The sequence below is a fragment of the Eutrigla gurnardus genome (assembly GCF_963514095.1).
Source record: "Eutrigla gurnardus genome assembly, chromosome: 2".
NCBI classification, from domain to species: domain Eukaryota; kingdom Metazoa; phylum Chordata; class Actinopteri; order Perciformes; family Triglidae; genus Eutrigla; species Eutrigla gurnardus.
In genome coordinates, this window is record NC_139916.1 from 14278013 (window position 1) to 14350101 (window position 72089).

Consider the following 72089-nt stretch of genomic DNA (forward strand, 5'->3'; position numbering starts at 1 on the left):
TCAGACCAGCATTTAAAACTGTTTGTAGACATGCACAAACAGTGCCAGCTGGTTTTTCAGGCCTCAGACCAGAATTTAAAACTGTTTGTAGACACGCACAAACAGTGCCAGCTGTTTTTTCAGGCCTCAGACCAGAATTTAAAACTGTTTGTAGACACGCACAAACAGTGCCAGCTGTTTTTTCAGGCCTCAGACCAGCATTTAAAACTGTTTGTAGACACGCACAAACAGTGCCAGCTGTTTTTTCAGGCCTCAGACCAGAATTTAAAACTGTTTGTAGACACGCACAAACAGTTCCAGCTTTTTTTTCAGGCCTCAGACCAGAATTTAAAACTGTTTGTAGACACGCACAAACAGTTCCAACTTTTTTTTCAGGCCTCAGACTAGCATTTAAAACTGTTTGTAGACACGCACAAACAGTGCCAGCTGGTTTTTCAGGCCTCAGACCAGAATTTAAAACTGTTTGTAGACACGCACAAACAGTTCCAACTTTTTTTTCAGGCCTCAGACTAGCATTTAAAACTGTTTGTAGACATGCACAAACAGTGCCAGCTGTTTTTTCAGGCCTCAGACCAGCATTTAAAACTGTTTGTAGACACGCACAAACAGTGCCAGCTGGTTTTTCGGGCCTCAGACCAGCATTTTAAACTGTTTGTAGACATGCACAAACAGTGCCAGCTGTTTTTTCAGGCCTCAGACCAGCATTTAAAACTGTTTGTAGACACGCACAAACAGTGCCAGCTGGTTTTTCGGGCCTCTGACCAGCATTTAAAACTGTTTGTAGACACGCACAAACAGTTCCAGCTGTTTTTTCAGGCCTCATACTAGCATTTAAAACTGTTTGTAGACACGCACAAACAGTGCCAGCTGTTTTTTCAGGCCTCAGACCAGAATTTAAAACTGTTTGTAGACACGCACAAACAGTGCCAGCTGTTTTTTCAGGCCTCAGACCAGAATTTAAAACTGTTTGTAGACACGCACAAACAGTGCCAGCTGGTTTTTCAGGCCTCAGACCAGCATTTAAAACTGTTTGTAGACACGCACAAACAGTGCCAGCTGTTTTTTCAGGCCTCAGACCAGAATTTAAAACTGTTTGTAGACACGCACAAACAGTTCCAACTTTTTTTTTTCAGGCCTCAGACCAGCATTTAAAACTGTTTGTAGACACGCACAAACAGTTCCAGCTGTTTTTTCAGACCTCAGACCAGCATTTTAAACTGTTTGTAGACACGCACAAACAGTTCCAGCTGTTTTTTCAGACCTCAGACCAGCATTTTAAACTGTTTGTAGACACGCACAAACAGTGCCAGCTGTTTTTTCAGGCCTCAGACCAGAATTTAAAACTGTTTGTAGACACGCACAAACAGTGCCAGCTGGTTTTTCAGGCCTCAGACCAGCATTTAAAACTGTTTGTAGACACGCACAAACAGTGCCAGCTGTTTTTTCAGGCCTCAGACCAGCATTTAAAACTGTTTGTAGACACGCACAAACAGTTCCAGCTGTTTTTTCAGACCTCAGACCAGCATTTTAAACTGTTTGTAGACACGCACAAACAGTTCCAGCTGTTTTTTCAGACCTCAGACCAGCATTTTAAACTGTTTGTAGACACGCACAAACAGTGCCAGCTGGTTTTTCGGGCCTCAGACCAGCATTTAAAACTGTTTGCAGACACGCACAAACAGTGCCAGCATTTTTTTTTCAGGCCTCAGACCAGCATTTAAAACTGTTTGTAGACATGCACAAACAGTGCCAGCTGGTTTTTCAGGCCTCAGACCAGAATTTAAAACTGTTTGTAGACACGCACAAACAGTGCCAGCTGTTTTTTCAGGCCTCAGACCAGAATTTAAAACTGTTTGTAGACACGCACAAACAGTGCCAGCTGTTTTTTCAGGCCTCAGACCAGCATTTAAAACTGTTTGTAGACACGCACAAACAGTGCCAGCTGTTTTTTCAGGCCTCAGACCAGAATTTAAAACTGTTTGTAGACACGCACAAACAGTGCCAGCTGTTTTTTCAGGCCTCAGACCAGAATTTAAAACTGTTTGTAGACACGCACAAACAGTGCCAGCTGTTTTTTCAGGCCTCAGACCAGCATTTAAAACTGTTTGTAGACACGCACAAACAGTGCCAGCTGTTTTTTCAGGCCTCAGACCAGAATTTAAAACTGTTTGTAGACACGCACAAACAGTTCCAACTTTTTTTTCAGGCCTCAGAATAGCATTTAAAACTGTTTGTAGACACGCACAAACAGTGCCAGCTGTTTTTTCAGGCCTCAGACCAGAATTTAAAACTGTTTGTAGACACGCACAAACAGTGCCAGCTGTTTTTTCAGGCCTCAGACCAGAATTTAAAACTGTTTGTAGACACGCACAAACAGTTCCAGCTTTTTTTTCAGGCCTCAGACTAGCATTTAAAACTGTTTGTAGACATGCACAAACAGTGCCAGCTTTTTTTTTTCAGGCCTCAGACTAGCATTTAAAACTGTTTGTAGACACGCACAAACAGTGCCAGCTGTTTTTTCAGGCCTCAGACCAGCATTTTAAACTGTTTGTAGACACGCACAAACAGTTCCAGCTGTTTTTTCAGACCTCAGACCAGCATTTTAAACTGTTTGTAGACACGCACAAACAGTGCCAGCTGGTTTTTCGGGCCTCAGACCAGCATTTAAAACTGTTTGCAGACACGCACAAACAGTGCCAGCATTTTTTTTTCAGGCCTCAGACCAGCATTTAAAACTGTTTGTAGACACGCACAAACAGTGCCAGCTTTTTTTTTTCAGGCCTCAGACCAGCATTTAAAACTGTTTGTAGACACGCACAAACAGTTCCAGCTGTTTTTTCAGGCCTCAGACCAGCATTTTAAACTGTTTGTAGACATGCACAAACAGTGCCAGCTGTTTTTTCAGGCCTCAGACCAGAATTTAAAACTGTTTGTAGACACGCACAAACAGTGCCAGCTTTTTTTTCAGGCCTCAGACCAGCATTTAAAACTGTTTGTAGACACGCACAAACATTGCCAGCTGTTTTTTCAGGCCTCAGACCAGAATTTAAAACTGTTTGTAGACACGCACAAACAGTTCCAACTTTTTTTTTTCAGGCCTCAGACCAGCATTTAAAACTGTTTGTAGACACGCACAAACAGTTCCAGCTGTTTTTTCAGACCTCAGACCAGCATTTTAAACTGTTTGTAGACACGCACAAACAGTTCCAGCTGTTTTTTCAGACCTCAGACCAGCATTTTAAACTGTTTGTAGACACGCACAAACAGTGCCAGCTGTTTTTTCAGGCCTCAGACCAGAATTTAAAACTGTTTGTAGACACGCACAAACAGTGCCAGCTGGTTTTTCAGGCCTCAGACCAGCATTTAAAACTGTTTGTAGACACGCACAAACAGTGCCAGCTGTTTTTTCAGGCCTCAGACCAGCATTTAAAACTGTTTGTAGACACGCACAAACAGTTCCAGCTGTTTTTTCAGACCTCAGACCAGCATTTTAAACTGTTTGTAGACACGCACAAACAGTTCCAGCTGTTTTTTCAGACCTCAGACCAGCATTTTAAACTGTTTGTAGACACGCACAAACAGTGCCAGCTGGTTTTTCGGGCCTCAGACCAGCATTTAAAACTGTTTGCAGACACGCACAAACAGTGCCAGCATTTTTTTTTCAGGCCTCAGACCAGCATTTAAAACTGTTTGTAGACATGCACAAACAGTGCCAGCTGGTTTTTCAGGCCTCAGACCAGAATTTAAAACTGTTTGTAGACACGCACAAACAGTGCCAGCTGTTTTTTCAGGCCTCAGACCAGAATTTAAAACTGTTTGTAGACACGCACAAACAGTGCCAGCTGTTTTTTCAGGCCTCAGACCAGCATTTAAAACTGTTTGTAGACACGCACAAACAGTGCCAGCTGTTTTTTCAGGCCTCAGACCAGAATTTAAAACTGTTTGTAGACACGCACAAACAGTGCCAGCTGTTTTTTCAGGCCTCAGACCAGAATTTAAAACTGTTTGTAGACACGCACAAACAGTGCCAGCTGTTTTTTCAGGCCTCAGACCAGCATTTAAAACTGTTTGTAGACACGCACAAACAGTGCCAGCTGTTTTTTCAGGCCTCAGACCAGAATTTAAAACTGTTTGTAGACACGCACAAACAGTTCCAACTTTTTTTTCAGGCCTCAGAATAGCATTTAAAACTGTTTGTAGACACGCACAAACAGTGCCAGCTGTTTTTTCAGGCCTCAGACCAGAATTTAAAACTGTTTGTAGACACGCACAAACAGTGCCAGCTGTTTTTTCAGGCCTCAGACCAGAATTTAAAACTGTTTGTAGACACGCACAAACAGTTCCAGCTTTTTTTTCAGGCCTCAGACTAGCATTTAAAACTGTTTGTAGACATGCACAAACAGTGCCAGCTTTTTTTTTTCAGGCCTCAGACTAGCATTTAAAACTGTTTGTAGACACGCACAAACAGTGCCAGCTGTTTTTTCAGGCCTCAGACCAGCATTTTAAACTGTTTGTAGACACGCACAAACAGTTCCAGCTGTTTTTTCAGACCTCAGACCAGCATTTTAAACTGTTTGTAGACACGCACAAACAGTGCCAGCTGGTTTTTCGGGCCTCAGACCAGCATTTAAAACTGTTTGCAGACACGCACAAACAGTGCCAGCATTTTTTTTTCAGGCCTCAGACCAGCATTTAAAACTGTTTGTAGACACGCACAAACAGTGCCAGCTTTTTTTTTTCAGGCCTCAGACCAGCATTTAAAACTGTTTGTAGACACGCACAAACAGTTCCAGCTGTTTTTTCAGGCCTCAGACCAGCATTTTAAACTGTTTGTAGACATGCACAAACAGTGCCAGCTGTTTTTTCAGGCCTCAGACCAGAATTTAAAACTGTTTGTAGACACGCACAAACAGTTCCAGCTTTTTTTTCAGGCCTCAGACCAGAATTTAAAACTGTTTGTAGACACGCACAAACAGTTCCAACTTTTTTTTCAGGCCTCAGACTAGCATTTAAAACTGTTTGTAGACACGCACAAACAGTGCCAGCTGGTTTTTCAGGCCTCAGACCAGCATTTAAAACTGTTTGTAGACACGCACAAACAGTGCCAGCTGTTTTTTCAGGCCTCAGACCAGAATTTAAAACTGTTTGTAGACACGCACAAACAGTTCCAACTTTTTTTTTTCAGGCCTCAGACCAGCATTTAAAACTGTTTGTAGACACGCACAAACAGTTCCAGCTGTTTTTTCAGACCTCAGACCAGCATTTAAAACTGTTTGTAGACACGCACAAACAGTGCCAGCTGTTTTTTCAGGCCTCAGACCAGAATTTAAAACTGTTTGTAGACACGCACAAACAGTTCCAACTTTTTTTTCAGGCCTCAGACTAGCATTTAAAACTTTTTGTAGACACGCACAAACAGTGCCAGCTGGTTTTTCGGGCCTCAGACCAGCATTTAAAACTGTTTGTAGACACGCACAAACAGTGCCAGCTGGTTTTTCGGGCCTCTGACCAGCATTTAAAACTGTTTGTAGACACGCACAAACAGTGCCAGCTGGTTTTTCAGGCCTCAGACCAGAATTTAAAACTGTTTGTAGACACGCACAAACAGTTCCAACTTTTTTTTCAGGCCTCAGACTAGCATTTAAAACTGTTTGTAGACACGCACAAACAGTGCCAGCTGGTTTTTCGGGCCTCAGACCAGCATTTAAAACTGTTTGTAGACACGCACAAACAGTGCCAGCTGGTTTTTCGGGCCTCTGACCAGCATTTAAAACTGTTTGTAGACACGCACAAACAGTTCCAGCTGTTTTTTCAGGCCTCATACTAGCATTTAAAACTGTTTGTAGACACGCACAAACAGTGCCAGCTGTTTTTTCAGGCCTCAGACCAGAATTTAAAACTGTTTGTAGACACGCACAAACAGTTCCAGCTGGTTTTTCAGGCCTCAGACCAGAATTTAAAACTGTTTGTAGACACGCACAAACAGTTCCAACTTTTTTTTCAGGCCTCAGACTAGCATTTAAAACTGTTTGTAGACACGCACAAACAGTGCCAGCTGGTTTTTCAGGCCTCAGACCAGAATTTAAAACTGTTTGTAGACACGCACAAACAGTTCCAACTTTTTTTTCAGGCCTCAGACTAGCATTTAAAACTGTTTGTAGACATGCACAAACAGTGCCAGCTGGTTTTTCAGGCCTCAGACCAGCATTTAAAACTGTTTGTAGACACGCACAAACAGTGCCAGCTGGTTTTTCGGGCCTCTGACCAGCATTTAAAACTGTTTGTAGACACGCACAAACAGTTCCAGCTGTTTTTTCAGGCCTCATACTAGCATTTAAAACTGTTTGTAGACACGCACAAACAGTGCCAGCTGTTTTTTCAGGCCTCAGACCAGAATTTAAAACTGTTTGTAGACACGCACAAACAGTGCCAGCTGTTTTTTCAGGCCTCAGACCAGAATTTAAAACTGTTTGTAGACACGCACAAACAGTGCCAGCTGGTTTTTCAGGCCTCAGACCAGCATTTAAAACTGTTTGTAGACACGCACAAACAGTGCCAGCTGTTTTTTCAGGCCTCAGACCAGAATTTAAAACTGTTTGTAGACACGCACAAACAGTTCCAACTTTTTTTTTTCAGGCCTCAGACCAGCATTTAAAACTGTTTGTAGACACGCACAAACAGTTCCAGCTGTTTTTTCAGACCTCAGACCAGCATTTTAAACTGTTTGTAGACACGCACAAACAGTTCCAGCTGTTTTTTCAGATCTCAGACCAGCATTTTAAACTGTTTGTAGACACGCACAAACAGTGCCAGCTGTTTTTTCAGGCCTCAGACCAGAATTTAAAACTGTTTGTAGACACGCACAAACAGTGCCAGCTGGTTTTTCAGGCCTCAGACCAGCATTTAAAACTGTTTGTAGACACGCACAAACAGTGCCAGCTGTTTTTTCAGGCCTCAGACCAGCATTTAAAACTGTTTGTAGACACGCACAAACAGTTCCAGCTGTTTTTTCAGACCTCAGACCAGCATTTTAAACTGTTTGTAGACACGCACAAACAGTTCCAGCTGTTTTTTCAGACCTCAGACCAGCATTATAAACTGTTTGTAGACACGCACAAACAGTGCCAGCTGGTTTTTCGGGCCTCAGACCAGCATTTAAAACTGTTTGCAGACACGCACAAACAGTGCCAGCATTTTTTTTTCAGGCCTCAGACCAGCATTTAAAACTGTTTGTAGACATGCACAAACAGTGCCAGCTGGTTTTTCAGGCCTCAGACCAGCATTTAAAACTGTTTGTAGACACGCACAAACAGTGCCAGCTGTTTTTTCAGGCCTCATACTAGCATTTAAAACTGTTTGTAGACACGCACAAACAGTGCCAGCTGTTTTTTCAGGCCTCAGACCAGAATTTAAAACTGTTTGTAGACACGCACAAACAGTGCCAGCTGTTTTTTCAGGCCTCAGACCAGAATTTAAAACTGTTTGTAGACACGCACAAACAGTTCCAACTTTTTTTTTTCAGGCCTCAGACCAGCATTTAAAACTGTTTGTAGACACGCACAAACAGTTCCAGCTGTTTTTTCAGACCTCAGACCAGCATTTTAAACTGTTTGTAGACACGCACAAACAGTTCCAGCTGTTTTTTCAGATCTCAGACCAGCATTTTAAACTGTTTGTAGACACGCACAAACAGTGCCAGCTGTTTTTTCAGGCCTCAGACCAGAATTTAAAACTGTTTGTAGACACGCACAAACAGTGCCAGCTGGTTTTTCAGGCCTCAGACCAGCATTTAAAACTGTTTGTAGACACGCACAAACAGTGCCAGCTGTTTTTTCAGGCCTCAGACCAGCATTTAAAACTGTTTGTAGACACGCACAAACAGTGCCAGCTGTTTTTTCAGGCCTCAGACCAGAATTTAAAACTGTTTGTAGACACGCACAAACAGTTCCAACTTTTTTTTCAGGCCTCAGACTAGCATTTAAAACTGTTTGTAGACACGCACAAACAGTGCCAGCTGGTTTTTCAGGCCTCAGACCAGCATTTAAAACTGTTTGTAGACACGCACAAACAGTGCCAGCTGTTTTTTCAGGCCTCAGACCAGAATTTAAAACTGTTTGTAGACACGCACAAACAGTTCCAACTTTTTTTTTTCAGGCCTCAGACCAGCATTTAAAACTGTTTGTAGACACGCACAAACAGTTCCAGCTGTTTTTTCAGACCTCAGACCAGCATTTAAAACTGTTTGTAGACACGCACAAACAGTGCCAGCTGTTTTTTCAGGCCTCAGACCAGAATTTAAAACTGTTTGTAGACACGCACAAACAGTTCCAACTTTTTTTTCAGGCCTCAGACTAGCATTTAAAACTTTTTGTAGACACGCACAAACAGTGCCAGCTGGTTTTTCGGGCCTCAGACCAGCATTTAAAACTGTTTGTAGACACGCACAAACAGTGCCAGCTGGTTTTTCGGGCCTCTGACCAGCATTTAAAACTGTTTGTAGACACGCACAAACAGTGCCAGCTGGTTTTTCAGGCCTCAGACCAGAATTTAAAACTGTTTGTAGACACGCACAAACAGTTCCAACTTTTTTTTCAGGCCTCAGACTAGCATTTAAAACTGTTTGTAGACACGCACAAACAGTGCCAGCTGGTTTTTCGGGCCTCAGACCAGCATTTAAAACTGTTTGTAGACACGCACAAACAGTGCCAGCTGGTTTTTCGGGCCTCTGACCAGCATTTAAAACTGTTTGTAGACACGCACAAACAGTTCCAGCTGTTTTTTCAGGCCTCATACTAGCATTTAAAACTGTTTGTAGACACGCACAAACAGTGCCAGCTGTTTTTTCAGGCCTCAGACCAGAATTTAAAACTGTTTGTAGACACGCACAAACAGTTCCAGCTGGTTTTTCAGGCCTCAGACCAGAATTTAAAACTGTTTGTAGACACGCACAAACAGTTCCAACTTTTTTTTCAGGCCTCAGACTAGCATTTAAAACTGTTTGTAGACACGCACAAACAGTGCCAGCTGGTTTTTCAGGCCTCAGACCAGAATTTAAAACTGTTTGTAGACACGCACAAACAGTTCCAACTTTTTTTTCAGGCCTCAGACTAGCATTTAAAACTGTTTGTAGACATGCACAAACAGTGCCAGCTGGTTTTTCAGGCCTCAGACCAGCATTTAAAACTGTTTGTAGACACGCACAAACAGTGCCAGCTGGTTTTTCGGGCCTCTGACCAGCATTTAAAACTGTTTGTAGACACGCACAAACAGTTCCAGCTGTTTTTTCAGGCCTCATACTAGCATTTAAAACTGTTTGTAGACACGCACAAACAGTGCCAGCTGTTTTTTCAGGCCTCAGACCAGAATTTAAAACTGTTTGTAGACACGCACAAACAGTGCCAGCTGTTTTTTCAGGCCTCAGACCAGAATTTAAAACTGTTTGTAGACACGCACAAACAGTGCCAGCTGGTTTTTCAGGCCTCAGACCAGCATTTAAAACTGTTTGTAGACACGCACAAACAGTGCCAGCTGTTTTTTCAGGACTCAGACCAGAATTTAAAACTGTTTGTAGACACGCACAAACAGTTCCAACTTTTTTTTTTCAGGCCTCAGACCAGCATTTAAAACTGTTTGTAGACACGCACAAACAGTTCCAGCTGTTTTTTCAGACCTCAGACCAGCATTTTAAACTGTTTGTAGACACGCACAAACAGTTCCAGCTGTTTTTTCAGATCTCAGACCAGCATTTTAAACTGTTTGTAGACACGCACAAACAGTGCCAGCTGTTTTTTCAGGCCTCAGACCAGAATTTAAAACTGTTTGTAGACACGCACAAACAGTGCCAGCTGGTTTTTCAGGCCTCAGACCAGCATTTAAAACTGTTTGTAGACACGCACAAACAGTGCCAGCTGTTTTTTCAGGCCTCAGACCAGCATTTAAAACTGTTTGTAGACACGCACAAACAGTTCCAGCTGTTTTTTCAGACCTCAGACCAGCATTTTATACTGTTTGTAGACACGCACAAACAGTTCCAGCTGTTTTTTCAGACCTCAGACCAGCATTATAAACTGTTTGTAGACACGCACAAACAGTGCCAGCTGGTTTTTCGGGCCTCAGACCAGCATTTAAAACTGTTTGCAGACACGCACAAACAGTGCCAGCATTTTTTTTTCAGGCCTCAGACCAGCATTTAAAACTGTTTGTAGACATGCACAAACAGTGCCAGCTGGTTTTTCAGGCCTCAGACCAGCATTTAAAACTGTTTGTAGACACGCACAAACAGTGCCAGCTGTTTTTTCAGGCCTCATACTAGCATTTAAAACTGTTTGTAGACACGCACAAACAGTGCCAGCTGTTTTTTCAGGCCTCAGACCAGAATTTAAAACTGTTTGTAGACACGCACAAACAGTGCCAGCTGTTTTTTCAGGCCTCAGACCAGAATTTAAAACTGTTTGTAGACACGCACAAACAGTTCCAACTTTTTTTTTTCAGGCCTCAGACCAGCATTTAAAACTGTTTGTAGACACGCACAAACAGTTCCAGCTGTTTTTTCAGACCTCAGACCAGCATTTTAAACTGTTTGTAGACACGCACAAACAGTTCCAGCTGTTTTTTCAGATCTCAGACCAGCATTTTAAACTGTTTGTAGACACGCACAAACAGTGCCAGCTGTTTTTTCAGGCCTCAGACCAGAATTTAAAACTGTTTGTAGACACGCACAAACAGTGCCAGCTGGTTTTTCAGGCCTCAGACCAGCATTTAAAACTGTTTGTAGACACGCACAAACAGTGCCAGCTGTTTTTTCAGGCCTCAGACCAGCATTTAAAACTGTTTGTAGACACGCACAAACAGTTCCAGCTGTTTTTTCAGACCTCAGACCAGCATTTTAAACTGTTTGTAGACACGCACAAACAGTTCCAGCTGTTTTTTCAGACCTCAGACCAGCATTTTAAACTGTTTGTAGACACGCACAAACAGTGCCAGCTGGTTTTTCGGGCCTCAGACCAGCATTTAAAACTGTTTGCAGACACGCACAAACAGTGCCAGCATTTTTTTTTCAGGCCTCAGACCAGCATTTAAAACTGTTTGTAGACATGCACAAACAGTGCCAGCTGGTTTTTCAGGCCTCAGACCAGCATTTAAAACTGTTTGTAGACACGCACAAACAGTGCCAGCTGTTTTTTCAGGCCTCATACTAGCATTTAAAACTGTTTGTAGACACGCACAAACAGTGCCAGCTGTTTTTTCAGGCCTCAGACCAGAATTTAAAACTGTTTGTAGACACGCACAAACAGTGCCAGCTGTTTTTTCAGGCCTCAGACCAGAATTTAAAACTGTTTGTAGACACGCACAAACAGTGCCAGCTGTTTTTTCAGGCCTCAGACCAGAATTTAAAACTGTTTGTAGACACGCACAAACAGTGCCAGCTTTTTTTTTTCAGGCCTCAGACCAGAATTTAAAACTGTTTGTAGACACGCACAAACAGTGCCAGCTTTTTTTTTTCAGGCCTCAGACCAGCATTTAAAACTGTTTGTAGACATGCACAAACAGTGCCAGCTTTTTTTTCAGGCCTCAGACCAGAATTTAAAACTGTTTGTAGACACGCACAAACAGTTCCAACTTTTTTTTCAGGCCTCAGACTAGCATTTAAAACTGTTTGTAGACACGCACAAACAGTGCCAGCTGGTTTTTCAGGCCTCAGACCAGCATTTAAAACTGTTTGTAGACACGCACAAACAGTTCCAGCTGTTTTTTCAGACCTCAGACCAGCATTTTAAACTGTTTGTAGACACGCACAAACAGTTCCAGCTGTTTTTTCAGACCTCAGACCAGCATTTTAAACTGTTTGTAGACACGCACAAACAGTGCCAGCTGGTTTTTCGGGCCTCAGACCAGCATTTAAAACTGTTTGCAGACACGCACAAACAGTGCCAGCATTTTTTTTTCAGGCCTCAGACCAGCATTTAAAACTGTTTGTAGACATGCACAAACAGTGCCAGCTGGTTTTTCAGGCCTCAGACCAGCATTTAAAACTGTTTGTAGACACGCACAAACAGTGCCAGCTGTTTTTTCAGGCCTCAGACCAGAATTTAAAACTGTTTGTAGACACGCACAAACAGTTCCAACTTTTTTTTCAGGCCTCAGACTAGCATTTAAAACTGTTTGTAGACACGCACAAACAGTGCCAGCTGGTTTTTCGGGCCTCAGACCAGCATTTAAAACTGTTTGTAGACACGCACAAACAGTGCCAGCTGGTTTTTCGGGCCTCTGACCAGCATTTAAAACTGTTTGTAGACACGCACAAACAGTTCCAGCTGTTTTTTCAGGCCTCATACTAGCATTTAAAACTGTTTGTAGACACGCACAAACAGTGCCAGCTGTTTTTTCAGGCCTCAGACCAGAATTTAAAACTGTTTGTAGACACGCACAAACAGTGCCAGCTGTTTTTTCAGGCCTCAGACCAGAATTTAAAACTGTTTGTAGACATGCACAAACAGTGCCAGCTGTTTTTTCAGGCCTCAGACCAGAATTTAAAACTGTTTGTAGACACGCACAAACAGTTCCAGCTTTTTTTTCAGGCCTCAGACCAGAATTTAAAACTGTTTGTAGACACGCACAAACAGTTCCAGCTGTTTTTTCAGACCTCAGACCAGCATTTTAAACTGTTTGTAGACACGCACAAACAGTGCCAGCTGGTTTTTCGGGCCTCAGACCAGCATTTAAAACTGTTTGCAGACACGCACAAACAGTGCCAGCTGGTTTTTCAGGCCTCAGACCAGCATTTAAAACTGTTTGTAGACACGCACAAACAGTGCCAGCTGTTTTTTCAGGCCTCAGACCAGAATTTAAAACTGTTTGTAGACACGCACAAACAGTTCCAACTTTTTTTTTTCAGGCCTCAGACCAGCATTTAAAACTGTTTGTAGACACGCACAAACAGTTCCAGCTGTTTTTTCAGGCCTCAGACCAGCATTTAAAACTGTTTGTAGACATGCACAAACAGTGCCAGCTTTTTTTTCAGGCCTCAGACCAGAATTTAAAACTGTTTGTAGACACGCACAAACAGTTCCAACTTTTTTTTCAGGCCTCAGACTAGCATTTAAAACTGTTTGTAGACACGCACAAACAGTGCCAGCTGGTTTTTCAGGCCTCAGACCAGCATTTAAAACTGTTTGTAGACACGCACAAACAGTTCCAGCTGTTTTTTCAGACCTCAGACCAGCATTTTAAACTGTTTGTAGACACGCACAAACAGTTCCAGCTGTTTTTTCAGACCTCAGACCAGCATTTTAAACTGTTTGTAGACACGCACAAACAGTGCCAGCTGGTTTTTCGGGCCTCAGACCAGCATTTAAAACTGTTTGCAGACACGCACAAACAGTGCCAGCATTTTTTTTTCAGGCCTCAGACCAGCATTTAAAACTGTTTGTAGACATGCACAAACAGTGCCAGCTGGTTTTTCAGGCCTCAGACCAGCATTTAAAACTGTTTGTAGACACGCACAAACAGTGCCAGCTGTTTTTTCAGGCCTCAGACCAGAATTTAAAACTGTTTGTAGACACGCACAAACAGTTCCAACTTTTTTTTCAGGCCTCAGACTAGCATTTAAAACTGTTTGTAGACACGCACAAACAGTGCCAGCTGGTTTTTCGGGCCTCAGACCAGCATTTAAAACTGTTTGTAGACACGCACAAACAGTGCCAGCTGGTTTTTCGGGCCTCTGACCAGCATTTAAAACTGTTTGTAGACACGCACAAACAGTTCCAGCTGTTTTTTCAGGCCTCATACTAGCATTTAAAACTGTTTGTAGACACGCACAAACAGTGCCAGCTGTTTTTTCAGGCCTCAGACCAGAATTTAAAACTGTTTGTAGACACGCACAAACAGTGCCAGCTGTTTTTTCAGGCCTCAGACCAGAATTTAAAACTGTTTGTAGACATGCACAAACAGTGCCAGCTGTTTTTTCAGGCCTCAGACCAGAATTTAAAACTGTTTGTAGACACGCACAAACAGTTCCAGCTTTTTTTTCAGGCCTCAGACCAGAATTTAAAACTGTTTGTAGACACGCACAAACAGTTCCAACTTTTTTTTCAGGCCTCAGACTAGCATTTAAAACTGTTTGTAGACACGCACAAACAGTGCCAGCTGGTTTTTCAGGCCTCAGACCAGCATTTAAAACTGTTTGTAGACACGCACAAACAGTGCCAGCTGTTTTTTCAGGCCTCAGACCAGAATTTAAAACTGTTTGTAGACACGCACAAACAGTTCCAAATTTTTTTTTTCAGGCCTCAGACCAGCATTTAAAACTGTTTGTAGACACGCACAAACAGTTCCAGCTGTTTTTTCAGACCTCAGACCAGCATTTTAAACTGTTTGTAGACACGCACAAACAGTTCCAGCTGTTTTTTCAGACCTCAGACCAGCATTTTAAACTGTTTGTAGACACGCACAAACAGTGCCAGCTGGTTTTTCGGGCCTCAGACCAGCATTTAAAACTGTTTGCAGACACGCACAAACAGTGCCAGCTGGTTTTTCAGGCCTCAGACCAGCATTTAAAACTGTTTGTAGACACGCACAAACAGTGCCAGCTGTTTTTTCAGGCCTCAGACCAGAATTTAAAACTGTTTGTAGACACGCACAAACAGTTCCAACTTTTTTTTTTCAGGCCTCAGACCAGCATTTAAAACTGTTTGTAGACACGCACAAACAGTTCCAGCTGTTTTTTCAGACCTCAGACCAGCATTTTAAACTGTTTGTAGACACGCACAAACAGTTCCAGCTGTTTTTTCAGACCTCAGACCAGCATTTTAAACCGTTTGTAGACACGCACAAACAGTGCCAGCTGGTTTTTCGGGCCTCAGACCAGCATTTAAAACTGTTTGCAGACACGCACAAACAGTGCCAGCATTTTTTTTTCAGGCCTCAGACCAGCATTTAAAACTGTTTGTAGACATGCACAAACAGTGCCAGCTGGTTTTTCAGGCCTCAGACCAGCATTTAAAACTGTTTGTAGACACGCACAAACAGTGCCAGCTGTTTTTTCAGGCCTCAGACCAGAATTTAAAACTGTTTGTAGACACGCACAAACAGTTCCAACTTTTTTTTCAGGCCTCAGACTAGCATTTAAAACTGTTTGTAGACACGCACAAACAGTGCCAGCTGGTTTTTCGGGCCTCAGACCAGCATTTAAAACTGTTTGTAGACACGCACAAACAGTGCCAGCTGGTTTTTCGGGCCTCTGACCAGCATTTAAAACTGTTTGTAGACACGCACAAACAGTTCCAGCTGTTTTTTCAGGCCTCATACTAGCATTTAAAACTGTTTGTAGACACGCACAAACAGTTCCAACTTTTTTTTCAGGCCTCAGACTAGCATTTAAAACTGTTTGTAGACACGCACAAACAGTGCCAGCTGGTTTTTCAGGCCTCAGACCAGCATTTAAAACTGTTTGTAGACACGCACAAACAGTGCCAGCTGTTTTTTCAGGCCTCAGACCAGAATTTAAAACTGTTTGTAGACACGCACAAACAGTTCCAAATTTTTTTTTTCAGGCCTCAGACCAGCATTTAAAACTGTTTGTAGACACGCACAAACAGTTCCAGCTGTTTTTTCAGACCTCAGACCAGCATTTTAAACTGTTTGTAGACACGCACAAACAGTTCCAGCTGTTTTTTCAGACCTCAGACCAGCATTTTAAACTGTTTGTAGACACGCACAAACAGTGCCAGCTGGTTTTTCGGGCCTCAGACCAGCATTTAAAACTGTTTGCAGACACGCACAAACAGTGCCAGCTGGTTTTTCAGGCCTCAGACCAGCATTTAAAACTGTTTGTAGACACGCACAAACAGTGCCAGCTGTTTTTTCAGGCCTCAGACCAGAATTTAAAACTGTTTGTAGACACGCACAAACAGTTCCAACTTTTTTTTTTCAGGCCTCAGACCAGCATTTAAAACTGTTTGTAGACACGCACAAACAGTTCCAGCTGTTTTTTCAGACCTCAGACCAGCATTTTAAACTGTTTGTAGACACGCACAAACAGTTCCAGCTGTTTTTTCAGACCTCAGACCAGCATTTTAAACCGTTTGTAGACACGCACAAACAGTGCCAGCTGGTTTTTCGGGCCTCAGACCAGCATTTAAAACTGTTTGCAGACACGCACAAACAGTGCCAGCATTTTTTTTTCAGGCCTCAGACCAGCATTTAAAACTGTTTGTAGACATGCACAAACAGTGCCAGCTGGTTTTTCAGGCCTCAGACCAGCATTTAAAACTGTTTGTAGACACGCACAAACAGTGCCAGCTGTTTTTTCAGGCCTCAGACCAGAATTTAAAACTGTTTGTAGACACGCACAAACAGTTCCAACTTTTTTTTCAGGCCTCAGACTAGCATTTAAAACTGTTTGTAGACACGCACAAACAGTGCCAGCTGGTTTTTCGGGCCTCAGACCAGCATTTAAAACTGTTTGTAGACACGCACAAACAGTGCCAGCTGGTTTTTCGGGCCTCTGACCAGCATTTAAAACTGTTTGTAGACACGCACAAACAGTTCCAGCTGTTTTTTCAGGCCTCATACTAGCATTTAAAACTGTTTGTAGACACGCACAAACAGTTCCAACTTTTTTTTCAGGCCTCAGACTAGCATTTAAAACTGTTTGTAGACACGCACAAACAGTGCCAGCTGGTTTTTCGGGCCTCAGACCAGCATTTAAAACTGTTTGTAGACACGCACAAACAGTGCCAGCTGGTTTTTCGGGCCTCTGACCAGCATTTAAAACTGTTTGTAGACACGCACAAACAGTTCCAGCTGTTTTTTCAGGCCTCATACTAGCATTTAAAACTGTTTGTAGACACGCACAAACAGTGCCAGCTGTTTTTTCAGGCCTCAGACCAGAATTTAAAACTGTTTGTAGACACGCACAAACAGTGCCAGCTGTTTTTTCAGGCCTCAGACCAGAATTTAAAACTGTTTGTAGACACGCACAAACAGTGCCAGCTGTTTTTTCAGGCCTCAAACCAGCATTTAAAACTGTTTGTAGACACGCACAAACAGTTCCAGCTGTTTTTACAGGCCTCAGACCAGCATTTTAAACTGTTTGTAGACATGCACAAACAGTGCCAGCTGTTTTTTCAGGCCTCAGACCAGCATTTAAAACTGTTTGTAGACACGCACAAACAGTGCCAGCTGGTTTTTCGGGCCTCAGACCAGCATTTAAAACTGTTTGCAGACACGCACAAACAGTGCCAGCATTTTTTTTTCAGGCCTCAGACCAGCATTTAAAACTGTTTGTAGACACGCACAAACAGTGCCAGCTGTTTTTTCAGGCCTCAGACCAGAATTTAAAACTGTTTGTAGACACGCACAAACAGTGCCAGCTGGTTTTTCAGGCCTCAGACCAGCATTTAAAACTGTTTGTAGACACGCACAAACAGTGCCAGCTGTTTTTTCAGGCCTCAGACCAGAATTTAAAACTGTTTGTAGACACGCACAAACAGTTCCAACTTTTTTTTCAGGCCTCAGACTAGCATTTAAAACTGTTTGTAGACACGCACAAACAGTGCCAGCTGGTTTTTCGGGCCTCAGACCAGCATTTAAAACTGTTTGTAGACACGCACAAACAGTGCCAGCTGGTTTTTCGGGCCTCTGACCAGCATTTAAAACTGTTTGTAGACACGCACAAACAGTTCCAGCTGTTTTTTCAGGCCTCATACTAGCATTTAAAACTGTTTGTAGACACGCACAAACAGTTCCAACTTTTTTTTCAGGCCTCAGACTAGCATTTAAAACTGTTTGTAGACACGCACAAACAGTGCCAGCTGGTTTTTCAGGCCTCAGACCAGCATTTAAAACTGTTTGTAGACACGCACAAACAGTGCCAGCTGTTTTTTCAGGCCTCAGACCAGAATTTAAAACTGTTTGTAGACACGCACAAACAGTTCCAAATTTTTTTTTTCAGGCCTCAGACCAGCATTTAAAACTGTTTGTAGACACGCACAAACAGTTCCAGCTGTTTTTTCAGACCTCAGACCAGCATTTTAAACTGTTTGTAGACACGCACAAACAGTTCCAGCTGTTTTTTCAGACCTCAGACCAGCATTTTAAACTGTTTGTAGACACGCACAAACAGTGCCAGCTGGTTTTTCGGGCCTCAGACCAGCATTTAAAACTGTTTGCAGACACGCACAAACAGTGCCAGCTGGTTTTTCAGGCCTCAGACCAGCATTTAAAACTGTTTGTAGACACGCACAAACAGTGCCAGCTGTTTTTTCAGGCCTCAGACCAGAATTTAAAACTGTTTGTAGACACGCACAAACAGTTCCAACTTTTTTTTTTCAGGCCTCAGACCAGCATTTAAAACTGTTTGTAGACACGCACAAACAGTTCCAGCTGTTTTTTCAGACCTCAGACCAGCATTTTAAACTGTTTGTAGACACGCACAAACAGTTCCAGCTGTTTTTTCAGACCTCAGACCAGCATTTTAAACCGTTTGTAGACACGCACAAACAGTGCCAGCTGGTTTTTCGGGCCTCAGACCAGCATTTAAAACTGTTTGCAGACACGCACAAACAGTGCCAGCATTTTTTTTTCAGGCCTCAGACCAGCATTTAAAACTGTTTGTAGACATGCACAAACAGTGCCAGCTGGTTTTTCAGGCCTCAGACCAGCATTTAAAACTGTTTGTAGACACGCACAAACAGTGCCAGCTGTTTTTTCAGGCCTCAGACCAGAATTTAAAACTGTTTGTAGACACGCACAAACAGTTCCAACTTTTTTTTCAGGCCTCAGACTAGCATTTAAAACTGTTTGTAGACACGCACAAACAGTGCCAGCTGGTTTTTCGGGCCTCAGACCAGCATTTAAAACTGTTTGTAGACACGCACAAACAGTGCCAGCTGGTTTTTCGGGCCTCTGACCAGCATTTAAAACTGTTTGTAGACACGCACAAACAGTTCCAGCTGTTTTTTCAGGCCTCATACTAGCATTTAAAACTGTTTGTAGACACGCACAAACAGTTCCAACTTTTTTTTCAGGCCTCAGACTAGCATTTAAAACTGTTTGTAGACACGCACAAACAGTGCCAGCTGGTTTTTCGGGCCTCAGACCAGCATTTAAAACTGTTTGTAGACACGCACAAACAGTGCCAGCTGGTTTTTCGGGCCTCTGACCAGCATTTAAAACTGTTTGTAGACACGCACAAACAGTTCCAGCTGTTTTTTCAGGCCTCATACTAGCATTTAAAACTGTTTGTAGACACGCACAAACAGTGCCAGCTGTTTTTTCAGGCCTCAGACCAGAATTTAAAACTGTTTGTAGACACGCACAAACAGTGCCAGCTGTTTTTTCAGGCCTCAGACCAGAATTTAAAACTGTTTGTAGACACGCACAAACAGTGCCAGCTGTTTTTTCAGGCCTCAAACCAGCATTTAAAACTGTTTGTAGACACGCACAAACAGTTCCAGCTGTTTTTACAGGCCTCAGACCAGCATTTTAAACTGTTTGTAGACATGCACAAACAGTGCCAGCTGTTTTTTCAGGCCTCAGACCAGCATTTAAAACTGTTTGTAGACACGCACAAACAGTGCCAGCTGGTTTTTCGGGCCTCAGACCAGCATTTAAAACTGTTTGCAGACACGCACAAACAGTGCCAGCATTTTTTTTTCAGGCCTCAGACCAGCATTTAAAACTGTTTGTAGACACGCACAAACAGTGCCAGCTGTTTTTTCAGGCCTCAGACCAGAATTTAAAACTGTTTGTAGACACGCACAAACAGTGCCAGCTGTTTTTTCAGGCCTCAGACCAGAATTTAAAACTGTTTGTAGACACGCACAAACAGTGCCAGCTTTTTTTTTTCAGGCCTCAGACCAGAATTTAAAACTGTTTGTAGACACGCACAAACAGTGCCAGCTTTTTTTTTTCAGGCCTCAGACCAGCATTTAAAACTGTTTGTAGACACGCACAAACAGTTCCAGCTGTTTTTTCAGGCCTCAGACCAGCATTTTAAACTGTTTGTAGACATGCACAAACAGTTCCAGCTTTTTTTTCAGGCCTCAGACCAGAATTTAAAACTGTTTGTAGACACGCACAAACAGTTCCAACTTTTTTTTCAGGCATCAGACTAGCATTTAAAACTGTTTGTAGACACGCACAAACAGTGCCAGCTGTTTTTTCAGGCCTCAGACCAGCATTTAAAACTGTTTGTAGACACGCACAAACAGTGCCAGCTGTTTTTTCAGGCCTCAGACCAGAATTTTAAACTGTTTGTAGACACGCACAAACAGTTCCAGCTGTTTTTTCAGACCTCAGACCAGCATTTTAAACTGTTTGTAGACACGCACAAACAGTTCCAGCTGTTTTTTCAGACCTCAGACCAGCATTTTAAACTGTTTGTAGACACGCACAAACAGTGCCAGCTGGTTTTTCGGGCCTCAGACCAGCATTTAAAACTGTTTGCAGACACGCACAAACAGTGCCAGCATTTTTTTTTCAGGCCTCAGACCAGCATTTAAAACTGTTTGTAGACATGCACAAACAGTGCCAGCTGGTTTTTCAGGCCTCAGACCAGCATTTAAAACTGTTTGTAGACACGCACAAACAGTGCCAGCTGTTTTTTCAGGCCTCAGACCAGAATTTAAAACTGTTTGTAGACACGCACAAACAGTTCCAACTTTTTTTTCAGGCCTCAGACTAGCATTTAAAACTGTTTGTAGACACGCACAAACAGTGCCAGCTGTTTTTTCAGGCCTCAGACCAGAATTTAAAACTGTTTGTAGACACGCACAAACAGTGCCAGCTGTTTTTTCAGGCCTCAGACCAGAATTTAAAACTGTTTGTAGACACGCACAAACAGTGCCAGCTGTTTTTCAGGCCTCGGACCAGCGTTTAAAACTGCCAGCAGGCACGTACAAACAGTGCCAGCTGTTTTTTCAGGCCTCAGACCAGCATTTAAAACTGTTTGTAGACACGCACAAACAGTTCCAGCTGTTTTTTCAGACCTCAGACCAGCATTTAAAACTGTTTGTAGACACGCACAAACAGTGCCAGCTGTTTTTTCAGGCCTCAGACCAGAATTTAAAACTGTTTGTAGACATGCACAAACAGTGCCAGCTGTTTTTCAGGCCTCGGACCAGCGTTTAAAACTGCCAGCAGGCACGCACAAACAGTGCCAGCTGTTTTTTCAGGCCTCAGACCAGCATTTAAAACTGTTTGTAGACACGCACAAACAGTTCCAGCTGTTTTTTCAGACCTCAGACCAGCATTTTAAACTGTTTGTAGACACGCACAAACAGTTCCAGCTGTTTTTTCAGACCTCAGACCAGCATTTTAAACCGTTTGTAGACACGCACAAACAGTGCCAGCTGGTTTTTCGGGCCTCAGACCAGCATTTAAAACTGTTTGCAGACACGCACAAACAGTGCCAGCATTTTTTTTTCAGGCCTCAGACCAGCATTTAAAACTGTTTGTAGACATGCACAAACAGTGCCAGCTGGTTTTTCAGGCCTCAGACCAGCATTTAAAACTGTTTGTAGACACGCACAAACAGTGCCAGCTGTTTTTTCAGGCCTCAGACCAGAATTTAAAACTGTTTGTAGACACGCACAAACAGTTCCAACTTTTTTTTCAGGCCTCAGACTAGCATTTAAAACTGTTTGTAGACACGCACAAACAGTGCCAGCTGGTTTTTCGGGCCTCAGACCAGCATTTAAAACTGTTTGTAGACACGCACAAACAGTGCCAGCTGGTTTTTCGGGCCTCTGACCAGCATTTAAAACTGTTTGTAGACACGCACAAACAGTTCCAGCTGTTTTTTCAGGCCTCATACTAGCATTTAAAACTGTTTGTAGACACGCACAAACAGTTCCAACTTTTTTTTCAGGCCTCAGACTAGCATTTAAAACTGTTTGTAGACACGCACAAACAGTGCCAGCTGGTTTTTCGGGCCTCAGACCAGCATTTAAAACTGTTTGTAGACACGCACAAACAGTGCCAGCTGGTTTTTCGGGCCTCTGACCAGCATTTAAAACTGTTTGTAGACACGCACAAACAGTTCCAGCTGTTTTTTCAGGCCTCATACTAGCATTTAAAACTGTTTGTAGACACGCACAAACAGTGCCAGCTGTTTTTTCAGGCCTCAGACCAGAATTTAAAACTGTTTGTAGACACGCACAAACAGTGCCAGCTGTTTTTTCAGGCCTCAGACCAGAATTTAAAACTGTTTGTAGACACGCACAAACAGTGCCAGCTGTTTTTTCAGGCCTCAGACCAGAATTTAAAACTGTTTGTAGACACGCACAAACAGTGCCAGCTGTTTTTTCAGGCCTCAAACCAGCATTTAAAACTGTTTGTAGACACGCACAAACAGTTCCAGCTGTTTTTACAGGCCTCAGACCAGCATTTTAAACTGTTTGTAGACATGCACAAACAGTGCCAGCTGTTTTTTCAGGCCTCAGACCAGCATTTAAAACTGTTTGTAGACACGCACAAACAGTGCCAGCTGGTTTTTCGGGCCTCAGACCAGCATTTAAAACTGTTTGCAGACACGCACAAACAGTGCCAGCATTTTTTTTTCAGGCCTCAGACCAGCATTTAAAACTGTTTGTAGACACGCACAAACAGTGCCAGCTGTTTTTTCAGGCCTCAGACCAGAATTTAAAACTGTTTGTAGACACGCACAAACAGTGCCAGCTGTTTTTTCAGGCCTCAGACCAGAATTTAAAACTGTTTGTAGACACGCACAAACAGTGCCAGCTTTTTTTTTTCAGGCCTCAGACCAGAATTTAAAACTGTTTGTAGACACGCACAAACAGTGCCAGCTTTTTTTTTTCAGGCCTCAGACCAGCATTTAAAACTGTTTGTAGACACGCACAAACAGTTCCAGCTGTTTTTTCAGGCCTCAGACCAGCATTTTAAACTGTTTGTAGACATGCACAAACAGTTCCAGCTTTTTTTTCAGGCCTCAGACCAGAATTTAAAACTGTTTGTAGACACGCACAAACAGTTCCAACTTTTTTTTCAGGCATCAGACTAGCATTTAAAACTGTTTGTAGACACGCACAAACAGTGCCAGCTGTTTTTTCAGGCCTCAGACCAGCATTTAAAACTGTTTGTAGACACGCACAAACAGTGCCAGCTGTTTTTTCAGGCCTCAGACCAGAATTTTAAACTGTTTGTAGACACGCACAAACAGTTCCAGCTGTTTTTTCAGACCTCAGACCAGCATTTTAAACTGTTTGTAGACACGCACAAACAGTTCCAGCTGTTTTTTCAGACCTCAGACCAGCATTTTAAACTGTTTGTAGACACGCACAAACAGTGCCAGCTGGTTTTTCGGGCCTCAGACCAGCATTTAAAACTGTTTGCAGACACGCACAAACAGTGCCAGCATTTTTTTTTCAGGCCTCAGACCAGCATTTAAAACTGTTTGTAGACATGCACAAACAGTGCCAGCTGGTTTTTCAGGCCTCAGACCAGCATTTAAAACTGTTTGTAGACACGCACAAACAGTGCCAGCTGTTTTTTCAGGCCTCAGACCAGAATTTAAAACTGTTTGTAGACACGCACAAACAGTTCCAACTTTTTTTTCAGGCCTCAGACTAGCATTTAAAACTGTTTGTAGACACGCACAAACAGTGCCAGCTGTTTTTTCAGGCCTCAGACCAGAATTTAAAACTGTTTGTAGACACGCACAAACAGTGCCAGCTGTTTTTTCAGGCCTCAGACCAGAATTTAAAACTGTTTGTAGACACGCACAAACAGTGCCAGCTGTTTTTCAGGCCTCGGACCAGCGTTTAAAACTGCCAGCAGGCACGTACAAACAGTGCCAGCTGTTTTTTCAGGCCTCAGACCAGCATTTAAAACTGTTTGTAGACACGCACAAACAGTTCCAGCTGTTTTTTCAGACCTCAGACCAGCATTTAAAACTGTTTGTAGACACGCACAAACAGTGCCAGCTGTTTTTTCAGGCCTCAGACCAGAATTTAAAACTGTTTGTAGACATGCACAAACAGTGCCAGCTGTTTTTCAGGCCTCGGACCAGCGTTTAAAACTGCCAGCAGGCACGCACAAACAGTGCCAGCTGTTTTTTCAGGCCTCAGACCAGCATTTAAAACTGTTTGTAGACACGCACAAACAGTTCCAGCTGTTTTTTCAGACCTCAGACCAGCATTTAAAACTGTTTGTAGACACGCACAAACAGTTCCAGCTGTTTTTTCAGACCTCAGACCAGCATTTTAAACTGTTTGTAGACACGCACAAACAGTGCCAGCTGGTTTTTCGGGCCTCAGACCAGCATTTAAAACTGTTTTCAGACACGCACAAACAGTGCCAGCTTTTTTTTTTCAGGCCTCAGACCAGCATTTAAAACTGTTTGTAGACACGCACAAACAGTTCCAACTTTTTTTTCAGGCCTCAGACTAGCATTTAAAACTGTTTGTAGACACGCACAAACAGTTCCAGCTGTTTTTTCAGACCTCAGACCAGCATTTTAAACTGTTTGTAGACACGCACAAACAGTGCCAGCTGGTTTTTCGGGCCTCAGACCAGCATTTAAAACTGTTTGTAGACACGCACAAACAGTGCCAGCTGGTTTTTCAGGCCTCAGACCAGCATTTAAAACTGTTTGTAGACACGCACAAACAGTGCCAGCTGTTTTTTCAGGCCTCAGACCAGAATTTAAAACTGTTTGTAGACACGCACAAACAGTTCCAACTTTTTTTTCAGGCCTCAGACTAGCATTTAAAACTGTTTGTAGACACGCACAAACAGTGCCAGCTGTTTTTTCAGGCCTCAGACCAGAATTTAAAACTGTTTGTAGACACGCACAAACAGTGCCAGCTGTTTTTTCAGGCCTCAGACCAGCATTTAAAACTGTTTGCAGACACGCACAAACAGTGCCAGCATTTTTTTTTCAGGCCTCAGACCAGCATTTAAAACTGTTTGTAGACACGCACAAACAGTGCCAGCTGTTTTTTCAGGCCTCAGACCAGAATTTAAAACTGTTTGTAGACACGCACAAACAGTGCCAGCTGTTTTTTCAGGCCTCAGACCAGAATTTAAAACTGTTTGTAGACACGCACAAACAGTGCCAGCTTTTTTTTTTCAGGCCTCAGACCAGAATTTAAAACTGTTTGTAGACACGCACAAACAGTGCCAGCTTTTTTTTTTCAGGCCTCAGACCAGCATTTAAAACTGTTTGTAGACACGCACAAACAGTTCCAGCTGTTTTTTCAGGCCTCAGACCAGCATTTTAAACTGTTTGTAGACATGCACAAACAGTTCCAGCTTTTTTTTCAGGCCTCAGACCAGAATTTAAAACTGTTTGTAGACACGCACAAACAGTTCCAACTTTTTTTTCAGGCATCAGACTAGCATTTAAAACTGTTTGTAGACACGCACAAACAGTGCCAGCTGTTTTTTCAGGCCTCAGACCAGCATTTAAAACTGTTTGTAGACACGCACAAACAGTGCCAGCTGTTTTTTCAGGCCTCAGACCAGCATTTTAAACTGTTTGTAGACATGCACAAACAGTTCCAGCTTTTTTTTCAGGCCTCAGACCAGAATTTAAAACTGTTTGTAGACACGCACAAACAGTTCCAACTTTTTTTTCAGGCATCAGACCAGCATTTAAAACTGTTTGTAGACACGCACAAACAGTGCCAGCTGTTTTTTCAGGCCTCAGACCAGCATTTAAAACTGTTTGTAGACACGCACAAACAGTGCCAGCTGTTTTTTCAGGCCTCAGACCAGAATTTAAAACTGTTTGTAGACACGCACAAACAGTTCCAACTTTTTTTTCAGGCCTCAGACTAGCATTTAAAACTGTTTGTAGACACGCACAAACAGTGCCAGCTGGTTTTTCGGGCCTCAGACCAGCATTTAAAACTGTTTGTAGACACGCACAAACAGTGCCAGCTGGTTTTTCGGGCCTCTGACCAGCATTTAAAACTGTTTGTAGACACGCACAAACAGTTCCAGCTGTTTTTTCAGGCCTCATACTAGCATTTAAAACTGTTTGTAGACACGCACAAACAGTGCCAGCTGTTTTTTCAGGCCTCAGACCAGAATTTAAAACTGTTTGTAGACACGCACAAACAGTGCCAGCTGTTTTTTCAGGCCTCAGACCAGAATTTAAAACTGTTTGTAGACATGCACAAACAGTGCCAGCTGTTTTTTCAGGCCTCAGACCAGAATTTAAAACTGTTTGTAGACACGCACAAACAGTTCCAGCTTTTTTTTCAGGCCTCAGACCAGAATTTAAAACTGTTTGTAGACACGCACAAACAGTTCCAACTTTTTTTTCAGGCCTCAGACTAGCATTTAAAACTGTTTGTAGACACGCACAAACAGTTCCAGCTGTTTTTACAGGCCTCAGACCAGCATTTTAAACTGTTTGTAGACATGCACAAACAGTGCCAGCTGTTTTTTCAGGCCTCAGACCAGCATTTAAAACTGTTTGTAGACACGCACAAACAGTGCCAGCTGGTTTTTCGGGCCTCAGACCAGCATTTAAAACTGTTTGCAGACACGCACAAACAGTGCCAGCATTTTTTTTTCAGGCCTCAGACCAGCATTTAAAACTGTTTGTAGACACGCACAAACAGTGCCAGCTGTTTTTTCAGGCCTCAGACCAGAATTTAAAACTGTTTGTAGACACGCACAAACAGTGCCAGCTGTTTTTTCAGGCCTCAGACCAGAATTTAAAACTGTTTGTAGACACGCACAAACAGTGCCAGCTTTTTTTTTTCAGGCCTCAGACCAGAATTTAAAACTGTTTGTAGACACGCACAAACAGTGCCAGCTTTTTTTTTTCAGGCCTCAGACCAGCATTTAAAACTGTTTGTAGACACGCACAAACAGTTCCAGCTGTTTTTTCAGGCCTCAGACCAGCATTTTAAACTGTTTGTAGACATGCACAAACAGTTCCAGCTTTTTTTTCAGGCCTCAGACCAGAATTTAAAACTGTTTGTAGACACGCACAAACAGTTCCAACTTTTTTTTCAGGCATCAGACTAGCATTTAAAACTGTTTGTAGACACGCACAAACAGTGCCAGCTGTTTTTTCAGGCCTCAGACCAGCATTTAAAACTGTTTGTAGACACGCACAAACAGTGCCAGCTGTTTTTTCAGGCCTCAGACCAGAATTTTAAACTGTTTGTAGACACGCACAAACAGTTCCAGCTGTTTTTTCAGACCTCAGACCAGCATTTTAAACTGTTTGTAGACACGCACAAACAGTTCCAGCTGTTTTTTCAGACCTCAGACCAGCATTTTAAACTGTTTGTAGACACGCACAAACAGTGCCAGCTGGTTTTTCGGGCCTCAGACCAGCATTTAAAACTGTTTGCAGACACGCACAAACAGTGCCAGCATTTTTTTTTCAGGCCTCAGACCAGCATTTAAAACTGTTTGTAGACATGCACAAACAGTGCCAGCTGGTTTTTCAGGCCTCAGACCAGCATTTAAAACTGTTTGTAGACACGCACAAACAGTGCCAGCTGTTTTTTCAGGCCTCAGACCAGAATTTAAAACTGTTTGTAGACACGCACAAACAGTTCCAACTTTTTTTTCAGGCCTCAGACTAGCATTTAAAACTGTTTGTAGACACGCACAAACAGTGCCAGCTGTTTTTTCAGGCCTCAGACCAGAATTTAAAACTGTTTGTAGACACGCACAAACAGTGCCAGCTGTTTTTTCAGGCCTCAGACCAGAATTTAAAACTGTTTGTAGACACGCACAAACAGTGCCAGCTGTTTTTCAGGCCTCGGACCAGCGTTTAAAACTGCCAGCAGGCACGTACAAACAGTGCCAGCTGTTTTTTCAGGCCTCAGACCAGCATTTAAAACTGTTTGTAGACACGCACAAACAGTTCCAGCTGTTTTTTCAGACCTCAGACCAGCATTTAAAACTGTTTGTAGACACGCACAAACAGTGCCAGCTGTTTTTTCAGGCCTCAGACCAGAATTTAAAACTGTTTGTAGACATGCACAAACAGTGCCAGCTGTTTTTCAGGCCTCGGACCAGCGTTTAAAACTGCCAGCAGGCACGCACAAACAGTGCCAGCTGTTTTTTCAGGCCTCAGACCAGCATTTAAAACTGTTTGTAGACACGCACAAACAGTTCCAGCTGTTTTTTCAGACCTCAGACCAGCATTTAAAACTGTTTGTAGACACGCACAAACAGTTCCAGCTGTTTTTTCAGACCTCAGACCAGCATTTTAAACTGTTTGTAGACACGCACAAACAGTGCCAGCTGGTTTTTCGGGCCTCAGACCAGCATTTAAAACTGTTTTCAGACACGCACAAACAGTGCCAGCTTTTTTTTTTCAGGCCTCAGACCAGCATTTAAAACTGTTTGTAGACACGCACAAACAGTTCCAACTTTTTTTTCAGGCCTCAGACTAGCATTTAAAACTGTTTGTAGACACGCACAAACAGTTCCAGCTGTTTTTTCAGACCTCAGACCAGCATTTTAAACTGTTTGTAGACACGCACAAACAGTGCCAGCTGGTTTTTCGGGCCTCAGACCAGCATTTAAAACTGTTTGTAGACACGCACAAACAGTGCCAGCTGGTTTTTCAGGCCTCAGACCAGCATTTAAAACTGTTTGTAGACACGCACAAACAGTGCCAGCTGTTTTTTCAGGCCTCAGACCAGAATTTAAAACTGTTTGTAGACACGCACAAACAGTTCCAACTTTTTTTTCAGGCCTCAGACTAGCATTTAAAACTGTTTGTAGACACGCACAAACAGTGCCAGCTGTTTTTTCAGGCCTCAGACCAGAATTTAAAACTGTTTGTAGACACGCACAAACAGTGCCAGCTGTTTTTTCAGGCCTCAGACCAGCATTTAAAACTGTTTGCAGACACGCACAAACAGTGCCAGCATTTTTTTTTCAGGCCTCAGACCAGCATTTAAAACTGTTTGTAGACACGCACAAACAGTGCCAGCTGTTTTTTCAGGCCTCAGACCAGAATTTAAAACTGTTTGTAGACACGCACAAACAGTGCCAGCTGTTTTTTCAGGCCTCAGACCAGAATTTAAAACTGTTTGTAGACACGCACAAACAGTGCCAGCTTTTTTTTTTCAGGCCTCAGACCAGAATTTAAAACTGTTTGTAGACACGCACAAACAGTGCCAGCTTTTTTTTTTCAGGCCTCAGACCAGCATTTAAAACTGTTTGTAGACACGCACAAACAGTTCCAGCTGTTTTTTCAGGCCTCAGACCAGCATTTTAAACTGTTTGTAGACATGCACAAACAGTTCCAGCTTTTTTTTCAGGCCTCAGACCAGAATTTAAAACTGTTTGTAGACACGCACAAACAGTTCCAACTTTTTTTTCAGGCATCAGACTAGCATTTAAAACTGTTTGTAGACACGCACAAACAGTGCCAGCTGTTTTTTCAGGCCTCAGACCAGCATTTAAAACTGTTTGTAGACACGCACAAACAGTGCCAGCTGTTTTTTCAGGCCTCAGACCAGAATTTTAAACTGTTTGTAGACACGCACAAACAGTTCCAGCTGTTTTTTCAGACCTCAGACCAGCATTTTAAACTGTTTGTAGACACGCACAAACAGTTCCAGCTGTTTTTTCAGACCTCAGACCAGCATTTTAAACTGTTTGTAGACACGCACAAACAGTGCCAGCTGGTTTTTCGGGCCTCAGACCAGCATTTAAAACTGTTTGCAGACACGCACAAACAGTGCCAGCATTTTTTTTTCAGGCCTCAGACCAGCATTTAAAACTGTTTGTAGACATGCACAAACAGTGCCAGCTGGTTTTTCAGGCCTCAGACCAGCATTTAAAACTGTTTGTAGACACGCACAAACAGTGCCAGCTGTTTTTTCAGGCCTCAGACCAGAATTTAAAACTGTTTGTAGACACGCACAAACAGTTCCAACTTTTTTTTCAGGCCTCAGACTAGCATTTAAAACTGTTTGTAGACACGCACAAACAGTGCCAGCTGTTTTTTCAGGCCTCAGACCAGAATTTAAAACTGTTTGTAGACACGCACAAACAGTGCCAGCTGTTTTTTCAGGCCTCAGACCAGAATTTAAAACTGTTTGTAGACACGCACAAACAGTGCCAGCTGTTTTTCAGGCCTCGGACCAGCGTTTAAAACTGCCAGCAGGCACGTACAAACAGTGCCAGCTGTTTTTTCAGGCCTCAGACCAGCATTTAAAACTGTTTGTAGACACGCACAAACAGTTCCAGCTGTTTTTTCAGACCTCAGACCAGCATTTAAAACTGTTTGTAGACACGCACAAACAGTGCCAGCTGTTTTTTCAGGCCTCAGACCAGAATTTAAAACTGTTTGTAGACATGCACAAACAGTGCCAGCTGTTTTTCAGGCCTCGGACCAGCGTTTAAAACTGCCAGCAGGCACGCACAAACAGTGCCAGCTGTTTTTTCAGGCCTCAGACCAGCATTTAAAACTGTTTGTAGACACGCACAAACAGTTCCAGCTGTTTTTTCAGACCTCAGACCAGCATTTAAAACTGTTTGTAGACACGCACAAACAGTTCCAGCTGTTTTTTCAGACCTCAGACCAGCATTTTAAACTGTTTGTAGACACGCACAAACAGTGCCAGCTGGTTTTTCGGGCCTCAGACCAGCATTTAAAACTGTTTTCAGACACGCACAAACAGTGCCAGCTTTTTTTTTTCAGGCCTCAGACCAGCATTTAAAACTGTTTGTAGACACGCACAAACAGTTCCAACTTTTTTTTCAGGCCTCAGACTAGCATTTAAAACTGTTTGTAGACACGCACAAACAGTTCCAGCTGTTTTTTCAGACCTCAGACCAGCATTTTAAACTGTTTGTAGACACGCACAAACAGTGCCAGCTGGTTTTTCGGGCCTCAGACCAGCATTTAAAACTGTTTGTAGACACGCACAAACAGTGCCAGCTGGTTTTTCAGGCCTCAGACCAGCATTTAAAACTGTTTGTAGACACGCACAAACAGTGCCAGCTGTTTTTTCAGGCCTCAGACCAGAATTTAAAACTGTTTGTAGACACGCACAAACAGTTCCAACTTTTTTTTCAGGCCTCAGACTAGCATTTAAAACTGTTTGTAGACACGCACAAACAGTGCCAGCTGTTTTTTCAGGCCTCAGACCAGAATTTAAAACTGTTTGTAGACACGCACAAACAGTGCCAGCTGTTTTTTCAGGCCTCAGACCAGCATTTAAAACTGTTTGCAGACACGCACAAACAGTGCCAGCATTTTTTTTTCAGGCCTCAGACCAGCATTTAAAACTGTTTGTAGACACGCACAAACAGTGCCAGCTGTTTTTTCAGGCCTCAGACCAGAATTTAAAACTGTTTGTAGACACGCACAAACAGTGCCAGCTGTTTTTTCAGGCCTCAGACCAGAATTTAAAACTGTTTGTAGACACGCACAAACAGTGCCAGCTTTTTTTTTTCAGGCCTCAGACCAGAATTTAAAACTGTTTGTAGACACGCACAAACAGTGCCAGCTTTTTTTTTTCAGGCCTCAGACCAGCATTTAAAACTGTTTGTAGACACGCACAAACAGTTCCAGCTGTTTTTTCAGGCCTCAGACCAGCATTTTAAACTGTTTGTAGACATGCACAAACAGTTCCAGCTTTTTTTTCAGGCCTCAGACCAGAATTTAAAACTGTTTGTAGACACGCACAAACAGTTCCAACTTTTTTTTCAGGCATCAGACTAGCATTTAAAACTGTTTGTAGACACGCACAAACAGTGCCAGCTGTTTTTTCAGGCCTCAGACCAGCATTTAAAACTGTTTGTAGACACGCACAAACAGTGCCAGCTGTTTTTTCAGGCCTCAGACCAGAATTTTAAACTGTTTGTAGACACGCACAAACAGTTCCAGCTGTTTTTTCAGACCTCAGACCAGCATTTTAAACTGTTTGTAGACACGCACAAACAGTTCCAGCTGTTTTTTCAGACCTCAGACCAGCATTTTAAACTGTTTGTAGACACGCACAAACAGTGCCAGCTGGTTTTTCGGGCCTCAGACCAGCATTTAAAACTGTTTGCAGACACGCACAAACAGTGCCAGCATTTTTTTTTCAGGCCTCAGACCAGCATTTAAAACTGTTTGTAGACATGCACAAACAGTGCCAGCTGGTTTTTCAGGCCTCAGACCAGCATTTAAAACTGTTTGTAGACACGCACAAACAGTGCCAGCTGTTTTTTCAGGCCTCAGACCAGAATTTAAAACTGTTTGTAGACACGCACAAACAGTTCCAACTTTTTTTTCAGGCCTCAGACTAGCATTTAAAACTGTTTGTAGACACGCACAAACAGTGCCAGCTGTTTTTTCAGGCCTCAGACCAGAATTTAAAACTGTTTGTAGACACGCACAAACAGTGCCAGCTGTTTTTTCAGGCCTCAGACCAGAATTTAAAACTGTTTGTAGACACGCACAAACAGTGCCAGCTGTTTTTCAGGCCTCGGACCAGCGTTTAAAACTGCCAGCAGGCACGTACAAACAGTGCCAGCTGTTTTTTCAGGCCTCAGACCAGCATTTAAAACTGTTTGTAGACACGCACAAACAGTTCCAGCTGTTTTTTCAGACCTCAGACCAGCATTTAAAACTGTTTGTAGACACGCACAAACAGTGCCAGCTGTTTTTTCAGGCCTCAGACCAGAATTTAAAACTGTTTGTAGACATGCACAAACAGTGCCAGCTGTTTTTCAGGCCTCGGACCAGCGTTTAAAACTGCCAGCAGGCACGCACAAACAGTGCCAGCTGTTTTTTCAGGCCTCAGACCAGCATTTAAAACTGTTTGTAGACACGCACAAACAGTTCCAGCTGTTTTTTCAGACCTCAGACCAGCATTTAAAACTGTTTGTAGACACGCACAAACAGTTCCAGCTGTTTTTTCAGACCTCAGACCAGCATTTTAAACTGTTTGTAGACACGCACAAACAGTGCCAGCTGGTTTTTCGGGCCTCAGACCAGCATTTAAAACTGTTTTCAGACACGCACAAACAGTGCCAGCTTTTTTTTTTCAGGCCTCAGACCAGCATTTAAAACTGTTTGTAGACACGCACAAACAGTTCCAACTTTTTTTTCAGGCCTCAGACTAGCATTTAAAACTGTTTGTAGACACGCACAAACAGTTCCAGCTGTTTTTTCAGACCTCAGACCAGCATTTTAAACTGTTTGTAGACACGCACAAACAGTGCCAGCTGGTTTTTCGGGCCTCAGACCAGCATTTAAAACTGTTTGTAGACACGCACAAACAGTGCCAGCTGGTTTTTCAGGCCTCAGACCAGCATTTAAAACTGTTTGTAGACACGCACAAACAGTGCCAGCTGTTTTTTCAGGCCTCAGACCAGAATTTAAAACTGTTTGTAGACACGCACAAACAGTTCCAACTTTTTTTTCAGGCCTCAGACTAGCATTTAAAACTGTTTGTAGACACGCACAAACAGTGCCAGCTGTTTTTTCAGGCCTCAGACCAGAATTTAAAACTGTTTGTAGACACGCACAAACAGTGCCAGCTGTTTTTTCAGGCCTCAGACCAGCATTTAAAACTGTTTGCAGACACGCACAAACAGTGCCAGCATTTTTTTTTCAGGCCTCAGACCAGCATTTAAAACTGTTTGTAGACACGCACAAACAGTGCCAGCTGTTTTTTCAGGCCTCAGACCAGAATTTAAAACTGTTTGTAGACACGCACAAACAGTGCCAGCTGTTTTTTCAGGCCTCAGACCAGAATTTAAAACTGTTTGTAGACACGCACAAACAGTGCCAGCTTTTTTTTTTCAGGCCTCAGACCAGAATTTAAAACTGTTTGTAGACACGCACAAACAGTGCCAGCTTTTTTTTTTCAGGCCTCAGACCAGCATTTAAAACTGTTTGTAGACACGCACAAACAGTTCCAGCTGTTTTTTCAGGCCTCAGACCAGCATTTTAAACTGTTTGTAGACATGCACAAACAGTTCCAGCTTTTTTTTCAGGCCTCAGACCAGAATTTAAAACTGTTTGTAGACACGCACAAACAGTTCCAACTTTTTTTTCAGGCATCAGACTAGCATTTAAAACTGTTTGTAGACACGCACAAACAGTGCCAGCTGTTTTTTCAGGCCTCAGACCAGCATTTAAAACTGTTTGTAGACACGCACAAACAGTGCCAGCTGTTTTTTCAGGCCTCAGACCAGCATTTTAAACTGTTTGTAGACATGCACAAACAGTTCCAGCTTTTTTTTCAGGCCTCAGACCAGAATTTAAAACTGTTTGTAGACACGCACAAACAGTTCCAACTTTTTTTTCAGGCATCAGACTAGCATTTAAAACTGTTTGTAGACACGCACAAACAGTGCCAGCTGTTTTTTCAGGCCTCAGACCAGCATTTAAAACTGTTTGTAGACACGCACAAACAGTGCCAGCTGTTTTTTCAGGCCTCAGACCAGAATTTAAAACTGTTTGTAGACACGCACAAACAGTTCCAACTTTTTTTTCAGGCCTCAGACTAGCATTTAAAACTGTTTGTAGACACGCACAAACAGTGCCAGCTGGTTTTTCGGGCCTCAGACCAGCATTTAAAACTGTTTGTAGACACGCACAAACAGTGCCAGCTGGTTTTTCGGGCCTCTGACCAGCATTTAAAACTGTTTGTAGACACGCACAAACAGTTCCAGCTGTTTTTTCAGGCCTCATACTAGCATTTAAAACTGTTTGTAGACACGCACAAACAGTGCCAGCTGTTTTTTCAGGCCTCAGACCAGAATTTAAAACTGTTTGTAGACACGCACAAACAGTGCCAGCTGTTTTTTCAGGCCTCAGACCAGAATTTAAAACTGTTTGTAGACATGCACAAACAGTGCCAGCTGTTTTTTCAGGCCTCAGACCAGAATTTAAAACTGTTTGTAGACACGCACAAACAGTTCCAGCTTTTTTTTCAGGCCTCAGACCAGAATTTAAAACTGTTTGTAGACACGCACAAACAGTTCCAACTTTTTTTTCAGGCCTCAGACTAGCATTTAAAACTGTTTGTAGACACGCACAAACAGTGCCAGCTGGTTTTTCAGGCCTCAGACCAGCATTTAAAACTGTTTGTAGACACGCACAAACAGTGCCAGCTGTTTTTTCAGGCCTCAGACCAGAATTTAAAACTGTTTGTAGACACGCACAAACAGTTCCAAATTTTTTTTTTCAGGCCTCAGACCAGCATTTAAAACTGTTTGTAGACACGCACAAACAGTTCCAGCTGTTTTTTCAGACCTCAGACCAGCATTTTAAACTGTTTGTAGACACGCACAAACAGTTCCAGCTGTTTTTTCAGACCTCAGACCAGCATTTTAAACTGTTTGTAGACACGCACAAACAGTGCCAGCTGGTTTTTCGGGCCTCAGACCAGCATTTAAAACTGTTTGCAGACACGCACAAACAGTGCCAGCTGGTTTTTCAGGCCTCAGACCAGCATTTAAAACTGTTTGTAGACACGCACAAACAGTGCCAGCTGTTTTTTCAGGCCTCAGACCAGAATTTAAAACTGTTTGTAGACACGCACAAACAGTTCCAACTTTTTTTTTTCAGGCCTCAGACCAGCATTTAAAACTGTTTGTAGACACGCACAAACAGTTCCAGCTGTTTTTTCAGACCTCAGACCAGCATTTTAAACTGTTTGTAGACACGCACAAACAGTTCCAGCTGTTTTTTCAGACCTCAGACCAGCATTTTAAACCGTTTGTAGACACGCACAAACAGTGCCAGCTGGTTTTTCGGGCCTCAGACCAGCATTTAAAACTGTTTGCAGACACGCACAAACAGTGCCAGCATTTTTTTTTCAGGCCTCAGACCAGCATTTAAAACTGTTTGTAGACATGCACAAACAGTGCCAGCTGGTTTTTCAGGCCTCAGACCAGCATTTAAAACTGTTTGTAGACACGCACAAACAGTGCCAGCTGTTTTTTCAGGCCTCAGACCAGAATTTAAAACTGTTTGTAGACACGCACAAACAGTTCCAACTTTTTTTTCAGGCCTCAGACTAGCATTTAAAACTGTTTGTAGACACGCACAAACAGTGCCAGCTGGTTTTTCGGGCCTCAGACCAGCATTTAAAACTGTTTGTAGACACGCACAAACAGTGCCAGCTGGTTTTTCGGGCCTCTGACCAGCATTTAAAACTGTTTGTAGACACGCACAAACAGTTCCAGCTGTTTTTTCAGGCCTCATACTAGCATTTAAAACTGTTTGTAGACACGCACAAACAGTTCCAACTTTTTTTTCAGGCCTCAGACTAGCATTTAAAACTGTTTGTAGACACGCACAAACAGTGCCAGCTGGTTTTTCGGGCCTCAGACCAGCATTTAAAACTGTTTGTAGACACGCACAAACAGTGCCAGCTGGTTTTTCGGGCCTCTGACCAGCATTTAAAACTGTTTGTAGACACGCACAAACAGTTCCAGCTGTTTTTTCAGGCCTCATACTAGCATTTAAAACTGTTTGTAGACACGCACAAACAGTGCCAGCTGTTTTTTCAGGCCTCAGACCAGAATTTAAAACTGTTTGTAGACACGCACAAACAGTGCCAGCTGTTTTTTCAGGCCTCAGACCAGCATTTAAAACTGTTTGTAGACACGCACAAACAGTTCCAGCTGTTTTTTCAGGCCTCATACTAGCATTTAAAACTGTTTGTAGACACGCACAAACAGTGCCAGCTGTTTTTTCAGGCCTCAGACCAGAATTTAAAACTGTTTGTAGACACGCACAAACAGTGCCAGCTGTTTTTTCAGGCCTCAGACCAGAATTTAAAACTGTTTGTAGACATGCACAAACAGTGCCAGCTGTTTTTTCAGGCCTCAGACCAGAATTTAAAACTGTTTGTAGACACGCACAAACAGTTCCAGCTTTTTTTTCAGGCCTCAGACCAGAATTTAAAACTGTTTGTAGACACGCACAAACAGTTCCAACTTTTTTTTCAGGCCTCAGACTAGCATTTAAAACTGTTTGTAGACACGCACAAACAGTGCCAGCTGGTTTTTCAGGCCTCAGACCAGCATTTAAAACTGTTTGTAGACACGCACAAACAGTGCCAGCTGTTTTTTCAGGCCTCAGACCAGAATTTAAAACTGTTTGTAGACACGCACAAACAGTTCCAAATTTTTTTTTTCAGGCCTCAGACCAGCATTTAAAACTGTTTGTAGACACGCACAAACAGTTCCAGCTGTTTTTTCAGACCTCAGACCAGCATTTTAAACTGTTTGTAGACACGCACAAACAGTTCCAGCTGTTTTTTCAGACCTCAGACCAGCATTTTAAACTGTTTGTAGACACGCACAAACAGTGCCAGCTGGTTTTTCGGGCCTCAGACCAGCATTTAAAACTGTTTGCAGACACGCACAAACAGTGCCAGCTGGTTTTTCAGGCCTCAGACCAGCATTTAAAACTGTTTGTAGACACGCACAAACAGTGCCAGCTGTTTTTTCAGGCCTCAGACCAGAATTTAAAACTGTTTGTAGACACGCACAAACAGTTCCAACTTTTTTTTTTCAGGCCTCAGACCAGCATTTAAAACTGTTTGTAGACACGCACAAACAGTTCCAGCTGTTTTTTCAGACCTCAGACCAGCATTTTAAACTGTTTGTAGACACGCACAAACAGTTCCAGCTGTTTTTTCAGACCTCAGACCAGCATTTTAAACCGTTTGTAGACACGCACAAACAGTGCCAGCTGGTTTTTCGGGCCTCAGACCAGCATTTAAAACTGTTTGCAGACACGCACAAACAGTGCCAGCATTTTTTTTCAGGCCTCAGACCAGCATTTAAAACTGTTTGTAGACATGCACAAACAGTGCCAGCTGGTTTTTCAGGCCTCAGACCAGCATTTAAAACTGTTTGTAGACACGCACAAACAGTGCCAGCTGTTTTTTCAGGCCTCAGACCAGAATTTAAAACTGTTTGTAGACACGCACAAACAGTTCCAACTTTTTTTTCAGGCCTCAGACTAGCATTTAAAACTGTTTGTAGACACGCACAAACAGTGCCAGCTGTTTTTTCAGGCCTCAGACCAGAATTTAAAACTGTTTGTAGACACGCACAAACAGTGCCAGCTGTTTTTTCAGGCCTCAGACCAGAATTTAAAACTGTTTGTAGACATGCACAAACAGTGCCAGCTGTTTTTTCAGGCCTCAGACCAGAATTTAAAACTGTTTGTAGACACGCACAAACAGTTCCAGCTTTTTTTTCAGGCCTCAGACCAGAATTTAAAACTGTTTGTAGACACGCACAAACAGTTCCAACTTTTTTTTCAGGCCTCAGACTAGCATTTAAAACTGTTTGTAGACACGCACAAACAGTGCCAGCTGGTTTTTCAGGCCTCAGACCAGCATTTAAAACTGTTTGTAGACACGCACAAACAGTGCCAGCTGTTTTTTCAGGCCTCAGACCAGAATTTAAAACTGTTTGTAGACACGCACAAACAGTTCCAAATTTTTTTTTTCAGGCCTCAGACCAGCATTTAAAACTGTTTGTAGACACGCACAAACAGTTCCAGCTGTTTTTTCAGACCTCAGACCAGCATTTTAAACTGTTTGTAGACACGCACAAACAGTTCCAGCTGTTTTTTCAGACCTCAGACCAGCATTTTAAACTGTTTGTAGACACGCACAAACAGTGCCAGCTGGTTTTTCGGGCCTCAGACCAGCATTTAAAACTGTTTGCAGACACGCACAAACAGTGCCAGCTGGTTTTTCAGGCCTCAGACCAGCATTTAAAACTGTTTGTAGACACGCACAAACAGTGCCAGCTGTTTTTTCAGGCCTCAGACCAGAATTTAAAACTGTTTGTAGACACGCACAAACAGTTCCAACTTTTTTTTTTCAGGCCTCAGACCAGCATTTAAAACTGTTTGTAGACACGCACAAACAGTTCCAGCTGTTTTTTCAGACCTCAGACCAGCATTTTAAACTGTTTGTAGACACGCACAAACAGTTCCAGCTGTTTTTTCAGACCTCAGACCAGCATTTTAAACCGTTTGTAGACACGCACAAACAGTGCCAGCTGGTTTTTCGGGCCTCAGACCAGCATTTAAAACTGTTTGCAGACACGCACAAACAGTGCCAGCATTTTTTTTTCAGGCCTCAGACCAGCATTTAAAACTGTTTGTAGACATGCACAAACAGTGCCAGCTGGTTTTTCAGGCCTCAGACCAGCATTTAAAACTGTTTGTAGACACGCACAAACAGTGCCAGCTGTTTTTTCAGGCCTCAGACCAGAATTTAAAACTGTTTGTAGACACGCACAAACAGTTCCAACTTTTTTTTCAGGCCTCAGACTAGCATTTAAAACTGTTTGTAGACACGCACAAACAGTGCCAGCTGGTTTTTCGGGCCTCAGACCAGCATTTAAAACTGTTTGTAGACACGCACAAACAGTGCCAGCTGGTTTTTCGGGCCTCTGACCAGCATTTAAAACTGTTTGTAGACACGCACAAACAGTTCCAGCTGTTTTTTCAGGCCTCATACTAGCATTTAAAACTGTTTGTAGACACGCACAAACAGTTCCAACTTTTTTTTCAGGCCTCAGACTAGCATTTAAAACTGTTTGTAGACACGCACAAACAGTGCCAGCTGGTTTTTCGGGCCTCAGACCAGCATTTAAAACTGTTTGTAGACACGCACAAACAGTGCCAGCTGGTTTTTCGGGCCTCTGACCAGCATTTAAAACTGTTTGTAGACACGCACAAACAGTTCCAGCTGTTTTTTCAGGCCTCATACTAGCATTTAAAACTGTTTGTAGACACGCACAAACAGTGCCAGCTGTTTTTTCAGGCCTCAGACCAGAATTTAAAACTGTTTGTAGACACGCACAAACAGTGCCAGCTGTTTTTTCAGGCCTCAGACCAGAATTTAAAACTGTTTGTAGACACGCACAAACAGTGCCAGCTGTTTTTTCAGGCCTCAGACCAGAATTTAAAACTGTTTGTAGACACGCACAAACAGTGCCAGCTGTTTTTTCAGGCCTCAAACCAGCATTTAAAACTGTTTGTAGACACGCACAAACAGTTCCAGCTGTTTTTACAGGCCTCAGACCAGCATTTTAAACTGTTTGTAGACATGCACAAACAGTGCCAGCTGTTTTTTCAGGCCTCAGACCAGCATTTAAAACTGTTTGTAGACACGCACAAACAGTGCCAGCTGGTTTTTCGGGCCTCAGACCAGCATTTAAAACTGTTTGCAGACACGCACAAACAGTGCCAGCATTTTTTTTTCAGGCCTCAGACCAGCATTTAAAACTGTTTGTAGACACGCACAAACAGTGCCAGCTGTTTTTTCAGGCCTCAGACCAGAATTTAAAACTGTTTGTAGACACGCACAAACAGTGCCAGCTGTTTTTTCAGGCCTCAGACCAGAATTTAAAACTGTTTGTAGACACGCACAAACAGTGCCAGCTTTTTTTTTTCAGGCCTCAGACCAGAATTTAAAACTGTTTGTAGACACGCACAAACAGTGCCAGCTTTTTTTTTTCAGGCCTCAGACCAGCATTTAAAACTGTTTGTAGACACGCACAAACAGTTCCAGCTGTTTTTTCAGGCCTCAGACCAGCATTTTAAACTGTTTGTAGACATGCACAAACAGTTCCAGCTTTTTTTTCAGGCCTCAGACCAGAATTTAAAACTGTTTGTAGACACGCACAAACAGTTCCAACTTTTTTTTCAGGCATCAGACTAGCATTTAAAACTGTTTGTAGACACGCACAAACAGTGCCAGCTGTTTTTTCAGGCCTCAGACCAGCATTTAAAACTGTTTGTAGACACGCACAAACAGTGCCAGCTGTTTTTTCAGGCCTCAGACCAGAATTTTAAACTGTTTGTAGACACGCACAAACAGTTCCAGCTGTTTTTTCAGACCTCAGACCAGCATTTTAAACTGTTTGTAGACACGCACAAACAGTTCCAGCTGTTTTTTCAGACCTCAGACCAGCATTTTAAACTGTTTGTAGACACGCACAAACAGTGCCAGCTGGTTTTTCGGGCCTCAGACCAGCATTTAAAACTGTTTGCAGACACGCACAAACAGTGCCAGCATTTTTTTTTCAGGCCTCAGACCAGCATTTAAAACTGTTTGTAGACATGCACAAACAGTGCCAGCTGGTTTTTCAGGCCTCAGACCAGCATTTAAAACTGTTTGTAGACACGCACAAACAGTGCCAGCTGTTTTTTCAGGCCTCAGACCAGAATTTAAAACTGTTTGTAGACACGCACAAACAGTTCCAACTTTTTTTTCAGGCCTCAGACTAGCATTTAAAACTGTTTGTAGACACGCACAAACAGTGCCAGCTGTTTTTTCAGGCCTCAGACCAGAATTTAAAACTGTTTGTAGACACGCACAAACAGTGCCAGCTGTTTTTTCAGGCCTCAGACCAGAATTTAAAACTGTTTGTAGACACGCACAAACAGTGCCAGCTGTTTTTCAGGCCTCGGACCAGCGTTTAAAACTGCCAGCAGGCACGTACAAACAGTGCCAGCTGTTTTTTCAGGCCTCAGACCAGCATTTAAAACTGTTTGTAGACACGCACAAACAGTTCCAGCTGTTTTTTCAGACCTCAGACCAGCATTTAAAACTGTTTGTAGACACGCACAAACAGTGCCAGCTGTTTTTTTTAGGCCTCAGACCAGAATTTAAAACTGTTTGTAGACATGCACAAACAGTGCCAGCTGTTTTTCAGGCCTCGGACCAGCGTTTAAAACTGCCAGCAGGCACGCACAAACAGTGCCAGCTGTTTTTTCAGGCCTCAGACCAGCATTTAAAACTGTTTGTAGACACGCACAAACAGTTCCAGCTGTTTTTTCAGACCTCAGACCAGCATTTAAAACTGTTTGTAGACACGCACAAACAGTTCCAGCTGTTTTTTCAGACCTCAGACCAGCATTTTAAACTGTTTGTAGACACGCACAAACAGTGCCAGCTGGTTTTTCGGGCCTCAGACCAGCATTTAAAACTGTTTTCAGACACGCACAAACAGTGCCAGCTTTTTTTTTTCAGGCCTCAGACCAGCATTTAAAACTGTTTGTAGACACGCACAAACAGTTCCAACTTTTTTTTCAGGCCTCAGACTAGCATTTAAAACTGTTTGTAGACACGCACAAACAGTTCCAGCTGTTTTTTCAGACCTCAGACCAGCATTTTAAACTGTTTGTAGACACGCACAAACAGTGCCAGCTGGTTTTTCGGGCCTCAGACCAGCATTTAAAACTGTTTGTAGACACGCACAAACAGTGCCAGCTGGTTTTTCAGGCCTCAGACCAGCATTTAAAACTGTTTGTAGACACGCACAAACAGTGCCAGCTGTTTTTTCAGGCCTCAGACCAGAATTTAAAACTGTTTGTAGACACGCACAAACAGTTCCAACTTTTTTTTCAGGCCTCAGACTAGCATTTAAAACTGTTTGTAGACACGCACAAACAGTGCCAGCTGTTTTTTCAGGCCTCAGACCAGAATTTAAAACTGTTTGTAGACACGCACAAACAGTGCCAGCTGTTTTTTCAGGCCTCAGACCAGCATTTAAAACTGTTTGCAGACACGCACAAACAGTGCCAGCATTTTTTTTTCAGGCCTCAGACCAGCATTTAAAACTGTTTGTAGACACGCACAAACAGTGCCAGCTGTTTTTTCAGGCCTCAGACCAGAATTTAAAACTGTTTGTAGACACGCACAAACAGTGCCAGCTGTTTTTTCAGGCCTCAGACCAGAATTTAAAACTGTTTGTAGACACGCACAAACAGTGCCAGCTTTTTTTTTTCAGGCCTCAGACCAGAATTTAAAACTGTTTGTAGACACGCACAAACAGTGCCAGCTTTTTTTTTTCAGGCCTCAGACCAGCATTTAAAACTGTTTGTAGACACGCACAAACAGTTCCAGCTGTTTTTTCAGGCCTCAGACCAGCATTTTAAACTGTTTGTAGACATGCACAAACAGTTCCAGCTTTTTTTTCAGGCCTCAGACCAGAATTTAAAACTGTTTGTAGACACGCACAAACAGTTCCAACTTTTTTTTCAGGCATCAGACTAGCATTTAAAACTGTTTGTAGACACGCACAAACAGTGCCAGCTGTTTTTTCAGGCCTCAGACCAGCATTTAAAACTGTTTGTAGACACGCACAAACAGTGCCAGCTGTTTTTTCAGGCCTCAGACCAGAATTTTAAACTGTTTGTAGACACGCACAAACAGTTCCAGCTGTTTTTTCAGACCTCAGACCAGCATTTTAAACTGTTTGTAGACACGCACAAACAGTTCCAGCTGTTTTTTCAGACCTCAGACCAGCATTTTAAACTGTTTGTAGACACGCACAAACAGTGCCAGCTGGTTTTTCGGGCCTCAGACCAGCATTTAAAACTGTTTGTAGACACGCACAAACAGTTCCAACTTTTTTTTCAGGCATCAGACTAGCATTTAAAACTGTTTGTAGACACGCACAAACAGTGCCAGCTGTTTTTTCAGGCCTCAGACCAGCATTTAAAACTGTTTGTAGACACGCACAAACAGTGCCAGCTGTTTTTTCAGGCCTCAGACCAGAATTTTAAACTGTTTGTAGACACGCACAAACAGTTCCAGCTGTTTTTTCAGACCTCAGACCAGCATTTTAAACTGTTTGTAGACACGCACAAACAGTTCCAGCTGTTTTTTCAGACCTCAGACCAGCATTTTAAACTGTTTGTAGACACGCACAAACAGTGCCAGCTGGTTTTTCGGGCCTCAGACCAGCATTTAAAACTGTTTGCAGACACGCACAAACAGTGCCAGCATTTTTTTTTCAGGCCTCAGACCAGCATTTAAAACTGTTTGTAGACATGCACAAACAGTGCCAGCTGGTTTTTCAGGCCTCAGACCAGCATTTAAAACTGTTTGTAGACACGCACAAACAGTGCCAGCTGTTTTTTCAGGCCTCAGACCAGAATTTAAAACTGTTTGTAGACACGCACAAACAGTTCCAACTTTTTTTTCAGGCCTCAGACTAGCATTTAAAACTGTTTGTAGACACGCACAAACAGTGCCAGCTGTTTTTTCAGGCCTCAGACCAGAATTTAAAACTGTTTGTAGACACGCACAAACAGTGCCAGCTGTTTTTTCAGGCCTCAGACCAGAATTTAAAACTGTTTGTAGACACGCACAAACAGTGCCAGCTGTTTTTCAGGCCTCGGACCAGCGTTTAAAACTGCCAGCAGGCACGTACAAACAGTGCCAGCTGTTTTTTCAGGCCTCAGACCAGCATTTAAAACTGTTTGTAGACACGCACAAACAGTTCCAGCTGTTTTTTCAGACCTCAGACCAGCATTTAAAACTGTTTGTAGACACGCACAAACAGTGCCAGCTGTTTTTTCAGGCCTCAGACCAGAATTTAAAACTGTTTGTAGACATGCACAAACAGTGCCAGCTGTTTTTCAGGCCTCGGACCAGCGTTTAAAACTGCCAGCAGGCACGCACAAACAGTGCCAGCTGTTTTTTCAGGCCTCAGACCAGCATTTAAAACTGTTTGTAGACACGCACAAACAGTTCCAGCTGTTTTTTCAGACCTCAGACCAGCATTTAAAACTGTTTGTAGACACGCACAAACAGTTCCAGCTGTTTTTTCAGACCTCAGACCAGCATTTTAAACTGTTTGTAGACACGCACAAACAGTGCCAGCTGGTTTTTCGGGCCTCAGACCAGCATTTAAAACTGTTTTCAGACACGCACAAACAGTGCCAGCTTTTTTTTTTCAGGCCTCAGACCAGCATTTAAAACTGTTTGTAGACACGCACAAACAGTTCCAACTTTTTTTTCAGGCCTCAGACTAGCATTTAAAACTGTTTGTAGACACGCACAAACAGTTCCAGCTGTTTTTTCAGACCTCAGACCAGCATTTTAAACTGTTTGTAGACACGCACAAACAGTGCCAGCTGGTTTTTCGGGCCTCAGACCAGCATTTAAAACTGTTTGTAGACACGCACAAACAGTGCCAGCTGGTTTTTCAGGCCTCAGACCAGCATTTAAAACTGTTTGTAGACACGCACAAACAGTGCCAGCTGTTTTTTCAGGCCTCAGACCAGAATTTAAAACTGTTTGTAGACACGCACAAACAGTTCCAACTTTTTTTTCAGGCCTCAGACTAGCATTTAAAACTGTTTGTAGACACGCACAAACAGTGCCAGCTGTTTTTTCAGGCCTCAGACCAGAATTTAAAACTGTTTGTAGACACGCACAAACAGTGCCAGCTGTTTTTTCAGGCCTCAGACCAGCATTTAAAACTGTTTGCAGACACGCACAAACAGTGCCAGCATTTTTTTTTCAGGCCTCAGACCAGCATTTAAAACTGTTTGTAGACACGCACAAACAGTGCCAGCTGTTTTTTCAGGCCTCAGACCAGAATTTAAAACTGTTTGTAGACACGCACAAACAGTGCCAGCTGTTTTTTCAGGCCTCAGACCAGAATTTAAAACTGTTTGTAGACACGCACAAACAGTGCCAGCTTTTTTTTTTCAGGCCTCAGACCAGAATTTAAAACTGTTTGTAGACACGCACAAACAGTGCCAGCTTTTTTTTTTCAGGCCTCAGACCAGCATTTAAAACTGTTTGTAGACACGCACAAACAGTTCCAGCTGTTTTTTCAGGCCTCAGACCAGCATTTTAAACTGTTTGTAGACATGCACAAACAGTTCCAGCTTTTTTTTCAGGCCTCAGACCAGAATTTAAAACTGTTTGTAGACACGCACAAACAGTTCCAACTTTTTTTTCAGGCATCAGACTAGCATTTAAAACTGTTTGTAGACACGCACAAACAGTGCCAGCTGTTTTTTCAGGCCTCAGACCAGCATTTAAAACTGTTTGTAGACACGCACAAACAGTGCCAGCTGTTTTTTCAGGCCTCAGACCAGAATTTTAAACTGTTTGTAGACACGCACAAACAGTTCCAGCTGTTTTTTCAGACCTCAGACCAGCATTTTAAACTGTTTGTAGACACGCACAAACAGTTCCAGCTGTTTTTTCAGACCTCAGACCAGCATTTTAAACTGTTTGTAGACACGCACAAACAGTGCCAGCTGGTTTTTCGGGCCTCAGACCAGCATTTAAAACTGTTTGTAGACACGCACAAACAGTTCCAACTTTTTTTTCAGGCATCAGACTAGCATTTAAAACTGTTTGTAGACACGCACAAACAGTGCCAGCTGTTTTTTCAGGCCTCAGACCAGCATTTAAAACTGTTTGTAGACACGCACAAACAGTGCCAGCTGTTTTTTCAGGCCTCAGACCAGAATTTTAAACTGTTTGTAGACACGCACAAACAGTTCCAGCTGTTTTTTCAGACCTCAGACCAGCATTTTAAACTGTTTGTAGACACGCACAAACAGTTCCAGCTGTTTTTTCAGACCTCAGACCAGCATTTTAAACTGTTTGTAGACACGCACAAACAGTGCCAGCTGGTTTTTCGGGCCTCAGACCAGCATTTAAAACTGTTTGCAGACACGCACAAACAGTGCCAGCATTTTTTTTTCAGGCCTCAGACCAGCATTTAAAACTGTTTGTAGACATGCACAAACAGTGCCAGCTGGTTTTTCAGGCCTCAGACCAGCATTTAAAACTGTTTGTAGACACGCACAAACAGTGCCAGCTGTTTTTTCAGGCCTCAGACCAGAATTTAAAACTGTTTGTAGACACGCACAAACAGTTCCAACTTTTTTTTCAGGCCTCAGACTAGCATTTAAAACTGTTTGTAGACACGCACAAACAGTGCCAGCTGTTTTTTCAGGCCTCAGACCAGAATTTAAAACTGTTTGTAGACACGCACAAACAGTGCCAGCTGTTTTTTCAGGCCTCAGACCAGAATTTAAAACTGTTTGTAGACACGCACAAACAGTGCCAGCTGTTTTTCAGGCCTCGGACCAGCGTTTAAAACTGCCAGCAGGCACGTACAAACAGTGCCAGCTGTTTTTTCAGGCCTCAGACCAGCATTTAAAACTGTTTGTAGACACGCACAAACAGTTCCAGCTGTTTTTTCAGACCTCAGACCAGCATTTAAAACTGTTTGTAGACACGCACAAACAGTGCCAGCTGTTTTTTCAGGCCTCAGACCAGAATTTAAAACTGTTTGTAGACATGCACAAACAGTGCCAGCTGTTTTTCAGGCCTCGGACCAGCGTTTAAAACTGCCAGCAGGCACGCACAAACAGTGCCAGCTGTTTTTTCAGGCCTCAGACCAGCATTTAAAACTGTTTGTAGACACGCACAAACAGTTCCAGCTGTTTTTTCAGACCTCAGACCAGCATTTAAAACTGTTTGTAGACACGCACAAACAGTTCCAGCTGTTTTTTCAGACCTCAGACCAGCATTTTAAACTGTTTGTAGACACGCACAAACAGTGCCAGCTGGTTTTTCGGGCCTCAGACCAGCATTTAAAACTGTTTTCAGACACGCACAAACAGTGCCAGCTTTTTTTTTTCAGGCCTCAGACCAGCATTTAAAACTGTTTGTAGACACGCACAAACAGTTCCAACTTTTTTTTCAGGCCTCAGACTAGCATTTAAAACTGTTTGTAGACACGCACAAACAGTTCCAGCTGTTTTTTCAGACCTCAGACCAGCATTTTAAACTGTTTGTAGACACGCACAAACAGTGCCAGCTGGTTTTTCGGGCCTCAGACCAGCATTTAAAACTGTTTGTAGACACGCACAAACAGTGCCAGCTGGTTTTTCAGGCCTCAGACCAGCATTTAAAACTGTTTGTAGACACGCACAAACAGTGCCAGCTGGTTTTTCAGGCCTCAGACCAGCATTTAAAACTGTTTGTAGACACGCACAAACAGTGCCAGCTGTTTTTTCAGGCCTCAGACCAGAATTTAAAACTGTTTGTAGACACGCACAAACAGTTCCAACTTTTTTTTCAGGCCTCAGACTAGCATTTAAAACTGTTTGTAGACACGCACAAACAGTGCCAGCTGTTTTTTCAGGCCTCAGACCAGAATTTAAAACTGTTTGTAGACACGCACAAACAGTGCCAGCTGTTTTTTCAGGCCTCAGACCAGCATTTAAAACTGTTTGCAGACACGCACAAACAGTGCCAGCATTTTTTTTTCAGGCCTCAGACCAGCATTTAAAACTGTTTGTAGACACGCACAAACAGTGCCAGCTGTTTTTTCAGGCCTCAGACCAGAATTTAAAACTGTTTGTAGACACGCACAAACAGTGCCAGCTGTTTTTTCAGGCCTCAGACCAGAATTTAAAACTGTTTGTAGACACGCACAAACAGTGCCAGCTTTTTTTTTTCAGGCCTCAGACCAGAATTTAAAACTGTTTGTAGACACGCACAAACAGTGCCAGCTTTTTTTTTTCAGGCCTCAGACCAGCATTTAAAACTGTTTGTAGACACGCACAAACAGTTCCAGCTGTTTTTTCAGGCCTCAGACCAGCATTTTAAACTGTTTGTAGACATGCACAAACAGTTCCAGCTTTTTTTTCAGGCCTCAGACCAGAATTTAAAACTGTTTGTAGACACGCACAAACAGTTCCAACTTTTTTTTCAGGCATCAGACTAGCATTTAAAACTGTTTGTAGACACGCACAAACAGTGCCAGCTGTTTTTTCAGGCCTCAGACCAGCATTTAAAACTGTTTGTAGACACGCACAAACAGTGCCAGCTGTTTTTTCAGGCCTCAGACCAGAATTTTAAACTGTTTGTAGACACGCACAAACAGTTCCAGCTGTTTTTTCAGACCTCAGACCAGCATTTTAAACTGTTTGTAGACACGCACAAACAGTTCCAGCTGTTTTTTCAGACCTCAGACCAGCATTTTAAACTGTTTGTAGACACGCACAAACAGTGCCAGCTGGTTTTTCGGGCCTCAGACCAGCATTTAAAACTGTTTGTAGACACGCACAAACAGTTCCAACTTTTTTTTCAGGCATCAGACTAGCATTTAAAACTGTTTGTAGACACGCACAAACAGTGCCAGCTGTTTTTTCAGGCCTCAGACCAGCATTTAAAACTGTTTGTAGACACGCACAAACAGTGCCAGCTGTTTTTTCAGGCCTCAGACCAGAATTTTAAACTGTTTGTAGACACGCTAAAACAGTTCCAGCTGTTTTTTCAGACCTCAGACCAGCATTTTAAACTGTTTGTAGACACGCACAAACAGTTCCAGCTGTTTTTTCAGACCTCAGACCAGCATTTTAAACTGTTTGTAGACACGCACAAACAGTGCCAGCTGGTTTTTCGGGCCTCAGACCAGCATTTAAAACTGTTTTCAGACACGCACAAACAGTGCCAGCTTTTTTTTTTCAGGCCTCAGACCAGCATTTAAAACTGTTTGTAGACACGCACAAACAGTTCCAACTTTTTTTTCAGGCCTCAGACTAGCATTTAAAACTGTTTGTAGACACGCACAAACAGTTCCAGCTGTTTTTTCAGACCTCAGACCAGCATTTTAAACTGTTTGTAGACACGCACAAACAGTGCCAGCTGGTTTTTCGGGCCTCAGACCAGCATTTAAAACTGTTTGTAGACACGCACAAACAGTGCCAGCTGGTTTTTCAGGCCTCAGACCAGCATTTAAAACTGTTTGTAGACACGCACAAACAGTGCCAGCTGGTTTTTCAGGCCTCAGACCAGCATTTAAAACTGTTTGTAGACACGCACAAACAGTGCCAGCTGTTTTTTCAGGCCTCAGACCAGAATTTAAAACTGTTTGTAGACACGCACAAACAGTTCCAACTTTTTTTTCAGGCCTCAGACTAGCATTTAAAACTGTTTGTAGACACGCACAAACAGTGCCAGCTGTTTTTTCAGGCCTCAGACCAGAATTTAAAACTGTTTGTAGACACGCACAAACAGTGCCAGCTGTTTTTTCAGGCCTCAGACCAGCATTTAAAACTGTTTGCAGACACGCACAAACAGTGCCAGCATTTTTTTTTCAGGCCTCAGACCAGCATTTAAAACTGTTTGTAGACACGCACAAACAGTGCCAGCTGTTTTTTCAGGCCTCAGACCAGAATTTAAAACTGTTTGTAGACACGCACAAACAGTGCCAGCTGTTTTTTCAGGCCTCAGACCAGAATTTAAAACTGTTTGTAGACACGCACAAACAGTGCCAGCTTTTTTTTTTCAGGCCTCAGACCAGAATTTAAAACTGTTTGTAGACACGCACAAACAGTGCCAGCTTTTTTTTTTCAGGCCTCAGACCAGCATTTAAAACTGTTTGTAGACACGCACAAACAGTTCCAGCTGTTTTTTCAGGCCTCAGACCAGCATTTTAAACTGTTTGTAGACATGCACAAACAGTTCCAGCTTTTTTTTCAGGCCTCAGACCAGAATTTAAAACTGTTTGTAGACACGCACAAACAGTTCCAACTTTTTTTTCAGGCATCAGACTAGCATTTAAAACTGTTTGTAGACACGCACAAACAGTGCCAGCTGTTTTTTCAGGCCTCAGACCAGCATTTAAAACTGTTTGTAGACACGCACAAACAGTGCCAGCTGTTTTTTCAGGCCTCAGACCAGAATTTTAAACTGTTTGTAGACACGCACAAACAGTTCCAGCTGTTTTTTCAGACCTCAGACCAGCATTTTAAACTGTTTGTAGACACGCACAAACAGTTCCAGCTGTTTTTTCAGACCTCAGACCAGCATTTTAAACTGTTTGTAGACACGCACAAACAGTGCCAGCTGGTTTTTCGGGCCTCAGACCAGCATTTAAAACTGTTTGTAGACACGCACAAACAGTTCCAACTTTTTTTTCAGGCATCAGACTAGCATTTAAAACTGTTTGTAGACACGCACAAACAGTGCCAGCTGTTTTTTCAGGCCTCAGACCAGCATTTAAAACTGTTTGCAGACACGCACAAACAGTGCCAGCATTTTTTTTTCAGGCCTCAGACCAGCATTTAAAACTGTTTGTAGACATGCACAAACAGTGCCAGCTGGTTTTTCAGGCCTCAGACCAGCATTTAAAACTGTTTGTAGACACGCACAAACAGTGCCAGCTGTTTTTTCAGGCCTCAGACCAGAATTTAAAACTGTTTGTAGACACGCACAAACAGTTCCAACTTTTTTTTCAGGCCTCAGACTAGCATTTAAAACTGTTTGTAGACACGCACAAACAGTGCCAGCTGTTTTTTCAGGCCTCAGACCAGAATTTAAAACTGTTTGTAGACACGCACAAACAGTGCCAGCTGTTTTTTCAGGCCTCAGACCAGAATTTAAAACTGTTTGTAGACACGCACAAACAGTGCCAGCTGTTTTTTCAGGCCTCAGACCAGAATTTAAAACTGTTCGTAGACATGCACAAACAGTGCCAGCTGTTTTTCAGGCCTCGGACCAGCGTTTAAAACTGCCAGCAGGCACGTACAAACAGTGCCAGCTGTTTTTTCAGGCCTCAGACCAGCATTTAAAACTGTTTGTAGACACGCACAAACAGTTCCAGCTGTTTTTTCAGACCTCAGACCAGCATTTAAAACTGTTTGTAGACACGCACAAACAGTGCCAGCTGTTTTTTCAAACCTCAGACCAGCATTTAAAACTGTTTGTAGACACGCACAAACAGTGCCAGCTGTTTTTTCAGGCCTCAGACCAGAATTTAAAACTGTTTGTAGACACGCACAAACAGTGCCAGCTTTTTTTTTTCAGGCCTCAGACCAGAATTTAAAACTGTTTGTAGACACGCACAAACAGTGCCAGCTTTTTTTTTTCAGGCCTCAGACCAGCATTTAAAACTGTTTGTAGACACGCACAAACAGTTCCAGCTGTTTTTTCAGGCCTCAGACCAGCATTTTAAACTGTTTGTAGACATGCACAAACAGTTCCAGCTTTTTTTTCAGGCCTCAGACCAGAATTTAAAACTGTTTGTAGACACGCACAAACAGTTCCAACTTTTTTTTCAGGCATCAGACTAGCATTTAAAACTGTTTGTAGACACGCACAAACAGTGCCAGCTGTTTTTTCAGGCCTCAGACCAGCATTTAAAACTGTTTGTAGACACGCACAAACAGTGCCAGCTGTTTTTTCAGGCCTCAGACCAGAATTTTAAACTGTTTGTAGACACGCACAAACAGTTCCAGCTGTTTTTTCAGACCTCAGACCAGCATTTTAAACTGTTTGTAGACACGCACAAACAGTTCCAGCTGTTTTTTCAGACCTCAGACCAGCATTTTAAACTGTTTGTAGACACGCACAAACAGTGCCAGCTGGTTTTTCGGGCCTCAGACCAGCATTTAAAACTGTTTGTAGACACGCACAAACAGTTCCAACTTTTTTTTCAGGCATCAGACTAGCATTTAAAACTGTTTGTAGACACGCACAAACAGTGCCAGCTGTTTTTTCAGGCCTCAGACCAGCATTTAAAACTGTTTGTAGACACGCACAAACAGTGCCAGCTGTTTTTTCAGGCCTCAGACCAGAATTTTAAACTGTTTGTAGACACGCTAAAACAGTTCCAGCTGTTTTTTCAGACCTCAGACCAGCATTTTAAACTGTTTGTAGACACGCACAAACAGTTCCAGCTGTTTTTTCAGACCTCAGACCAGCATTTTAAACTGTTTGTAGACACGCACAAACAGTGCCAGCTGGTTTTTCGGGCCTCAGACCAGCATTTAAAACTGTTTTCAGACACGCACAAACAGTGCCAGCTTTTTTTTTTCAGGCCTCAGACCAGCATTTAAAACTGTTTGTAGACACGCACAAACAGTTCCAACTTTTTTTTCAGGCCTCAGACTAGCATTTAAAACTGTTTGTAGACACGCACAAACAGTTCCAGCTGTTTTTTCAGACCTCAGACCAGCATTTTAAACTGTTTGTAGACACGCACAAACAGTGCCAGCTGGTTTTTCGGGCCTCAGACCAGCATTTAAAACTGTTTGTAGACACGCACAAACAGTGCCAGCTGGTTTTTCAGGCCTCAGACCAGCATTTAAAACTGTTTGTAGACACGCACAAACAGTGCCAGCTGGTTTTTCAGGCCTCAGACCAGCATTTAAAACTGTTTGTAGACACGCACAAACAGTGCCAGCTGTTTTTTCAGGCCTCAGACCAGAATTTAAAACTGTTTGTAGACACGCACAAACAGTTCCAACTTTTTTTTCAGGCCTCAGACTAGCATTTAAAACTGTTTGTAGACACGCACAAACAGTGCCAGCTGTTTTTTCAGGCCTCAGACCAGAATTTAAAACTGTTTGTAGACACGCACAAACAGTGCCAGCTGTTTTTTCAGGCCTCAGACCAGCATTTAAAACTGTTTGCAGACACGCACAAACAGTGCCAGCATTTTTTTTTCAGGCCTCAGACCAGCATTTAAAACTGTTTGTAGACACGCACAAACAGTGCCAGCTGTTTTTTCAGGCCTCAGACCAGAATTTAAAACTGTTTGTAGACACGCACAAACAGTGCCAGCTGTTTTTTCAGGCCTCAGACCAGAATTTAAAACTGTTTGTAGACACGCACAAACAGTGCCAGCTTTTTTTTTTCAGGCCTCAGACCAGAATTTAAAACTGTTTGTAGACACGCACAAACAGTGCCAGCTTTTTTTTTTCAGGCCTCAGACCAGCATTTAAAACTGTTTGTAGACACGCACAAACAGTTCCAGCTGTTTTTTCAGGCCTCAGACCAGCATTTTAAACTGTTTGTAGACATGCACAAACAGTTCCAGCTTTTTTTTCAGGCCTCAGACCAGAATTTAAAACTGTTTGTAGACACGCACAAACAGTTCCAACTTTTTTTTCAGGCATCAGACTAGCATTTAAAACTGTTTGTAGACACGCACAAACAGTGCCAGCTGTTTTTTCAGGCCTCAGACCAGCATTTAAAACTGTTTGTAGACACGCACAAACAGTGCCAGCTGTTTTTTCAGGCCTCAGACCAGAATTTTAAACTGTTTGTAGACACGCACAAACAGTTCCAGCTGTTTTTTCAGACCTCAGACCAGCATTTTAAACTGTTTGTAGACACGCACAAACAGTTCCAGCTGTTTTTTCAGACCTCAGACCAGCATTTTAAACTGTTTGTAGACACGCACAAACAGTGCCAGCTGGTTTTTCGGGCCTCAGACCAGCATTTAAAACTGTTTGTAGACACGCACAAACAGTTCCAACTTTTTTTTCAGGCATCAGACTAGCATTTAAAACTGTTTGTAGACACGCACAAACAGTGCCAGCTGTTTTTTCAGGCCTCAGACCAGCATTTAAAACTGTTTGCAGACACGCACAAACAGTGCCAGCATTTTTTTTTCAGGCCTCAGACCAGCATTTAAAACTGTTTGTAGACATGCACAAACAGTGCCAGCTGGTTTTTCAGGCCTCAGACCAGCATTTAAAACTGTTTGTAGACACGCACAAACAGTGCCAGCTGTTTTTTCAGGCCTCAGACCAGAATTTAAAACTGTTTGTAGACACGCACAAACAGTTCCAACTTTTTTTTCAGGCCTCAGACTAGCATTTAAAACTGTTTGTAGACACGCACAAACAGTGCCAGCTGTTTTTTCAGGCCTCAGACCAGAATTTAAAACTGTTTGTAGACACGCACAAACAGTGCCAGCTGTTTTTTCAGGCCTCAGACCAGAATTTAAAACTGTTTGTAGACACGCACAAACAGTGCCAGCTGTTTTTTCAGGCCTCAGACCAGAATTTAAAACTGTTCGTAGACATGCACAAACAGTGCCAGCTGTTTTTCAGGCCTCGGACCAGCGTTTAAAACTGCCAGCAGGCACGTACAAACAGTGCCAGCTGTTTTTTCAGGCCTCAGACCAGCATTTAAAACTGTTTGTAGACACGCACAAACAGTTCCAGCTGTTTTTTCAGACCTCAGACCAGCATTTAAAACTGTTTGTAGACACGCACAAACAGTGCCAGCTGTTTTTTCAAACCTCAGACCAGCATTTAAAACTGTTTGTAGACACGCACAAACAGTGCCAGCTGTTTTTTCAGGCCTCAGACCAGAATTTAAAACTGTTTGTAGACACGCACAAACAGTGCCAGCTTTTTTTTTTCAGGCCTCAGACCAGAATTTAAAACTGTTTGTAGACACGCACAAACAGTGCCAGCTTTTTTTTTTCAGGCCTCAGACCAGCATTTAAAACTGTTTGTAGACACGCACAAACAGTTCCAGCTGTTTTTTCAGGCCTCAGACCAGCATTTTAAACTGTTTGTAGACATGCACAAACAGTTCCAGCTTTTTTTTCAGGCCTCAGACCAGAATTTAAAACTGTTTGTAGACACGCACAAACAGTTCCAACTTTTTTTTCAGGCATCAGACTAGCATTTAAAACTGTTTGTAGACACGCACAAACAGTGCCAGCTGTTTTTTCAGGCCTCAGACCAGCATTTAAAACTGTTTGTAGACACGCACAAACAGTGCCAGCTGTTTTTTCAGGCCTCAGACCAGAATTTTAAACTGTTTGTAGACACGCACAAACAGTTCCAGCTGTTTTTTCAGACCTCAGACCAGCATTTTAAACTGTTTGTAGACACGCACAAACAGTTCCAGCTGTTTTTTCAGACCTCAGACCAGCATTTTAAACTGTTTGTAGACACGCACAAACAGTGCCAGCTGGTTTTTCGGGCCTCAGACCAGCATTTAAAACTGTTTGTAGACACGCACAAACAGTTCCAACTTTTTTTTCAGGCATCAGACTAGCATTTAAAACTGTTTGTAGACACGCACAAACAGTGCCAGCTGTTTTTTCAGGCCTCAGACCAGCATTTAAAACTGTTTGTAGACACGCACAAACAGTGCCAGCTGTTTTTTCAGGCCTCAGACCAGAATTTTAAACTGTTTGTAGACACGCACAAACAGTTCCAGCTGTTTTTTCAGACCTCAGACCAGCATTTTAAACTGTTTGTAGACACGCACAAACAGTTCCAGCTGTTTTTTCAGACCTCAGACCAGCATTTTAAACTGTTTGTAGACACGCACAAACAGTGCCAGCTGGTTTTTCGGGCCTCAGACCAGCATTTAAAACTGTTTGCAGACACGCACAAACAGTGCCAGCATTTTTTTTTCAGGCCTCAGACCAGCATTTAAAACTGTTTGTAGACATGCACAAACAGTGCCAGCTGGTTTTTCAGGCCTCAGACCAGCATTTAAAACTGTTTGTAGACACGCACAAACAGTGCCAGCTGTTTTTTCAGGCCTCAGACCAGAATTTAAAACTGTTTGTAGACACGCACAAACAGTTCCAACTTTTTTTTCAGGCCTCAGACTAGCATTTAAAACTGTTTGTAGACACGCACAAACAGTGCCAGCTGTTTTTTCAGGCCTCAGACCAGAATTTAAAACTGTTTGTAGACACGCACAAACAGTGCCAGCTGTTTTTTCAGGCCTCAGACCAGAATTTAAAACTGTTTGTAGACACGCACAAACAGTGCCAGCTGTTTTTTCAGGCCTCAGACCAGAATTTAAAACTGTTCGTAGACATGCACAAACAGTGCCAGCTGTTTTTCAGGCCTCGGACCAGCGTTTAAAACTGCCAGCAGGCACGTACAAACAGTGCCAGCTGTTTTTTCAGGCCTCAGACCAGCATTTAAAACTGTTTGTAGACACGCACAAACAGTTCCAGCTGTTTTTTCAGACCTCAGACCAGCATTTAAAACTGTTTGTAGACACGCACAAACAGTGCCAGCTGTTTTTTCAAACCTCAGACCAGCATTTAAAACTGTTTGTAGACACGCACAAACAGTGCCAGCTGTTTTTTCAGGCCTCAGACCAGAATTTAAAACTGTTTGTAGACATGCACAAACAGTGCCAGCTGTTTTTCAGGCCTCGGACCAGCGTTTAAAACTGCCAGCAGGCACGCACAAACAGTGCCAGCTGTTTTTTCAGGCCTCAGACCAGCATTTAAAACTGTTTGTAGACACGCACAAACAGTTCCAGCTGTTTTCTCAGACCTCAGACCAGCATTTAAAACTGTTTGTAGACACGCACAAACAGTTCCAGCTGTTTTTTCAGACCTCAGACCAGCATTTTAAACTGTTTGTAGACACGCACAAACAGTGCCAGCTGGTTTTTCGGGCCTCAGACCAGCATTTAAAACTGTTTTCAGACACGCACAAACAGTGCCAGCTTTTTTTTTTCAGGCCTCAGACCAGCATTTAAAACTGTTTGTAGACACGCACAAACAGTTCCAACTTTTTTTTCAGGCCTCAGACTAGCATTTAAAACTGTTTGTAGACACGCACAAACAGTTCCAGCTGTTTTTTCAGACCTCAGACCAGCATTTTAAACTGTTTGTAGACACGCACAAACAGTGCCAGCTGGTTTTTCGGGCCTCAGACCAGCATTTAAAACTGTTTGCAGACACGCACAAACAGTGCCAGCTTTTTTTTTTCAGGCCTCAGACCAGCATTTAAAACTGTTTGCAGACACGCACAAACAGTGCCAGCTTTTTTTTTTCAGGCCTCGGACCAGCGTTTAAAACTGCCAGCAGGCACGCACAAACAGTGCCAGCTGTTTTTTCAGACCTCAGACCAGCATTTAAAACTGTTTGTAGACACGCACAAACAGTTCCAGCTGTTTTTTCAGACCTCAGACCAGCATTTTAAACTGTTTGTAGACACGCACAAACAGTGCCAGCTGGTTTTTCGGGCCTCAGACCAGCATTTAAAACTGTTTGCAGACACGCACAAACAGTGCCAGCATTTTTTTTTCAGGCCTCAGACCAGCATTTAAAACTGTTTGTAGACACGCACAAACAGTGCCAGCTGGTTTTTCAGGCCTCAGACCAGCATTTAAAACTGTTTGTAGACACGCACAAACAGTGCCAGCTGGTTTTTCAGGCCTCAGACCAGCATTTAAAACTGTTTGTAGACACGCACAAACAGTGCCAGCTGTTTTTTCAGGCCTCAGACCAGAATTTAAAACTGTTTGTAGACACGCACAAACAGTTCCAACTTTTTTTTCAGGCCTCAGACTAGCATTTAAAACTGTTTGTAGACACGCACAAACAGTGCCAGCTGTTTTTTCAGGCCTCAGACCAGAATTTAAAACTGTTTGTAGACACGCACAAACAGTGCCAGCTGTTTTTTCAGGCCTCAGACCAGAATTTAAAACTGTTTGTAGACACGCACAAACAGTGCCAGCTTTTTTTTTTCAGGCCTCAGACCAGAATTTAAAACTGTTTGTAGACACGCACAAACAGTGCCAGCTTTTTTTTTTCAGGCCTCAGACCAGCATTTAAAACTGTTTGTAGACACGCACAAACAGTTCCAGCTGTTTTTTCAGGCCTCAGACCAGCATTTTAAACTGTTTGTAGACATGCACAAACAGTTCCAGCTTTTTTTTCAGGCCTCAGACCAGAATTTAAAACTGTTTGTAGACACGCACAAACAGTTCCAACTTTTTTTTCAGGCATCAGACTAGCATTTAAAACTGTTTGTAGACACGCACAAACAGTGCCAGCTGTTTTTTCAGGCCTCAGACCAGCATTTAAAACTGTTTGTAGACACGCACAAACAGTGCCAGCTGTTTTTTCAGGCCTCAGACCAGAATTTTAAACTGTTTGTAGACACGCACAAACAGTTCCAGCTGTTTTTTCAGACCTCAGACCAGCATTTTAAACTGTTTGTAGACACGCACAAACAGTTCCAGCTGTTTTTTCAGACCTCAGACCAGCATTTTAAACTGTTTGTAGACACGCACAAACAGTGCCAGCTGGTTTTTCGGGCCTCAGACCAGCATTTAAAACTGTTTGCAGACACGCACAAACAGTGCCAGCATTTTTTTTTCAGGCCTCAGACCAGCATTTAAAACTGTTTGTAGACATGCACAAACAGTGCCAGCTGGTTTTTCAGGCCTCAGACCAGCATTTAAAACTGTTTGTAGACACGCACAAACAGTGCCAGCTGTTTTTTCAGGCCTCAGACCAGAATTTAAAACTGTTTGTAGACACGCACAAACAGTTCCAACTTTTTTTTCAGGCCTCAGACTAGCATTTAAAACTGTTTGTAGACACGCACAAACAGTGCCAGCTGTTTTTTCAGGCCTCAGACCAGAATTTAAAACTGTTTGTAGACACGCACAAACAGTGCCAGCTGTTTTTTCAGGCCTCAGACCAGAATTTAAAACTGTTTGTAGACACGCACAAACAGTGCCAGCTGTTTTTTCAGGCCTCAGACCAGAATTTAAAACTGTTCGTAGACATGCACAAACAGTGCCAGCTGTTTTTCAGGCCTCGGACCAGCGTTTAAAACTGCCAGCAGGCACGTACAAACAGTGCCAGCTGTTTTTTCAGGCCTCAGACCAGCATTTAAAACTGTTTGTAGACACGCACAAACAGTTCCAGCTGTTTTTTCAGACCTCAGACCAGCATTTAAAACTGTTTGTAGACACGCACAAACAGTGCCAGCTGTTTTTTCAGACCTCAGACCAGCATTTAAAACTGTTTGTAGACACGCACAAACAGTGCCAGCTGTTTTTTCAGGCCTCAGACCAGAATTTAAAACTGTTTGTAGACATGCACAAACAGTGCCAGCTGTTTTTCAGGCCTCGGACCAGCGTTTAAAACTGCCAGCAGGCACGCACAAACAGTGCCAGCTGTTTTTTCAGGCCTCAGACCAGCATTTAAAACTGTTTGTAGACACGCACAAACAGTTCCAGCTGTTTTTTCAGACCTCAGACCAGCATTTTAAACTGTTTGTAGACACGCACAAACAGTGCCAGCTGGTTTTTCGGGCCTCAGACCAGCATTTAAAACTGTTTTCAGACACGCACAAACAGTGCCAGCTTTTTTTTTTCAGGCCTCAGACCAGCATTTAAAACTGTTTGTAGACACGCACAAACAGTTCCAACTTTTTTTTCAGGCCTCAGACTAGCATTTAAAACTGTTTGTAGACACGCACAAACAGTTCCAGCTGTTTTTTCAGACCTCAGACCAGCATTTTAAACTGTTTGTAGACACGCACAAACAGTGCCAGCTGGTTTTTCGGGCCTCAGACCAGCATTTAAAACTGTTTGCAGACACGCACAAACAGTGCCAGCTGTTTTTTCAGGCCTCAGACCAGCATTTAAAACTGTTTGTAGACACGCACAAACAGTTCCAGCTTTTTTTTCAGACCTCAGACCAGCATTTTAAACTGTTTGTAGACACGCACAAACAGTGCCAGCTGGTTTTTCGGGCCTCAGACCAGCATTTAAAACTGTTTTCAGACACGCACAAACAGTTCCAACTTTTTTTTCAGGCCTCAGACTAGCATTTAAAACTGTTTGTAGACACGCACAAACAGTTCCAGCTGTTTTTTCAGACCTCAGACCAGCATTTTAAACTGTTTGTAGACACGCACAAACAGTGCCAGCTGGTTTTTCGGGCCTCAGACCAGCATTTAAAACTGTTTGCAGACACGCACAAACAGTGCCAGCTGTTTTTTCAGGCCTCAGACCAGCATTTAAAACTGTTTGTAGACACGCACAAACAGTTCCAGCTTTTTTTTCAGGCCTCAGACTAGCATTTAAAACTGTTTGTAGACATGCACAAACAGTGCCAGCTTTTTTTTTTCAGGCCTCGGACCAGTGTTTAAAACTGCCAGCAGGCACGCACAAACAGTGCCAGCTGTTTTTTCAGGCCTCAGACCAGCATTTAAAACTGTTTGTAGACACGCACAAACAGTTCAAGCTGTTTTTTCAGGCCTTAGACTAGCATTTAAAACTGTTTGTAGACACGCACAAACAGTGCCAGCTTTTTTTTTTCAGGCCTCAGACCAGCATTTAAAACTGTTTGTAGACACGCATAAACAGTGCCAGTTTTTTTTTTAGGCCTCGGACCAGTGTTTAAAACTGCCAGCAGGCACGCATAAACAGTGCCAGCTGGTTCTACAGGCCTCGGACCAGTGTTTAAAACTGATAGTAGACAGCCATTTCCAGTGCCAGCTGGTTCTACAGGCCTCGGACCAGTGTTTAAAACTGATAGTAGACAGCCATTTCCAGTGCCAGCTGGTTCTACAGGCCTCGGACCAGTGTTTAAAACTGCCAGCAGGAAATTGACAATTGGTTCTGCAGGGTCAGGGGGTTATAGGGCTTGCATTCGGGTTGGGGTTAGGTTTAGGGTTGTTGTTAGCATTAGGCTTAAGGTAAGGTAAGGTAAGGTAACTTTATGTGTACCCAAGGGTAGATTTGGTTGCAGGTAGAAAGAGTGGGCTGCATACACACATTACACACAGACAACATTGACAGCATTGACAGGAGACAATGACATACCACAACAACATTGACAACATTGACAGAAGACAATGACATAACAGTAACAACAAGTGCTCCAGGCGTAGAGATATTGATAAAATAAATAAATAAATAAAATACGGGTTGGGGTTCGGTTTAGTGTTGGGGTTAGGGTTACTTCCTTTTTTATTTTGTCTGTATCTCCGGAACCGTAAGTCATAGAGACACAAGCTAGACTGGTGTGTTCAGAAGGATTGAATTAGGTCACATATAGGCAGACATGTAGTTAGGGTTATTTCCTTTTTTTATTTGGCTGTATTTCTGGAACGGTAAGTCGTAGTGAGACGGGCTGAAGACTGGTGTGTTCCAAAGGGTCGAATTGCGTCATATGCCTCCCACTCCCGAGTCTCTACAACCCTGCGTTCCTGAGAACGCTCCTGCAGTTTGATATGGTTTACAGATTCGGAAAGCAGAAGATTCTTTGTTGACAAAACAGTATACATATCTTCAGTAAACAGTCTTCAACATGTGGCTTATTGATGAACATTGTTGTTTCTGTCAAATTTCTACAGCATTGGCATTAGACTATGTTGGTTATGCTTAAATGGATTAAAACCTTTAAAAACTGCTTGGAATTTATTATATTTTTTTGCCACTGATATCATGCAACTTTAGCTGTGGCATTGGTTGTTTCGTTTAATGAGTGTAGTAAACCCAAAGTGCTTTGTAAAACTTGTTTCTGCTTAAAGGTTCCCCTCTGCAGATATTTGCGCAGATATTTTTAGTGGCATCACTCTCTCCTCCTGCTTATTATGCCATTCAGTGTCTACGATCAGCATCCGTCTTTTCCTCTGAGAAGGAACTCGAGTAAACAATTACGCATTCCAATGGACATATAACCTGATCAATGATTGAATTAATAGCCTTTATTTTAAGGATGATGCGGAACTTTTGTGTGATGAAAATTCCAACTTCTGTAATTGTTTTGATAATATTTTCTGTTTGGGATTCCTATTACACATAATCGTGAGTTTACTGCTTTTTTGTCAAGAGTGAATTGAAAATGTACATTGCATTATAATAACTTTATCAAAACATAAGACTTCATATTACTACCGAGACTAGTTACTATTCATTTATGGCTTCTCAGGCTATATTAGAAACTGGGACAGATAGAGTACAATGTTCATTAATCTTTCATACAGCATGGGTTCTACCAGCATAGACAGAAAAGGTTATTTTCCTGGGTAATCGCTTTTCTGTATACTGGTTTGTCAAGGTTTCAACTCTGCTCTTCACACAATTGTTCTGAAAACTTCAGAAACACTGTCTGATTCAATGTGTGACTCTTGAGACGAGGCGGAATAGATGCTGCTTTGCATGTTACCTTCATTGTCTGCATCTGCGAGACACTCACAACTGAGCCAGTGTGCTGGACCTCAGCTGTACAGCAGCTCCAGAACAATCAAGCAGTACAAAAAAAAAGCACAAACACGTCTAAGCTCATCCTCCAGAGATGTACAGAGAGGTTACATGAACAGCCGTCATGTCAAAAACCTCAGTTATCACAATATCTGATCCGGCACTGATTGAGATGGATCGGGGTTCTAATCAAAAAGCTTATTAGTCTGCAGCTTATGCTGTCTGCATGCATGCAATTATAATCTGAGACATTTTCCTGTCAGCTGTTAATTGCCATCCAGTCCCACAGGACCACTGTTGACGACATCGTCATTGTATCAGGTGCCAACACAACCGAGCATGCAGTGTGTAGGTGTGAGAGGTTGACAATCGCGTTGTATCCTGTCTCCCCTGGTCCACAACGTGATTAAATAATTGCTATCAAGTTTTCATCCGACAAACACCTCAACATTTGGAATTACATTAAGTTATATAACAGCCAAATTGTTCATTATTCTTTAAGGTCAGGTTACAACATGTTTTGTCAGCCAAGCAAATAATCACTGGGCAACTCATTTCTTAAATAATGTGGACCATGTTATTCAATGTGGAAGATAAATGTCTTACACATGGGTGATTTAAAAAAACCTGACCATCTATTGTTGCACATAGCCTATAAACCTTACTAACCCTTCTCTTTCTTTATCTGAAGACAGCATGATTGAAATTGTTCTCTCGAGGACGAAGTTGCAGTTCTTCCACCAGCCTTTGTCAGAGAGTCCTTGCAACACCTTGAAGAATATGGCAGGAGACAGCAGGTAAGAAAAGTTTAGATATATTTTTTTTAAAAAGGTGCTGGCTATAATACATTTATTATGTCCTGCAGCTTTAGGGAGCAAATTAAATGTCGGAATGGGGGAATCATTTTTGGAGAATCTCCTCACAAAATAAGCAGGGCCCCTGTTCTCACTCTGTCACATCATTTGAAGCATGCAGGGTGGTGGGGGAGCAATTGGAAAGGAGAGGCGGTGTGTAACTGAATCTGTGGTACTATGGCAAGCCCTTTTAACATTTAATCAGTAGGAATAGCAATTGTAGATATCAACAATTGCTTTTTGACTAGTTCGAATTTCAAGCTGACATATCCACTAAGTAATTTTGACTAGCTCCAATTCTAATTAAAGATATGTACAATTAATTTCTCACTACTCAAAATGTTAATTCTCCATATCAACAGTTAAGTGAAAATGTTCACAGTCGATATATTGAATTTGCCATAGCTTTCTATTCAAACTAATCTAATTCAGTTTTGACATATTTTATTTCCATGCGTCAATATCCGCAATGTAAATTTGGTGCAATTCTAATAAATTAGGTCTGCACCTCAATTTTCCCTTTTCAAAATGTTAATAAATGATATGATATATGTTCACTGTAGATATCTACAATTGTTCTTACATTACAGACATCATAAGTTGAATGCTAGATATCGACAGTTCAGTTCTAACTAGCAATTAAATTAAATATTAGCAAATAAGAATGTAATTTCAGATATATAGAATTGCATTTCTGATATCTGAAAAACAGAATTAAATTTTGAATATCAAAAACACTGGTCAAAATGTCATTTTGGATATCTTCAATGACACGATATGTACATATCCAAAATTATTTGATGATATCTGAAATGGGCAATTACATTTTAAATCATGAAAATCCTTTTTAGACATGTGGAAATTATATTGTTGATATCTGTGATTGTTGATATTTATTAGTGACTTAAAAAATAGTTACTAACTGATTTATATTATTAAATTAAAGCTATCTGTTAATCAGTTTTGACTCGTTGCAATGATGTGACATGATACTGGTGAAATGTAAACATTGATGCACTGATATCTAAAATTACATTTTGAAACATCGAAATGTAATTTCCACAAGTGAAGCTAAATCGCTACTTGGCAGCCCTACTTATTAAAAGTAGAAGCCATAGTGATGCTGAGCTCTCTCTCTCTCTCTCCGAGTGCTGACCTGTGACGACACAGGAAATCAGCCATGTTTCATCAGTGGTAGGTGGGTCGGCATAGCGGTTTTTCTGCCTTCTGAAATCGAGGAATCAGTCTGCAAGCCCTGTCAACTGGCACAGCAGCAGATGTTTGTGTGTGTGTGTGTGTGTGTGTATCTTGGTTTGCCCAGAAAGAACAAGGTCCGGCAAAGCGATACAGCGTTCAGTGCAGCACCAGAAGCAGGATATCTGGCTGTGGCGCTCACCTGCTGCTGGCCTCCCGTCAGATAACCAAAGAAATAATGACATAGGAAACAGGGTGCCCTGACATCTCCCAGCATGCAGCTGTATCGGGTGCCTCGCAGCTCGAGGACAGCAACAAGGGAACTGATACTGCCTTTAACTGTGCTGTGGGAATGTAGGGATGACTGTATGCTACCAGGAAAGGAAAGTAGCCAAATTACTTTCAAGGTACTTGTTCTTTGAGTATTTAAAATTTCAACTTCGCTACATTTCAGAGAGTAATATTGTTATATATTATTCGTTTGTTTAAGACTTAACACTCAAATGGGATGAATTTATACATCACACTGCGATATTGAAGATTAAACCAGTGGTCTAAACGGCTACTGAGTGTCTATGAGTTGTTAGCAGTTTCACCTAGGAGTGATTCTCAACAAGACCTTTATTTTAATTTAATTCAAATAACAATTTAAGGCAGAGGAGGGATCCCTCTCCCAGGATGGAGAACAGATTACATAGTTAATCCATATGAATCCACTGAGCTATACTATGTAACTGCATTTGAAAATGTTAAAACTAGCTCCACATCAAAGCAGCGAGGCTACAAAGTGAAATTCTGTTTGATGCATCAGGTTTTATATGTAGCTTACTTTAAGACAGAGTTGTCAGTATTCTGATCCATAACGTTTTGTTTTACATACGATCACTCTTTGACAATGGAGAACAGTTTTGATCTATAAGCTGCGTGTTTCTTACCGTTGTCACAATTTAAATTGCATGCTCAGTAGTGCAAAGCACTTCCTTGGAAAGTGGAGGTACGCACACATCCACTGAAGTTGTTACTCTTCTCTTGTCAAATCATGTAGGCCAAGACTTTCAATCAAACACAAATAGAAATATTCCAGCGACTAATGGCTTGAAGTGCACCTAATAAATGAGTGATACATTTATATGCAGCGTATCCAGAACACTGCAGCACGCCTTGTCTTCAATCTACCCAAATTCTCCCATGTGACCCCCCCTCCTCCGTGACCTCCACTGGCTCTCTGTTGCAGCTGGCATCCAATTCAATATGATGGCACTGGCCTTCAAGGCCATCAATGGAACAGCACCCATCTACCTTCAAACACTGGTCAAACTACACTACACTACACTACAGTCGCTTTGGACAAAAGTGTCTGCTAAATGCCCTAAATGTAAATATAAATATAAGATTCATGTTTCACAAAGACAATCAGTCCACTGGTCTCAATACTCTCGCAGCTAAAATTAAATCAGAAATCCAGAGCAGAAATAGAAGTGCATGTGTAGGGATGGTGTCATATTAAAATTCTCAGGACTCCTTCACTCAGGGCCAATAAATCATACTTGAATGGTCTTGAGTTTCAGGAACTGCGGCATGTCAAGCAGCTTTTGGGTGATAATAGACTGCTTACAAAGATGACACACAAATTGCTGACGAACATCAGAAAAACAACTCTACATATATCAAAAATACATGTCTACAGAAGATAAAATCAAACAGGTCTATCCACACAAACACGGGGAGAAAACATACGGAAGTCAAAATCCAAACCTGGTTTCGCATGACTGGCTTGATCGAATGTTGGTAGCCTGCTAGCTGACCCTCAGACTGCTGTTTCTCTATTTTTCTTCATTTCCTTTACATGGATCACCTAGTGGTTAAGCTCATACAATCGTAAAATAACCGTTACCATGACAGCCAGCAAAATCAATGGCAGTTGCCATAGAAACTAGGATGCTTTTTTTGTTGGCCTCTGGTCTGGAATGTATAGGGCCAATTCAAAGTTAAACAAGTTAGAATAGAATTTCACGTTTGACAGAGCAAACGTGCAGCAACAACAGCAACAACTAAGGGGGCGGGCCTTAGCGAGCAGTATTTATTGTCATCATTCACTAGATCTTTACATGGCCTGTGTGGCTTAACAGTTGAGTGAAAAATGAAAGCCTTTGATAAGAAACCAACTTCCTCGTGAATGTTGTGATTTTCTGCCCTAAAACCTGAGAAATAAATAAGCCTCATTGTTTCTATGGTACCATGCAAACATATTTGTCTCATACAGGGAGATTTCTTGCATCTCCTTACTTTGACTCTCTGTATGTGGGAGTCAGTTAGTCTTGTCTCACCAGCAGCTCCTCCAGCTGGTACCAGGAACAAAGACCAGGATCTCCTTTGTGCTGGCCTCATACATAATTGATTTTAGGTTTCTTTTGTTTATATGCCATTGTATCGCCATTGTCCTCCACCACCACATCTCCAAATGTCAGATACTCTGCAGTACTCCTCCGAGGTTCAGGTTTTGAGTCTCACCATAATCAGTTCATTACATTTCTTTTTATATTTGTATTCAGCCTTGATATACAGCATTTAGGTCAACATTCACTGTTTTAAATTATGCATTTTTAAATAGATTGACTTGACAAGTGGTCAAGCAGTTTTGACTCCTCATTCTCTCCGTATCTATTGAATGATGTGAACTCATCAACTGCCAATTTCTGGCTGGGAGATTCAATTATCTGGTCAATCAAAATTCTATCTATCTTCACCTGGGGGCTGAGGGATCATTACTGAACAATGACCCTCTTTTATTGAATGGGGGATCTTGTCCTACCTTTTCTCAAGGGCGCAATACGTTAGCCGACGCTGTTTTAGTGTCTTGCTCAAGGACCGACAGGATGTAACATCGGAAGATTTTACATAAATTTGTGAAACATTTACACAATCCAATTGTGTTTATTACAACAACAGGTGCAGTGACTTCCTACTTGACATCACTACTCCTAGGGGGGGCAGAGCCAGGCTAGCTGTTTCACCTTAATTGTAAACTTAATGCTAATCTAACCGTCTCCTGGCTTCAGCTTCACATTTAACAGTGGTATTATTATTGTCATTTAAATGTAAGCAAATTCACTCCAATGTCAGACACTCTTCTTCTAAATATACATTTATATATTAATGCTTGTATATGTTTATAAGCGCATGAGTCACTGGTTTGTCTAGGCTTTACAATTTACCCCTGCCTTCCAGGAAATCAGCATATTGTCATGTAATGCTCTGGCATTTCTTCCAGGTAGAAGCATTCATCTCTGAAATCTGTGTTAAACAAAAGCTTACATTTCAAAGTGAAACTGCACCCTTATGTTATTGATCATGATCTTCTCATGTGAGAAGAAGAAAACAGAAGAAGCTATTTTGCTCAACTGGTCTTCAGTAACAAGTGATGCTTGAAATGTCTGCTGCCAGCGGGTCGGCTTCAATATCATGTTCAGATTCAGACCGGCTGCCTTTCTGACAGGATGAGCTATTCAGGCTTTCCCAGGATCTATTTTTGTCTTCATGGTCCAAGCATTGAAGGTTTTATCAGAGCTGGTTTTTCCGTGTCTGTAAATTTTCTTTGAGATTGGATACTTTGATAATCTTTGTGTCTTTAGATTTTCTCAATCCCCTTGTTGCCAAACAAGCTCTTTCGCTTCACCGGGGTCTTTGATATTCAGTGATTTTTTTCCCTCCAGAATCTGATAAAACACCACAAAAGGCCTGCAAACAAAGCGACGCCCTTTTTATTTTATGTTCAAGCTTGCCCAAACATACAATTGGTTTAGGAAATTCATCAGACTGTTTTGTTGGAAGCTACTTTTTAAAAGAGCTTGCTTGGAGGTAAATGTGCTCCTGCCCTCTACAGCAGTTCCCCAGAGACACACTTCAGCTGCACTGTGACCTAACATGACACCATCCCCTTTGTGTGTGTGTGTGTGTGTGTGTGTGTGTGTGTGTTCGCTTCAATTCACGGGTGAGGATGTGCAGACACGTGTGTGCATGTACTGTTTGTGTAAACACTTCCCAGATCGTGTTTCCTGCAGCCTGTAATTAGAAGAAGACTGACTCACCCTACAACCGTGACTAATGTTCTCCAGAGCATCGGTGGTAACACAAGCATCGATCCCAAGGAAGCAGGTGCAAATGAAATGCATGTATGTGTGAGACCGGGATCATGGTATCAGGAGGTAAATATATGACAGGTTATGGTCCGGACACACAATTCACCTCTGAAGACACTGGCGAGCTGAAACAGCAATGCAAGCGTATCACACGTATAACTTCCGAACCGTGATGCATTGCCGAGTGAAACGTGATCAGCAGGTGGGACATGACGTTGGGAGGAATTTGATTTCACATTTAGCATAATTTTATTATAAAACAGGAATTATGTAGACAAAACGAAATGGTTTTGTGCTGTAACAATGTACATTGCTTTTTTGATATCTAAAAACAATAGCAGTTGATCACTGAAGAAAGAAACTCTCCCATAGATAATCAATACACTGAATAATCACCAGGCCCCTCAACTGCAGCTATGATCCCTTTGTGTTGTACTGTGACCTTTCAAGCATCACCTCTGCTAACCCAATGACCTTCAGTTGTTCAAAGAACCCCACTTAACACCCGACTGAAACCTCAGCTGTTTACAGTCATGTCACTTCGAACAGACATTGGCCGCGTTTCCCAGATTTGATCGTTCTTAAGGACTTAAGAAGGCTCTTAAGAAGGGTTCGGCTAAGAAGGAGCGCTAAGATACGGGTGTTTCCCAGACGCGTTCTTAACTGCCTTCTTAGGAGAACCTTAAGATCAAGCCAAAGAAGCTTCTTAAGAAGCTCTTAGTGGGAGCTGTCCACCGCGGTGGTGCTGAAACTGAATCAATCGATGCCAGGCTAATCGATCACCCACCTCTTTATCAGCGCATAAGTCACACACAGCGCCCCGTTGTCCCCCCGACACAGGTGCAATTAGGCTACACATGTATCGGGTGCGGGTGTGTGTGTGCCAACAGGTGTATCCAAGTAGTAATCAAGCCCATTAGCGCATATATACCCCCGTGGATATAGGCACACACGTGAGAATGGAAGAAAGCAGCAGCAAGCGAACCAAGCGGGCACCGGCGTTCACCGCTGAGGAGATGGGTGTGTTAGTGGACGAGGTCTGGCAGCACCGGGAAATTTTATTCGGGGGAACGAGGGTGCCATCCACCACACCGATCACCCGGGGGATCTCAGCCACTGCGTAGAACCCTTGGTGGACCTGGCGGACCTCGTCTCGTGTGGTGGGCATCTTTATGTGGGTCCGGGCATGACGCAGGAGAATCGGTGTCACAGCTGCCACACTCCGTGACACTGATGCCTTGCTGAGGCCGGTGCCGTCCCCCACCACCTCCAGGAAGCTCCCCACTGCGTAAAAACGCAGCGCAGCCAGGAGCTGCACCTCAGGGCTGAGGGCAAAGTTGCAGCGGGTTGCTCTCTGGATGTGTGGAGACACCAAAGTGATCAGCCGTTGGATCTCCGCACGGGGCAGCCGGTACTTTGTCTGGACAGCCCGGTCTGACAGCACGTCCAGTGGGGAGAAGTGCTGACGCACGTAAGCATTTATATAAACTGTCTGGCTTCGCGCACGGCGACGCTGTTGGTTCGCCTTTATATAGAGTAGCAGGTGGAGCCTCTCTGGATGAGGTTCAGCTGAGTTCAATTACATCTGTTTCCTTGATATCTGTGAAATGCCACAGGGTTGTTGATGTGTTTTTATGTGTAGTACTATAAACTCATATATGCAGATGTGTGTGGAAAACTTAAACGTGTAATTCAATGAAAAGGTTTTTTTTAGTTTTTTTTTAGCGCATTTCAACATTGAGCATTGTTTATTATTTCGAAAAGTGGAGAATATATATTTCCCTGACGCAGCTTGATCACTGAGCATTTCATCGCTAAGAAGGCTGTTAAGAGTGGGTCAGCTCGATCTTACGTTTCCTTCTTAGTGAAAGATCTTCTTAGGCTAAGAGCGACTCTGGGAAACACATCCTTCTTTCACAGCGTTCTTAAGAGCGCTCCAAAGACGATCTTAGCACTTAAGAGCTTCTTAACGAATCTGGGAAACGCGGCCATTGCTTTTCCTCCAATGTACTTTGTCACATCTATTGTTTTTCTTTGTCCATCATCAAGGAAGGTATTTTGATGAACACCAGGTTTTTGCTCTTCCACTGTGATGCTATTTTGATCAAATATATGATGAAAAACAAATCTAAAAGGCAAAACATGTACGTGATGCATGACAATAAAGCCTTAGGGATTATTGTGATGATCAAATATTGAGTTGTTCACCACTAACATCAACCCGAGAGCCGTTTCTCAGTCAGTCAACAGCAGTCCCACAATTGAGTGCATGTTCTTTGTTTATCAACATTTGTGATGTAACCACACGCAGCACCCCTTCCGATGGCTTTGCATTCTCTCGCATGTCGAACATTTGTAGACAACTGGACCAAAGAAGCATCGTCATTTGCTGTCTCACTGAAAGTAGGCCAAAAGGAGGGCAGGAAGATCCTGAGAAGCTGTCTGCGGTCGTTATTTCATCTCTGCATCCTGCAGTCTTACAGGGTTACTGGTAACAGGCCGCAGGGGATGCTCCACTCAAATTACACTCGCACACGCATATTATTTCCTAAGTGTACACTGTAAAGATCAGGTGGCCTCCAAGGAAACTGAACAGCTCAAGTAAGTAATCCTGACCCACATAGCGGCGCAAGGAATGAGACGTGAACAATGCAGATGTGTGGCGGGTAGGGGTGTGACGATACACTCTGCTCACGAGATGAGACGAGACACGATATTGGGTTCACGAGAACGAGACGAGACAAGATTTTAAGAAAACTACAATGACAAAATATATGACTGGACTAACAGACTTTAATTTAACAGAGTTGCACATGCATTTTGAAATATTTTATTATAACTCTTTACATGCATGATGTAAGCATGATCTTTTAATAAACTTCTTCTTTCACAAATTTAAACAAACTAAAATTTATAAAAGTTAAAATAAAATAAATAAAATAAAATATTTATTTTCCCAAGTGTAAATATGTGCAAAACCAAATCAAACTTCTACTTTGTCAATACAGAGTGCAAATAGTGCAAACGGAGCCTGACCAAGTATGTCATGAACAACATGCTGCAACTACAGCATCTTCAGCATCTCTGACATCGCAGCTGTCAAGCGTATCAATGCTTCGGGAGTTTTGTCTTATCTCTGGGCTGGTGATGCTGCTATGGCAGCTTGCTACTCAAGGTAACGAGCCAGCATATCCAACGTGCCCGTCATTAACTTGTGTGATGGCAATTGTAGCCGTTTCTGCTTGGACATTTTCACTGCGGTAGCCGCTGAACTACGATGAAAAAAAGCAGTCACACGTCTCACCCGCCCGAGTAAACGAGCGACGCGGGGAACACCGAGGCCAGCTTGGGTTGCAAGATTTAAAGTGTGCGCACGGCCACATATTACG